The following is a 72,089-nucleotide window of genomic DNA, read 5'->3' as shown; positions in this document are numbered from 1 at the left end:
AATATTCCGTTTTGCCTCTCCCTATGTGCAATCTGAACAAACAACTTGTGTGTTAAGAACACATTCTTATTAATCCTAAAACCTCCTCCTATCCTGATTCCAACTGCCTAGCTTGGCCAGTCTGACCATAAATACATTGCTAGACATTAAAACTGCATCATCATGAAGACGGTATGCAACAGATGTCAAATCTGCGTGGTGTATACTAAATGCTTGGACATGTAACTACTTAAAATTTCAACGCAACTGTAGGAAGCGGGAGTAACGCCATTTACATTCTGTATACAAGGTGATTCAGCTGCCCTACCTATTGGTTTTATGCAACCTGCAACAACTTCAAAAACCAATTGCGAAATGTTCATGTTCTCTCGCTCGCTACGCGAAACTATGAATCCTAGAAAAAAATGAACGGGACCTTTTTGTAGGAAATTTAATGTAGTTCAATTTTGTACTGGGATACGTTTTCGCTGGAGGCGGCAATCTTCGAGTTATTTAAGAAAAATCCTTTGAAGGTCACGTTTGTACGATTTTCTTGAATAATTCGAAAACTACGGCCTTTAGCGAAAGCCTATCCCAGTAGAAAATTTAACTACATTTTATTTCATGGAAACCAGTCCTGTTAATTTTTTCTGTAGGATTAACAGTTTACGTGTTGCGAGCGAGAGAATAAAAAAATCTTGCGGGGTCTCGTAAAACACACACGTAGGGGCATGTGAATCGCCCTGTATGAGGGAACACTGCGCACCGAGCTTCTCATTCAGAAACAGCATTTGAACGTTCTTTGATTGTTACACCTTTTTGTAAGAAGGACAAACTTCTATCAGTACTTGTCAGAATTTGACTGCAGCAAGATCGTGGCCTCTGGAGACTGCAGTTTATCGTTTCGCGATACTGCTACTCGCGTTGGTTGGTATCCCACCATTATCATGCGAATATGGGATCAGGAGGGTTCATCACCACGCCACACTGGATTGCAACCGCCCACACGCAACCAGCGCCCTAGGAGACAGACATATTTGTCGCTCGGCTATGCGGAGTCGTACAGCAATGTCATGTGCGTTGAGTCAACAGATGGGATTGTTTGCAGCAAGCAGATAATCTACATCGACTGTGTGGCGGCGCCTAGAGCGCCAAAGACTGTCAGTACGGGGACTTCTGTTGCGGTTTGCTTGACACGTTAGAAGAGGTAGACGACCGAACAGTGGAGGACCCAACGACAATACTAGAAAGAAGGAAGAATAGGGTTTGATGCCTCGGTGACGTCATCATAGGTGGAGCATAAGCTCACATGATTTCAGGAATGGGAAAGGAAATCGACTGTGACCTTTCCAAAGGAACCACTCCGCCATTTGGCTATAGAAATCAAGGAAATCACGGAAAACCTAAACGCGGATGATCGAGCGCAGATGTGAACCGTCATCGACCGGAACGAGAGTTCAGTTTGATAACCACTGCGCCACCTCGCTTGGTGGCAACGCTGGGCTTTGGAGTGGAAGTCCCGGTTCTGCGTGCAGCATAACGAACGATCTGTCCATTTGTGGAAGAGAAAGAACAATGTAGTATTGCATTCGTTTTTATCATATGAGCCTATCACCTTATGGTACGTGGCGAAACTGGGCACACAACATTATCACCTCTGCATCACAGAGCGGGTGATTTGAACAACAGCCAGTACAATTTTGGCTTTTTAAGGCCAGTGACTGTGCCCTATATTTGAGGTCACTTGAGCTTTTTCTTTCAATAAGATAACGCAAGATCACTTGTTCCCAGTGTTGTCCTGGCCTGTCTCGATTCAGAAGCTGTTCGACTGTTTCCCTGATCACCATGTGCTTCTGCTCACTCGCCCATGGGAAATATCTGGTCATGGGTTGCCGAGAGACTGGATTTCCACCACTCGTCAACCTTACGATTGATGAATTCGGCATACAGTTGAAGCAACGTGGACTGACATACCCGTGTATATCATCGAAGCTCTGTTTGGCTCGATGCCCAGCCAGGTTAGAGCCGTTGTTCCTGTCAGATATGACAGTTTTGTGTACTAAATATCGCATCCTGTATACTGCCAAGTCACTTACAAATTTAATCATAAATTCTTCCTACTGTACGATATATGCTTAATAAGCAAAATTGCGTTATCCGCCATTATTCCTGGTGTTCCAGTTTTGACGACCAGTAGTCGATACTCATTAAAGAAACTTTAATTGATCTACTTCCCTGTAACATGTGATCGCCGTTCACTAGTAAGTTTTTTTCCTAACATTGAACTGGCTTATTCATCCCAACTGTATGGAAGTTCTCCACTTGGGAACTGAGCCACTTGACATCGGAGGTCTTGTGTTGGGTTCCTTGTCATTTTCAACGTGTTGTCTATCAAACCATTGTTTCAAGTGCAAGAAGAGGTAATGGCCACTTGGTGCTTTGTCGGACCTTCAGCATAGGTGACTGAAAACGTTCCCAACGGAAATGTTGAATCTTGCCCTTGGTACGGACAGCGGTGTGTGGACGTGTGTTCTTAAGGAAGAGGACTACCTTAGACGATAGTTTTTTTGTGCCATCGAAAGCTAATTGCCTCATTGGGTTGTGGACTCGAACCATCAGGAGGCCATCCACACACTCTGTGGGTACACGCGTAACAACATGGTGATATGCTGTATTATGCGAGCATTCGACATGTTGAGAGCGACAGGTAAATGACTTCGACGGAATCGGTGGAACTTGGAGGGGGCTGTTGGTAACATAAGACAGACACTATTTACTCAGACCTTTTAGCGTCTGGTATTTGTTAACTTTTAATGTCATCAAGATTCCTGTATAGTTATCCTGAGGGTGAGAACACGCTTCTCTAAAGACGTCGGTTGACACTATATTTTCACTCACTCTGTGTGTTTCACCATAAGTTTAACATCTGCTTGAAAACGAAAGAGCTTTTCACACTGAATGGTCATTAATCATGGGAATGCACTGGAGGCAACGTTAGATCAGCGCCAGTTGGACACTATGAGACGCATTGTCTCTGCACAGTCGTGATAGAAATTGATTCATTCCTGACGCCCGCGTTATGGCAATCAAATATATTGGCAGAAACTGATCACAAGTTTGAAGAAATGTCCAGGCAAAGATTTTGCGTAGAGATATTAAAACTACGTGGCTAGATGTCATCGCCGAAACCTGGCCAACTCGTGCTAAGAAATATAAAATTAGTCTAACCCCTCAGCCTTATGCGAAGTGTCTAGTGTTGAAGTGAATACGGAACACATTTCTGTGGAAGAGATTAGCATTTGGAACTGGGAGAGCAAAAATCCTCTCTACTGTCACCAGTTGATGATGAATGTCAACCAAGTTTTGGAACCAGATTGGAAATTTTTCCCTGGCAATGCATTTTCCTGGCTTTATGGACGCTTGACATTTTTCTCCCCAAACTCGAGGGCCCTGATATACAGTAATTTATTGACTGTTTGTCTTTGAAACATCGAAGTATTAAATCTCATCTAGACCCAAGAAATGGACCGTCAGTGCACAGCTGTCTGCATGTGATTCTCGAGACAGGATAAGAAAGGGAAATGAAGATGAAGAGTACGTATTAGTCAGTAACATAGTCATCTGATGGAACAAAACAGTTGCCTGTACCATTTTAAGTTACAAAGAAAATAAAATGTACACTCTTTTGAGATCTTTGTGAAAGCAACAGAGGCAATTATTGTTTGGTGTAATTCTGTCTGTTTCTTTTTTTTAATTCTATTATTTTTATTTTAAGTGTAAGAGAGAGAAGCTATCTCTTTTGTATCTCACGTCTAATTCCATGCGTGTACTTCTATGTACAAAAAACCTTAACAAATCATTCATTTCTGCATATGGCCTTGCGGAGGCGACGTGACGTCTTTTCGTCAAACACTTGTGGTCGTCCAGTGCGGTGGGTTACACAGACCACTGCTGAAGGCAGCAACACACCGCCGATACGTTGTGTCCATCATGTGCAGCAAGTCGTGGATACATTGTTTACTACGCTAGAGATCCATGCATCTTGCGGCGATTATCATCCCACATTCAAAGTCGCTTAACTTGGGGACGTGCTTCGACACCGCTGGCAAAAAGTGCAATATCGTCAAGGACTGTGTTCAGTGGCACCAGAGTATAGTAGGAGACTACTGGTGTTAGTCATTTGTCACTGAAATGACGTTCTGGAGGCCTGTCTGTGCACCCTCTGTTTTGACCCCACAGAAAGTGACTGTGCTGAATTAGAGTTTAACAGTGTTTGCAACATTCATTCCAGAGTACAGTCAATGCCCCGCTTGTTGAACAGCTTCAGCCGTTTGAATGGGACCGCTGGAAGGGCGCATCGATGGATTACTGCACATGTTGGGCACAGTGTAACGGTGGTGTGTCGCTGCTTTCAACAGTGGTCTGTGGAACATTCCCACACCTGTAGACAGGGTTCTGTAGCGTATCCGAGCTTTCATGAGTCTATTTCTACCAATATTTGTCTCTGTTTTTTATTGTTATAAGCTTTTTTTGGGCACATTGACCCTGACATTATAAACGATGTGAAAATGTAGTTAAAGAGTAACAATAATAATAGTCTATTACATGGTATAGTGCACAAGTAAATACGCCGGCTGTCACTGAAAATCAGGGAGATTAGATTAAAGGACTGCAAAAATGTATTGCAAAATAAATAAAAATGTAGGCAAAAAATTGTGTGATTTATCTTTTTTTCAAAGGAGTGATCAGTGAAAGGTACCCACAAAGAAGGATGATAGCATAAACATGTTGATGTCGTCGTTGGACGATCATAAGAAAATGTAGAAAGAACTGGAAAAAATTTACACTTGATGTAATGAATGACAGACCTCTTTACACGTGGATAAATGCAAGGTAGCGCCGGTAACAAAGAGAAGATACTGGACTGTATCCTATTACAACATTAGCGGCGAACATTTGGGGCACGTGACATCGCTTAAATATTTGGGTGTCATCCTAAGAAGTGAACTGTGAATCCCGAAATCCAATGACAGGTGTCAATTTCAAGCGAAAGTAATGAAATTTCTGAGAGGAATCAGACGGTGTATCAGACTGGCGCACATCCGCAGTGAAGAGATCAGAAGAGAACGGAAGATCTTCTCAGTACAGGAAAAGACGAAGAATAAAGGCAAAATTATCTGAACTAGGTCTTGCGAATAGGCAGCGAGCAACTGCGAAAGCTATTAAATACCGACAGATAGGCAAAACGATGTTTGTGAAGACCAAGGAAGAGATGCAGTGAATGGATCGGAACATGGGTGCAGGATCAACCAGTGAAGAGGAAAAAATAGAGGATGGTGGTGGCGGTGGTGATGGTTCAAATGGCTCTGAGCACTATGGGACTTAACTTCTGAGGTCACTAGTCCCCTAGAACTTAGAACTACTTAAACCTAACTAAACTAAGGACATCACACATATCCATGCCCGAGGCAGGATTCGAACCTGCGACCGTAGCGGTCTCGCCGTTCCTGACTGTAGCGCCTAGAACCGCTCGACCACTCCGGCCGGCTCGATGGTGAAACGAGATTGATTGGGATTACGGAAACGTACAATTTGCTTAGTAAAAGTGACTGGAAGCGTTTGATTTGTTGGATGGTCTCTGGGAAAATGTAGTGCAATTGTTTAAGAAATCGCATACTGTTTATTCACGGCATCCTCAGCCAGAGCTCCCTGGATCTATATCGGCAAAAAATATGGTCAGCTTCGGTCCGTGAGTGTTCTGTGTCCCGCCGCGGTCAACATTGGCGATCTGGAAAAGAAAACAGTATTTTTACGTACTATAGCCATTACGAAGTGATTGTGGTACTTTGCCGATCGTAAACTGGCGGCATAGCCAATATGAAAGTGTAACGGAGATGCTCGGATAACATACATAGGAATAGTTGGAAGAAAGACGACGTTTTTCTCGCAGTACAGGGTGGGTCAATTTAGAGAATCGGTATTTGAAGAAGACCGCCTGACTGTTCTACCACCATCGTATATTTCGCGCAGGAATCATGAGAATAAGAAACTAAGCCGCGTAGACAGTGATATAGACTCATTCATTCTTCCCGCGCTCAAAGCGCGAATGAAATGAGGCAGAAAATCGCCATAATTGTTAAGAAGTACCCATCGTCATGGTTTGTACTGGTTATATATATTGAGAACCCAGACTATTATGATCGCCAGCTTGATAGTGTATTGATTCACATTTGGAACGCAAAGCAGCAACGATTCTGCGTGGCATGGATACGAAAAGTTCTTCGTAGATTTCCGGAAGTGCGTAGTACCAGATGTCTACACACATGTCATTCAGATGACATAAATTATAGGCTGGTGGTTTGTGCACGCGGTGCTGGCGCACAAAATGTCCCAGGTTTGCTCCACCGGGTACAGATCAGTCAAAATTTGAGTTACAGCATAAACGTGAATTCACTGCCATGACCTTCAGATCACTGTAACACGATTCTGGCCGTGTGACACGGACAGTTATCTTGCTGGGCGATGCCATCGCCTTTGGAAAAGACATCAAACATGAAGGGATGCAGGCAGTCCACAGTGATGTTCGCACAGCCCACACCTGTCCTGGTGCCTTCGATTACTACTAGAGGTCCCGTGGAAGTCCAGGTGGATGTCCCCCATGGCATAATGCTGCCCCCATAAGCCTTCGTCCGTGTCGCGATGCATGTTTCGGGTATCCGTTCGCCTGAATGACGCCGTTTTCGGACACGATCATCGACCTACTGTGAACAAGAAACTATGTTCAGCCGACCAGGCTAAACGTTTAATTGATCCGTGGTTTTTCACGATAGCCACAAGTCGCTGTCAGTGTGTTCTATTGGCCGGTTTCGCTGTACAGGATGTTTCCGTAAGAGCGTGCAAAAATTTAACAGGACGTAGGGGATGCTCCACTGAACAATTTGATGTTAGGAATCTGGGGTCGGAGAAGCCAGCTTAAGGAGATAATAGGAATAAAATCACATTACCGTGTTCTTTTTTATTTGCACTAGTTACAGTTAACTGCAAATACCATCATTGACAGAATGGACGTACCATTTGTACTGTATCTTGCAAAATGTGCTGAAACTGACAGCCATCAACCACAAAGCAAGCATGACATCGACGAACAAGATTTTGGCGCACCCTGACATATATTCCTGGTGTGTTTCGAATCATATCACTGGCAGCTACAATTCCGGCAAGTAGTTCAATCTCAGTATCCACTGCGGTCTCGTACACAAGAGACTTAAGATATCCCCATAGGAAATAATCAAGGGGGTTCAGGTCAGGTGATCTCGCAGGCCTCATCTTCCAAATCCGGTGTGCGAGTGATTCTCATGTTGCCAGGTCCCTCGTTTCTTCTTTGCTATCCACCGCATTCGTCGATCAAGTTTATAAACACTCTTAACGGATTATGTGTATTAGGAAATCGTTCCATGTTCAACCTTAAAGCAGGGAGAGCATTGCAGCGTACTTCCCCACACACGAGCCGTATCTCAGTGAGTTCTGCTGGCACTGATCCATCGTATTGCACTTTATGGCTCTGAAAATCCCTGAGTAATAAATGGGTGTGTCCTTGATTCATAGCACGTTCTGTTGTGGGACAATGTAAATAAGATAGAACAGAGCCATCTTATGCACAAGTAAAGAAGCAAACCTGCGTCATTACTTCCTAATTATCAGGCTCGCCCTCCTTGTTTCCTTGCAGGAAATAAAGAATGTACATGTAAATAAAGAGCAAAATACGTGTAAACTAGTACGCAACCTACTTGTAAATAAGCTGGGAAACAGTAATGCTACACAAAGCGGTAGACAAGTTTATTTCCATGTCTCATTAAAACGACTCCTCCGACCCCATGTTCCCTACCTCAAATTGTTCAGTGGAGCGTTCTCTGTGTCCTGTTACATTTTTTCATGCTCTTGCGGGAACACCCTGTATAATACACTCTAAGAATTAAGAAAGACGCGCTACGAACGAACTATCCGAAAGGGACGGAAATCGAATGATGTGATGTACATCCACAGACAAACAAATGATTACAGTTTTAGAAAAAATTGATGCTTTATTCAAGAGAAAGAACTTCAAAAATTGAACAAGTTAATAACGCATTGGTGCACCTTTGGCCATTTTGACTTTGGCATTGATTGATAGAGGCGTTGGATGTCCTCCTGAGGGATATCGTGCCAAATTCTGTCCAGCTGGCACGTCAGATCGTCAGAATCCCGAGATGATTAGAGGGCTCTGCCCATAATGCACAAAAAATTGGGGAGAGATCCGACGATCTTGCTGGCCAAGGTAGGGTTTGGGAAGCACGAAGACAAGCATTAGAAACTCTCGTCGTTTGCGGGCGGGCATTACGTTACTGATGTTTAAGACCATGATAGCTTGCCCTGAAGTGCAACAAAACCGGGCGTAGAATATCGCCGACGTACCGCTGTGCTGTGACAACCAAAGGGAAGCTGCTGTGAAATGAAATGATCGTCGGGCCGTATGGCGGGCGACAGTCGGGTAGGCGTACCACTGCTTCTCGGGCTATCTTCAGACATGTATTCGCTGGTCATTGGGACTCATCACTGAAGACAATTCTACTGCAGTCAATGAGATTACAGGCCCAGACGTGGCTGGAGGCGCTCCGGACAGCAGTGGGATACCAAGCTGACTGTCGCCCGGCATACCGTCTGACAACCAGGACATGGTCTTGGGTGCGATTTCTTTTCATAGCAGGACCTCTTTGGTTGACATCCGCGGCACCCTTACAATACAGCGGTACGTCGGCGATATTCTACGCCCCTTTTCTTGCCCTGGCAAGCTATCCTGGGCATACTTTTCAGTAAGATAATGCCTGCTTGTCTTCGTGCTTGCCAGTCCTTACCTTGGCCAACAAGGTCGCCGGATCTATCCCCAACTGAGAATGTTTGGAGCATTATGGTCAGAGCCTTCCATTTATCTCGAGATTTTGACGATCAGACGTGCCAAATGGACAGAATTTGGCATGTTAATCCCCCAGGAGGACATCCAACAACTCTAAGCTAAAACGAATTACTGCTTGCATAAGGGCCAGAGGTGGACCAGTGCATTGTTGACTTGCTCAATTTATGAAGCTCTTTTTTTTTAAATAAATCCTACAGTTTTTCTGGAATTGTAATCATTTGTTTGTCTGTACGTGTACGTCATATCTACCGACTTCTGTCCCATTCGGAAAATTTTTTCATGCTGCGTCTTTTGTTGTCTTAAAGTCTATTACAAGATTATCATCAGACTCTGTGGAATTTACTGTTTAAAGTACAATACGGCAAGTTACTAGCCTACTGCTGTACTTTAAAGTGTAAATTTCAGAGATTCTGACGATGCTGTTGTATTACTATAGAGCGCAACCGGTCAATAAAACTCACTGGTGCGACTTGGGGCTGTCCTGAGAAAATCACTTATGTTAGTGGCTGTCCCCGTGTAAGGACCGTATCGTCACTAGAATGGTTCCCCATTTGCCTCTGTCCCGCTTGTATACCTTCTTCACTGCGCTAGGAGGCTATGACGCCACTACGCGGCTTTTTGACTGATCGTTATATGTAGGTGAAGAGGAGAGTAAGGTACACGTCTAACCGTGTATTTCCAGCTTGGGGTCCCTCTTGAGGGTGGCCCACCGGCGCCTTATCGATGTTGCGCCTGCGCCGTGAGTCACGCGGTGACCTCGCGCTGGCGCGTGGCCTGCACGGCGATGGCGAGTGACGCGTCCCCCGCAACTGTCGCCGATTGTCTCCGTCTCTGGTGGGCTCCACGCGACTCAGGACGGGCGGGCGAGTTCAGTCGGTCGTAGCATGCCCCCCGCCCCAACTGAGCACTGCAACTGCTGGACTTCCACCTCATCTAAAGAACAGAGACACACGAATAATCCCAACATCTGCAAAACAGATGCGGGAGTAAGAAAAGTGGGAAGTCAAGAAAGAGAATTTTGTGTTAGGAAGGACGTTAGGCGGAGCTGCAGCGTATCGTGCACTGTTGTTCAACTTGCACGTGGTCGAGGCAAAAGGAAACTTCGGAAGATGAATAAATGTGAAGTCACAGATGACATTTTGCTTTTTTCCTGATGCACGGGACTTCGTTTTGATTATCATCTCGAAACAATAAATTTATGTAACTAATTTTTGTTTGTTTGCAAGTACATTTCTGCTGTCGTGGTACACGTTGACATACCCGCAGCATGTCGCTGAGTGGCCAAAACAATCTGGCGCACCCTTTTCATAAAGTGGATTATCGTGCTATAAATTGTTTTCCGCATATGTTGGGGAACAGAGCTACAACAAGCCATGCTGCGTTGGTGGAAATGTATGGCAAGAACTCACCGTCATATGATTCAGTGCTTAGGTGGTGGAGACGCTTTCTCGCTGTGCTCAAAGAGCTTTCATTTACGAAGAACACAGTCTCTCTCTGTTGAACTGCATATCGCCGAAGTGAAGGCCCTGGTGCACGAAGATCGACGTACCACTCCCGAGGCGAAAAAAAAAAATGTGAAAATTAGTCATGGATCAGTTTTCAGCATCTTGCACGACATTTTGAACACGAAAAAGCTGCGCGTTGGGTTACAAGACTGCTCACGTCCATTCAAAAATCCCGCCTAAGGCAGCAGCGGAAATGTTTCAGGTGTGCCTGGCCAATCTAGATGTCTTCCTGAGCCGCCTAATCACCACTGACAAGTGTTGAATGTATCACCACCACCCCTAGATAAAGAAGAAAAGCAAGCAGTGGACACGTGTCGCCTCACCACGGCTGAGAAAGACGAAAAACTGACCATCGCCGAGCGAGATGATGCTCAGTGTTTCATGCGACTGCCATTCGTGGTCTTTCTGATTAAACTCACAAGGGTTAAAATGTTACTGGAACACATTAACGAAATCTCCTGAGCAAGTTGCGGGAGATTGTCAGGACAGAAACCACGAGGAGCTGCCTATGGTAGTATTTATGTCTCACGACAAGGCCCAGCTCTTTCTGCACAGGAAACAGCCAAACACGCTGCTGTTTCGAACTATCATATGACAAGATTTCCACAATAACAACAAACCGATTTTTAAAGTGGAACTTGTCTTGAACAGTGAAAATGAAGACTTTTACGACGAACGTCTTCACCGAGTCAGTCCTCGTTGAGAAATAATGCCACTTTGAAGGTTGAATGTGTAGTAGAGAGGGAATAACGCCATTATAAAATTTCCTTGTTATAGTTTGTTTTTATCGAGGTGATATTTAAAACTTTATGACCGTCTCTCGTAAGAGGTACACTGGAAAACGATGGGAAAGGAAATTAGTATTTCCCTTACAAAAGAGCCACCCTGAAATTCGTCTCGAGCGGTTAGGGGAAATTACAAAAACATGAATCAGGATTTCAACCGCCATCCTCCTGGATGTCACTGCGCCACTTCCTTCGACTAGATGTGGGCCAAAGCGTAGCAGACCGTCGTTAAGACCTTCCTCCATGAGGCAGGAATCAACCTAACAGAATGACCTGCTTTATCTGTTAAGTATGCTTGAAATCGATTACAACTTGTAGTGCATCTTCACAGGAACCCTCTTGACAGAACCCTCCTCATGTACTAGATGAATTTAGGTGGACCACAGCCGGAGAGTGGAACAGGCTCAAGCTGCAGCTTATCAATCATCTTCTGGTGCCTAGGATGACCCAAGTATTACAGTGAGTACGGTAGAGTAAAACGGTTTTGAGTGTTACCCATCAACGCATTTTTGTTTCACAAGGGCTACTCTTTTGAAAAAACTACCATTGTTTTAGTTATTGTGTTATTTTTATTTCACAGTAATTGCTTTTGGATTGATAGGGCTTATTACTTCATTTCCTGTTTCTCTTGCCTCTAAACCTAAATAAGTTCGCTGATATGTCGGTGGTGCAAAACTTTTTTTGATGAGTTGAGACACAATTGCGCTCCAGTACTAACACATTGGGAAAGAACTGTACCTACATGCTGGCAGTAAAACCTCCACATAGACAACACAGCCACCCTGAGTGTCTACCAGCCATTGTTGTCATGTTATTATTTAATTTTTAATGCTCATCTTGCCCAGATACGAAATCGACGACATTTCTCTGCGAGCAGATATCGACGAAATTACGTAGTCTGAATCTACGAGGGGCGCTCAATAACTAACGTAACACTTTTTCTCGGCCAGTTTCGGTTGAAAAGTGCGGAATTTGTTGTGGAACATTGTAGAATATTCTAGCTTCAGCTGAAGTTCCGGTAGGTGGCGGCACTGTACGTAGCCTTCAAAATGGTGCCTGTAATAGAGGTGCGTTCGAAGCAGACAGCTGTCATTGAGTTTCTTTTGGGGGAAAACCAGAGCATCGCAGATATTCATAGGCGCTTGCACAATGTCTACGGAAACTTGTCAGTGGACAAAAGTATGGTGAGTCGTTGGGCAAGGCGCCTGTCATCATCGCAACAAGGTGGCACAAACCTTCCGATGCTCCGCGTCCGGCCGGCTGCACACAGCTGTGATTTCTGCAATGTTGGAAGGTGCGGACACTCTCCTTCGAGTTGATAGATGGATGATAAACACTTAGCTGCTCAAAAGGACGTCTCTGTTGATAGTGCTGACCCACTCGTCCACCAATTGGGATACTCAAAGGTGTGTGCTTGCTGCGTTCAAAAAAAGAAAAAGTTCAAAGCCGCACTCTCAGCCGGCAGTCACAGCGACGGTCTTCTGTGACTCTGAACGGTTATTATTCTTTTTGATGTTATCCCTAATGGTGCAACGATTGCAACGATTAACTCTGAAGTGTACCGGCCGCGGTGGCCGTGCGGTTCTAGGCACTTCAGTCCGGAACCGCGTGACTGCTACGGTCGCAGGTTCGAATCCTGACTCTGGCATGGATGTGTGTGATGTCCCTAGGTTAGTTAGGTTTAAGCAGTTCTAAGTTCTAAGGGACTGGTGACCTCAGATGTTGAGTCCCATAGTGCTCAGAGCCATTTGAACCATTTTTGAACTCTGAAGTGTACTGTGTTACACTCAGCAAATTGAAGAAACGACTTCAGTGTGTTCGACGCCACAAAAATGCAAACGAACTTCTTGCTCTCCATGACAGCGCAAGATCTCCCACAAGTCTGTGCACGCGAGAGGAGCTCACAGAACTTCATTGGAGTGTTCTTCCTCGTCTACCTTACAGCGCGAGTCTTGCACCTTCCAACTTCTATCTGTTTCGCCCAATGAAGGCTGCACACCACGGGAAGCAGTACGCGGATGATGGGGAGCATTAGTGATGCAGCAGGACGTTTGCTCCGACGTTGACCAGTAGAGTGGTACCATTCGGGTATACAGTCCCTCCCAGTAAGGTGATGCAAGTGCTACCCATTGTACGGAGATTAAGTTGAAAAACAAGGCTTTGTAACCCACAGATTGGGCGGATCGTATGGTGTATTGGAATCCTGAATAAATCAGCCTCTTTTCAGAAAAAAAAGCTGTTGCATTACTTATTGAACGTCCCTCGCAACTAAATTAATGGGACAGAAAGACGCTGCAACTTCCGCCATTAAGGGAGGTGCTACAATTGCTCGTTGCTGAATTTGTCATGAGATGTAGCCGGCGGGAGGTTGGGAGTAACAGAAGAACTGACGGTCTGTATTACGGCACGTGGAGATTCAAGCGCCCAAGGCAGTAGAACATTTTAGGTTCAGATATTCAGTGTATTACAATCTGCTATTGCGCTAGTACAATTGCACTTTGGTGAATCAGCGTCAAATCTGGTTGTGCGTGCACCGTCTCATTCAGTCCTTTCTAGCTAGATGACTGAATAATCCCCTCGAGGCACTCGGTCCACAGTGCCATGCAACTGTGTTTATTTGTTTTTCTTCTTGTTGCGATAGTGGAATTGGATATTGCATTACTGAGTAAAATCAACTGACTATATGGGACAAAGAGAATACTGTAGGGGGAATACTTAACAGCTGGACATCAGTACTCAACTGTATATTTTGTTACATTGAGTAGGTACCATAAGTCAAAAGTTAATGCCGTATAATTTCCAATTACAATAATGTGAGCCAATTTTCTACACTAAAATCCAAACTGTACAGTGTCCTATGGATTGAAAGCATAGGAATCTGTTATTACTGGACTATCTGTAGGGAGTTAACGTGAAGTTCGTCGTGGTTATAGGTGCTTTGAGAGAACAACATGCTATGTGATGGTAGCCTGTGTTTAGTACAATAGGAATATTCATCTGCAGTACTGCAAAGAAAACACCGTAAAGATGATCAACATGTTCATCCACGGAGTGGATTCTACTTACCAATACCAGACGTCGACCTTATCCCATGACTAAATGTGGCATATAACGTCATGTGTACTCGAACAGAGGTCTAATAGAGCACTGATAATATTTATTTTTGTTCTATAAAATTGTTTGGACTTTAGGTTGTTGTGACAGACTGATATGTGTGTCTGTCGTGAGTCTGTATTAACTGGGATGGTGATATTGTGGTTGTGGGATGGTGAAGCCAACGAATGTGTATACACATTCGGGAGGATGACGGTTCAAACCCGCGCTCGCCCATCCTGATTTAGGGTTTTTCTGATTTCCCTAAATCTCTGCATGCAGGTTCTGGGGTGATTCTTTCGAAAGGGCACGGCTGATTTCCTTTCTCATTCTTGCTGTCGACGGGACGTCAAAACCAGTCTTCTTTCCTTTTACGAAATGTTAGTTGTATTGACATACTGATCAGTAGCATAGCCTGAGGTCAAAGTTAGGTTGAAAGACGACAATTGGGGTTCTATGTTGCCGAACACAGCGAAATTTCGTGGCACGGGAGTAACTCTTGTTGTGGCACAAATTTAAGGCATATAGGATGTAAACGTGTGATTTATGTCCGCCGTTTTGAAGATGTAATTCGTCAAAGCCAAAAGGTAGTATCGGCTGGGACAATCTTTACGAACCTCGCTAGTTGGTAACGCACATGGGACGTCATATAGAGATCGGAGGACTAGAGTGGCAGTAGTCAACTGTAGGCACTTACGTTAGGAATGCGTTTAAAATCCTGTATCACTACCACATCCAGTCAGTGATCACACGAAGTCAGGTTTGTTATTTTGCTCGCATCACTCAGCATCAATGCAACTCAGATCTAAGCGAATACGAAGGAAGGTTGGAATTCATTATCTCGTCCAAGTCACTGTAAATGAAAAAGCAACAGTTTTTTTCTGTTGTGGCATGGCGAGGAAAAATAACGCCCACCTTTTACGTATGGAAATGTAAAATAAGTAGCGTCACGGGGTTTTGAACCGCGATCCTGCTGAAGGCACCGGTATGAAGACATATTGTCGTGATATGTGTCACAGGGTAATCGAGCACAGCAGAGTAAAAACTTATGACGCAATTCGATCAGGAAATTAGACGCTAAAAGCAGTAGACGAGTTTTGCTATTTGAGTAGCATAGCAGACGATGGTAGTAGTGTCGAAAATATGAAATGCTAATTGTTTGTGATAAAGAGAAGTAGACTGCAATTTACCTACAGCTATTGTTCACAAATAAAGACAGGTTAGATTCCACAAACAACAATCGAGTGAAACCCAACTGACTCTGTTCGTCCACGAGACCTAGGAAGCAGTAAATGCCGACGTCCACGTTGATACCGTGTTCTTTGACTTCCGGAAAGCATTCGTTAAGTTCCGAACTGTCACTTAATGGACGAAATATGGGCGTACGGAATATGAGACCAACCTTGTAAATGAATTGAAGAGTTCCTAGCGTATACAGGTGAGCAACAGAAATTGGGCTGGAAAATATTTCGCGCACCTTAAGATAGGCAACTCAGCTTACTTCATCCACACCTGGGGCAGATGATGTACGTTGCGTTGCCTGTTTTAAGATGAATGAAATACACTGTGCAACAGTATTAAAGCATTACTTTTTCGAAATCCCACAGTTGTCTCCAATTGAGAGGCATGAGTTTGAAATTTGCCTCAAAAGTGCCTGGAACCTTCCTATGTAATAGTGAAAAAGGGTGACGAACTGTGACGTCACCCTAAGGTTCGACGACTCTTCAAACGGCAAGGTGTCGACATATGCGAAGAAAAGGTCAGCTCATGTGACGTGCAGGTGGGTTAATGATGGTACATTGGGACCACATCTCACCAAAAGTCTGCCAAATGCCACTATGGACGTGTCACACGATGGAAGGGTCGTCACAGCCCCTCGTACCGACATTTCGCCCCTTCTTCTGGCGCCTCTGCGATGGTGATCAGAACCGCGACGCCCAGCGCCGAAATCATGCAGGATTCTTATGAGTAGCCGAGGAAAACATTCCAGACACTCCGCCATTCAGAATCGGCATGAAAAGACCTCAGAGGATGGCTTAAAGGGCGTCAATGAAACCACCCCTTTTCCCGAGATATTGGTTCCCACACATTTGGCGGCCGAAAACGACATTTCGCAGTGCGATGAGCTCCAGGAAAACGTTCTTGACAGCCTCTGCTGACACTGCTGACACCCTCGGACGTTTCAACCCTTCTCTACAGACATTGTTGGTCCGCGACACCGATGAACATGGTCGCACCTCTTTGGAGCACAGCGCGACCTCAAATTTTGCTGTTGTATACATGTTGCAACCTCTAGGGACCGTTCAAAACCATTCGATGAAATATGACGCGAACCGAAGCAGCAAAGGGTGCTTACGCTTTTTCAGCCCTCCTATTTCGCGTCTTCCTGTGGCGTGATTATGAGTTCCCTCTAGGACACACCAGTCTGGCAAAACCCTCGCTTGCACCTTCCCACTTTCATTGAGAGTTTTAAAAATGAATATTTACAGAGACAATCTGTAAATTAGTGCGAGGCACTTCCAAACAGGCAGCGGGAATGTCACAGGTATTAAAGGGCTGCCTGCCTGCAGGCACCTCGAACTACTCTACAGATTGCTTCTGTACACGTCCATTTTTAAAATTCTCAGTGAAGGTGAGCGGGTGCCACCGAAGGTGTTGTGCTGATTTGGGGGGTCTTAGAGGGACCTGTTGCTGTTTTATTCAAGCGTGTGTCAATTTCACATCCCCCTTCCCCGTCATATTTCATCGAATGGTCTTGAATCGTCCCTAGTAGTACCAACTGGTCCACGAGAGCAAAAATTGGGGTCGCGTTGCGCTCTAAATGGGTGCGATCACGTTCAGTTGGGTGCAGACCACAGTGTTTATAGAGAAGGATTGAAAAGGACGAGGCTGTTAGCAGTGTCATAGGTTGTCAAGAATGTCTTCCCATTGCTAAGCGCACTGTGAGACGTCGTTTTCGACCGCGAAATGTGTGGGACTCAACGCTCAAGGGATAGGGGTGGTTACGTTGACGCCCTTTATGCCACCCCATGACGTCTTTTCGTGCTGATTCTGGACGGCGGTGTCTCTGGAATGTTTTCATCGGCTACTCATAATGAACCTGCGTGATTTCGGCGCTGGGCGTCGGGGTTCTGATCTCCATCGCAGAGGCGCCAGAGGAAGGGGTGAAATGTGGGTAAGAGGGGCTGTGACGACCCTTCCATCGTGTGACACGTCCACAGTGGCATTGGGCAGACTTTTGGTGAGATGTGGTCCCAATGTAACATCATTAACCCACCCTTCACGTCACATGAACTGGGCTTTTCTTCGCATGTGTCTACACCTTGCCGTTTGAAGCGTCGTCGAATCTGAGGGTGACTTAGTTCGCCACGCTTTTTCACTATTACAGAGGAAGGTTCCAGGCACTTTTGAAGCAAATTTCAAACTCATGCCTCGTAATGGGAGACAACTGTCGGGTTTCGAAAAAGTAATCCTTTAATTCTCTTGTACAGTGTATTTCATGCAGCTTAAGCTAGGCAACTCAACGTACATCACCTGTCCCAGGTGTGGCTGAAGTAAATTGGGTTGCCTACCTTAAGGTTCCATGAGACATTTTCTGGGCAAGTTTTCTTTTCAAACCTTGCAGAATACAGCATGTCACTCTTAACAGAGAGAAATCTCAATACGTAAAACTTATGGCGTACGCCAATGGAGTGTCACAGGACCATTACTTTTCAAAATATGTACAAATGACGTAGCGGATAAACTCAGAACTTCATGAGGCTGCCTGTGTACGATGCCATTCCAGATGGAGAAGTCACAGTGCTAAAAGACTGTTCCGAAATGTAGGAAGACCTGCAGAGGAACGACGCTTGTTGTGGTGATTGACAGTAGATCCTCTACATAAATAAATGGAATGTATTGCACACAAATTAGCGGAAAGACGCGTTATCATATTGTTACACTATTGCCGAACAGCAAATGGAAGCAGTTACTTACATTAAGTATCTGGGAGTAAGCGTACGTAACGATTTAAAGTGGTACAGTCACACAAAACAAGCCGTATGAATGCTGCCTTTCCTGTGTTTAATATCGTCTGTCATGGTTACTACAAACGGTGCTCAAGTTTAAAATGGGGAAGGATACCAGAGTTTCTCTTCCAATGGACCCATGCCCCAAAACTGCCTCGATCGATTTAGGAACATCGGATTAAACCTATATGTGGATGGCTCGACGGAGGTTTGAACCGCCGTCGTCTCGACTGCCAGTCCAGTTTCTTAACATTGCGCCACATCGCTCTATGACGATTAGTCAGACTATTACTTTATTCACGTATGAAGAGATTCTCAACTCCAAAGAATTAGACTGAGATTTATTGGACAAATTCTCACCAACGAAGGAGGTATCTTCAAAAACCATCATTCGAACCTTATTGGAATATTGCTCACCATTTCGGGATCCGTTCCAGATAGGACTGATAGAGGAGACAGATCCAAAGAAGAGCACCGCGTTCAGTCAGAGGTTTGTTTTGTAAGTGTGAAATCGTTACATAGGTGGTCATTCCACTCCAGCGGAATACGTTATAAGAGAGTCACTGTGTATCACAATGCGATTTACTGTCAACATTCCGAGAACTTTGATTCCTAGAAAAGTGACCCATCATCATTTTCCAGACCCTGGCTGGGTTTGCTTGGAATGTAAGCCCCTCCAACTTTTCCTGTCCTCCCATGACGTTTCCCTCTCCAGTTTGCTCCAGGCCCTCCTCTATTCTTCACACATTCCTTCACTTCAACGATCCATTAGACTCTTGGTCTTCCTCAAGGCATCTATCCTCCTACTGTCATTTCATGGGCCTTTCTTGGTATACTACCAGCATTCATTCTTTTACTTATCTACACCATTTTAACCTTGTCATTTCTGTGGCCTCTTGCATGGTCTTCTCTTTCACTATTTCTCTCACTATCTCATTCCATACTGTATCCGTTGTTGTCAGTCCTGTCCTGTTTCTCTAAAATGTGATCCTGCTCACCTGCCTTTACTGATTAACCACTTTTAATATATATGCATGTGTATTGGATCACAATAGAGTCGGTTTAATGTTTGTTTTGCTCTTTTGTGGTACATCCACGCTCCGGATCAGGCTTCTTATACTCTGCAGGAATCTATGTGCATCCCTTCACATTTCACTAATCTCCTTATCGTTCTTCCTCCTGGCTTTTGTTATGCTCCCCAGTTGCATGAAACTTTACGCCTTCTTTAGTACAATATATTACTTCCTCTATATTTCGCGAAAATAGCATGAAGGTAAAATTTGAGATACTCGAGCTTAGGCTGATGGTTTCCAACAATAGTCGTTCTTCCCATGCACCATTCGCGGCTGAAATGGAAAAGGCCGGAAGTGGCAGTAGTACACGAAATATACTTCGCGACGTGCCGTAAGGTGCCTTGCGAAGTACAGAACTAGATGTAGATATACACTATGTGGCTAAAAGTATACGAATAACCCTATGTAATGCGGAACTGACCATTAGATGTCACGAGAGGCGGACCCGCCAGTGTAAAAGATGTTGATTATTGATTGTCAGTACGGAAGCAGTATCAGCAAAATGGCTCAGTCGGTAGAGCACAGTGACATTAAATGTGAACTAGCCATTGGATGTCATCTGAGTAACGAATCCATCAAGGATGTTTCAACCCTTCTAAAATTGCCCAAGTCTAGTGTTGTTGATGTGATTGCGAAGTGGAAACGCGAAGGGGCAGACATAACTAAAAGAAGATCATACAGACCTCATGTACTGACGGTTAGGGACCGTCAAACACTGCGGAGGGTGGTTGTAAAAAATCGCATTAAGTCAGCAGAAGGAATCACTTGGGAGTTCCGAAATGCTTCCAGCAGTCCTGATAGCTCAGTGATTATTGTAGGGAGTTAAAAGGGTGGGGTGCAATGATCGAGCAGCTCCTCATAAGCCACACATTCCTGCAGTCAATGCTAAATGGCGCTTGAGGTGGTGTAAAGAGCGACAACACTAGACAATGAAAACGATTGATTTGGAGTGATGAGTCGCTCTATACTCCATAGCAATCCAATACAAGTGTTTGGATCTGGCGACTGCATGAAGTATGTTATCTGCCATCTATGTAGTGCCAAGACATGATACTATGTCCGCGGACCTAACCGAATCACGTGCGCCCTGCCGTTGCTCAGCCCGGCCGCACATGCTCGGTGGTCGGCCTTCACGTCGCGGCCGCCGGAGGTTCATGGCGCTCTCTCCGGCTGAAGACGTCGCGCCATTCAATAGTTATTGCCTGCAGCTCCCTCTATGACCACAACATATAACGGGAGCACAGACCTGACGCCACGGTCACTCGCTCTTGCTCGCTGGCTGTGTTAATATCGAAGTGTTATTGTATAGATCATATATGACAACCTTGGGCTTAGAACTTAGTTACGATTTCGATTGTACTGCGGATTTGTGAATTGTATTGTGAACTTAATTACGTAGCTACTTGTTATGAAAGCAATAGACGGTGCCTGCTTCAATGTGGAGAATAAAGATAAGTAATCTTCCTGATCGCTGGCGCCTTACTTTGAGACTAATATTTTCTCGGCCATCAGTTCTTGCGTCACATCCCGGTCACGTCCTGCTACCAATTCCTACTTATGTTTGCCACTCCAGGCAGACATAAAACATGAAGTACGGAAGAGGTGGTGGTACTTTATGGGAGTATTTTTCGTGGTTAGGGTGTGGTTCTCTTATTGCGTTTACGAAAACGCTAAATGCGGAAAGATCTGAGCATTTTTGTATCGTACTTTTCTATGTACATTAGAGAAACAGTTCGGAGACGATTATTGTTTGTATCAGCAAGACAATACACAGAGTGTTAAAGCAGCATCTGCAAGGCAATGGTTTTTGGACGAGAACATTTCTGAAATTGACTGCCCCACCCAGAGTCGTGACCTGAACACAGTCGAACAATTTTGGGATGAGTCGGAAAGTAAACTACACCTACACCCCAGCATCCAATATCGCTGTCTTCACTGGTTTCTGCTCTTGAAAAATGGTCTGCCATTCCTCCACAGGTATTCAGACACTAGACTGAAAGTGTCCCCAGGAGAGTTCAATCCGTCATAAACGCGAAGGGTAGACACATCCCATATTAATGTCCACTAATACATGTCCGGAGCCAATGGCCTTGCTGCAATGGTAACAGTGGTTACTGTCAGGTCACCGAAGTTAAGTGCTGTCAGGCTTGGCCAGCACTTGCATGGGTGAGGTCCGGGTCTGCCGAGTGCTGATGGCAAGCGGTGTGCAATCAACCCTTGTCAGGCCAATTGAGGTGCTATTTGATTGAGAAGTGGGGGCTCCAGTCACGAAGATTGACAACAGCTGGGAGAGCAATGTAGTGACCACATGCCACTCCATATCTGTGTCAATGATGGCATCGGCTGAGGATGGTCGGTACCGTTGGGCCTGCCTGTTCAGACTTAGAATAATAGGTGTCTGGATACTTTTGATGAGATTATATAGTACAGTAGAGTGGAGAACTGGTGAGCTGGCTGCCGTAGTGTCGGACACCGGCGGTCGTGACGCCAGGTGGAGACGTGGCGCCGCGCCGGTTAGCGCCGGCCGGGTCGGTGTGTGCCGAGTGACGCGAGCGCGGGCCATTAGTATGTGCGCGCGCCTCGCCGTGAATAGCGCCGTCCGTGTAGCGCGGCCTACGTGACGCACACCCCGAGCGTGCTGGGCTGCGCTGCGCTCGTTTCATTTGCACCCGCCGGCCGCCGCCGTGGGAATTGCCGAGGTCGCTCCGCGGAACTGCCGCGCCCTGTGGCTGCTCGTTTCTGCTCGCTCCTCCAGATCGCAGCGGCTCGTTCCTCGCCTTCCTTCTCCGGCTGCGCTTAGCTAACATCGTCTACCCCGTAAACGTTCCCGAGGCGGGATGGGTGCAAGAATAGGCATAAGGATGATTTATTTCAAATTTCTCACGAATTTATACAATCGCGGGAAAAAAACCAACAAAAAGAAATACACTTAGGTGACAAAACCAAGGGATAGCGAGATGCACATATGGCGGTAGTACCACGTACACAAGGTATAAAAGGGCAGTGCATTGACTGAGCTGTCATCTGTTCTCAAGTGATTCAAGTAAAAAGGTTTCCTACCTGATTATGGCCGAAAGACGGGAACTGACAGACTTTGAATGCGGTCTGATATTTGGAGCTAGGCGCAGTTGACATTCCATTTCGGAAATCGCAAGGGAATTCTGTAGTCTGAGATTCACAATATCAAGAATGTTCCGAGAATTCAACATTTCAGGTGTTATTTCTCACCACGGTCAATGCTGTGGCCGAAGGCTTTCACTGAACGACTGAGAACAATGGCGTTTGTGTGGAGTTGTCAGTGCTAACAAATGATGATAATGGTTGGTTTGTGGGGCACTCAACTGCGCGGTCATCAGCGTCCGTACGAGGTCCCCGTTTTTACCCAGTCCAAATTTTCACGCAATCCAATCGAGCCACTGTCCAGCCGGCCGGGACCCCGTGATCCAGAGGCAGCAACGCTAGCCACTAGACCACGAGCTGCGGACGCTGCTAACAGAGAAGCAACATAGTGTTAAATAACCACGATTATCAATATGGGACGTATGACGAACATACCAGTTACGACACTGCGGTGAAATTTGACGTTAATTATGGCGGCAGACGATCAACGCGAGTGCCTTTGCCATCAGCAGGGCATCGCCAGCAGCGCTCTCTTGGTCTCTTGACCATATTGATTGGACCCTAGACTACTGGCAAAACGAGGCCTGGTCAGATGATTTCATTTGGTAAGATCCGATGGTAGGGTTCGTGTGTGGCGCAGACCCCACGAAGCAATGGACCCAAGTTGTCAACAAGGTACTGTACAAGCTGGAGTTGGCTCCATAGTGGTGTGGGCTATGTTTACAAGGATTTGACTGGATCCTCTGGTCTAACTACACCGTTTATTGACGCAAAAGGTTATGTCTGGCTACTTGGAGATCATTTGCAACCATTCATGGACCTCATGTTCCCAAACAACAATGTCGTGTCACCGAACCACAATTATCCGCGATTGGTTTGAAGGACATTCTGGACAATTCGGGCAAATTATTTGGCCACTCAGACCGCCAGACCTAAATCCCATCGAATATTTATGGGTCATAATCTAGAGATTAGTTCGTGCCCAACATCATGCACCAGCAACACTTTCGTAATTAAAGATGGCTATAGAGGCAGCATGGCTCAGTATTTCTACAGGGGACATCCAACGACTTGTTCATTCCACGCCACGTTGAGTTGCTGTACTCCTCCGGGCAAAAGGAGGTCCGACACGATATTAGGAGGTATCCCTTGACTTTTGTCACCTCAGTGGATTAAATTTGTGTAGATAATTTATTTCAGTGATTGACGTTACAAGTTCAATCGTTAATGTAAGCGTGAGAAAAGCCGTTGGAAATGTGAAATGCTGGTACGTTAATAAACAGTTTCACCGCAGATATGCATGCATTGTGTCTTACATCTTCCGGATGTCAGTTTGTGGGATAGAATTCCATGCCTGTTGCGTTTAGTAGGTCAATACAGAGACGGTTAATGCTGATTGTGGATGACGCTGGAGATGTCGTCCGATGATGATGCCCCATTCGTGCTCAATCGGAGACAGATCTGGCGATTGAGCAAGCCATGGCAACACGTCGACATTCTTAGTAGAACTTGTTGGGTTAGAACAGAGATATGTGGGCGAACGTTATCCTGTTGGAAAACACCACCTTGAATGCTGTTCCACTCCGCCTTCCAGTGAGCTCTCGCTTGACACCACTAACGTCGCAAACGGCGGTGGTTTGGGGTCAGTAGAAGTCATGCTACAGGGTATCAGGCCCTTAGCTGTCCTTGAAGTAACCGATTTGTAACAGCTCTTTGGTGGTGTCAACAACTGTTCGGGCTGCTGCTACAGACGCAGTACGATCTACCTCTACCATATGCCGAACACGACAGTCTTCCCTTTTAGAATTTCCACCTGGCCATTCGGAGCCCGGTCTTCTTATGATCGTACGTTTCTGTGACCACCATTGCCATCAGTCATGTACAGTGGCTACATCCCTGCCAAATCTTTCTGCAGTATCGTAGGAGCCTCCAGCTTCTCGTAACCCAATTACATGACCTCGTTCAAACTCAGTGAGCTCTTGATAATGGTGTCTTTATCGTCTTGAAGGCATTCTTGACTAACATGAACTCACTACATCCAATGTGAAACGTAACGAACGCTGACGACCATTTCAGCACGTAGTTAAGCCAAACCAGATTTCCATCCTCATAGTGGCGCTAGTAGCGCCGCTCTTATGCGACTGGCGCGAAATTTGAATCGACATCATCTTCTAGACGTAGAAACACACCTACCAACCTTCATTAATCTCGCACAACTCCTTCTTGGAGATGGGATTTTTTTCAGTCACATTGTATGTAGTAATGATTGTCTGAGACTACACAAAACGACAGTTTGACGTTAGCGACCGCGACAGGAAATACTATGGCACCGGCCATCATTATATACGAGGTTCGGCTTCAGGCCCTCAGTTGAGCCACACGTCTGCCAACACCTTTTGAACATGTTTCTTAATAGTGAAGAAATGAAGAATATGAAGTAAATACACACATGAGAAACCCCTGAAGGTAGACATTGACTGTGGATATTGTATCACAGACAAAGTCCCTTTGACTATTCAGAGATGTCACTAAACCCGCCCAGAGATGTAAACAACCATGCATGAGCAGCGCCTATTAGACGGAGGGGGTCCGACAGCCGATCAGTTCCATTTATTCCACCAGGAAAGAGGTACACGGCCCGTGTTGTCCGTAGTTCAACCATGCCTAGACAGTCAATACCGCGATTCGATCGCGTCCGCATTGTAACTTTGTGCCAGGAAGAGCTCTCGACAAGGGAAGTATCCAGGCGTCTCGGAGTGAACCAAAGCGATGTTGTTCGGACATGGAGGAGATACAGAGAGACGTGAACTGTCGACGATATTCCTCGCTCAGGCCGCCCAAGGGCTACTGCTGCAGTGGATGACCACTACCTACGGATTATCGCTCGGAGGAACCCTGACAGCAACGCCACCATGTTGAATAATGCTTTTCGTGCAGCCAGAGGACGTCGTGTTACGACTAAAACTGTGCGCAATAGACTGCATGGTATGCAACTTCACTCCCGTCGTCCATGGCGAGGTCTGTCTTCGCAACCACGACACCATGCAGTGCGGTACAGATGGGCCACCAACACGCCGAAAGGACCGCTCAGGATTGGCATCACGTACTCTTCACTGATTAGTGTCGCATATACCTCCAGCCAGACAATAGTTGGAGACGGGTTTGAGGGCGACCCGGTCAGGCTGAACGCCGTAGTCACATTGTCCAGAGAGTGCAGCAAGGTGGAGGTTCCCTGCTCTTTTGGGTGTGGCATTATGTGCGGCCGACGTACACCGCTGGTGGTCTTGGAAGGCGCCGTAACGGCTATACGATACGGCAGTGCCATCCTCCGGCCGATAGCACAACCACATCGGCAGCATATTGGCGAAGCATTCATCTTCATGGATGACAATTCGCGACCCCATCGTGCACATCTTGTGAATGACTTCCTTCAGGATAACGACATCTCTCGACTAGAATGGCCAGGATGTTCTCCAGACATGAAGCCTATCGAACATGCCTGTAATGGATTGAAAAGGGCTGTTTATGGACGGCGTGGCGCACCAACCACTCTGAGGGATCTTAGCCGATTCGCCGTTGAGGAGTGGGACAATCTGGACCAACAGTGCCTTGATAAACTTGTGGGTAGTATGCCATTACGAATACAGGCATGCATCAATGAAAGAGGACGTGACACTGGATATTTGAGGTACCTGTGTACAGCAGTCTGAACCACCAGCTCTGAGGGTCTCATTGGTACAACATGCAATGTGCGGTTTGCATGAACAGTAAAAAGGGCGGTTTGCATGAGCAGTTAAAAGGGCGGAAATGATGTTTATATTGATGTCTGTTCCAGTTTTCTGCACAGGTTGCGGAACTGTCTGACCGAGGTGATGCAAAACTTTTTTGGTGTGTCTAGTTACCAATGGAAAAAATGCTCTTATCGGAGTAAAAAACGGGCAAATATTTTTATGTTTAAAAGACTGACTGAAAAGTGAACACTAGCTGTCTCATTCTACCTTCCTCAGCACCTTCAAAAATGTTCCGAAAATTTTTGAGTTGCAAATACCTTGCTCGCGTCCACCAGTGTATCGCTGTAAGTCGCTCATGCTACTACTCCCTCTTGTCCATTATCACTCGCTTCGTCTGCCCAACTAATTTGTCATTACCTCTTTGTGTCTAACTGTCTGTCTCCTGTGTCACAGCCTCGTGCGTTTTCTCACTGTCACTATCTTCCTCGTATTCTCTCCTACTGCCACTATCTCATTCTTTTCTTCCCACTGCTGCTGTGTCTTCTCACTGTGCCTATCTCTTGCTTCTTCGTCGTCATTGTGGCTCTCACCCACTTTCTCTCTTTTTCTGTAATCCTCTCTCACTCGCACTGTTTCCTTCACTCTTTCCCTAGCACTGTTCTGTCACTGTCAACTACGTTCCACTACCGCTCTTTCCCTGTCACTACCATTGTCTGCTTCGTTGTTTCTACAATACAGCCATTGTCTACAATCTTCCAGAATTTATATTTTTTCCGTCTCTTTCCTACTGCCACTATCGTCTTCCCTCTCAACATAAAAAAGTGCGAGTGTGTGTCGAGAAAATTATTAAAGATGTTGAGGAAGGTAGAATGAGTCAGCAGTAGCCCACTTTTCAGGTAGAGCATTTTAAACTAAAGATAATTCGTCTGTTTTGTACTCCAGTAGGAGCACTTTTCCCTGCTTCCCTTCTTTTCCCCGCTACAATAGGGCATGTCACTCGTATGATAAAAAAAATATTGGTCAGTATAATTAACGGAAAATTAATTTTACACCTCCGACCCAATTTTACGTTCACAGAAATTTTGCATGTGCTTCAGTACTACAACATGGGGTTCCCAGAACAGAGACACTTTACAGCATATATCTCCGTGCAACGTCACTTTATAAACGTTTTTGCCTCACACCGGATTTTATGAGCGTATTTTACGTGTACAAGTAGGGTAATTTTGAACTTCTGTATGTCGAAAACTGGTAAAGATATTAAGATAATTTTCAAGATTGTTAGAGATCTGGATCTGAGGAATATGTCGCAAAAATTACATCTATTTGCTGTGCTTAGCCGCCTTGGATTTAACTGCTCGCTTTTGGTACGAAAAAATGGTAAAAAAACTGTTTTGGTGATTTTCTAAGGAAACGACTATGAATTAATGATGGCTCCATGAGTCCCTTAAGGCCCACATAAACCACATCAAATACAAAATTAACCAACCGATTTGTTCCATTTGCCTCAGTAGGAAGAAGTGTGTAATATTCATATTTTGACCCTGTACAGGTCGACAGTGACACTAAGATGACCGTTGTGTTTCGTATACAAATGGTCCCTAGCCGGAGCGGTATCCAAAACACTCGACTGTAACTTTCTATCACCAATAGAACCCGAGGTATGAACCCCGAAACATTCCCGTTTTTATGAGCGAGCGGCAAGCGTACCGGCACAGGGTGGTTATAATTAAACTTCCGCTACCTGAGCCAGTGTAGAAGGCAAACTCGTATTTACCACATAGGCACCCAACTCTATAGAAATGGTACTCAGACTGTGCGCTGCAGCATTTGCGTTGTAAGTACTGTTCGTCTCATGATTTGCCTTTAGGCGCTGGCACTGGTACGCCGACGTAGAGTACAGTTGAATTACAGGTGCAGAGAGTCAACACGGGTATGGACAAATTGAGCGGGGGTTTATTCGTAATTTTGGTTACGCTTAAATCAGAAGCGAAGCTCTCTTTGCCTTCGTAGCAGCTGTCGAATCAAGCTGAGTCTTTCCCATCTGTAACAATTTTTCTCCTCACATACCTGTCTAAGGCACATAGCACAATACTTCAGAACTAGATCATTTTATACTCAACACAATCATTCTCAGAGACGAATGTCTGACGTTGGCTGCTCTGGTAATCTGAAATCTGTTTGTTGTCAAATTTAGTGAGCAGAAATACCTACATGCCTATTTTCACTTGTAGTCAGCTATCACTGATTCCCTGGTAAGTACACTGATTAACTGCACTATGTAACTTTACGATAAGACATTCAGAGAAGTTTCACAGCATTTCCTGTCCTTACCACCATCTCTAATCTCTTGACTCTCCCAGTCCTATGTTTGGATTGTGAACCATTGTCATTGGCTCATATAAACGTACAGTCAAATGCAAGCACTATGGAGTCTGTTTCAGAGAGTAACGCAAATAGCCTTTTGACAAGGTTTTCAGTATGCTTCCTATACTGCAGGATCAGGCGAGGTCTTCGGCCCGTTGCAGCATCCAAACCGTAACGCTGTGGAGAAGCCATTACACGAGAGCGAACTACCGAAAGTGGATAAAACGTGTTACAACCGTCGTGAGCCGTAAAACGCCTCACTGGCATCACCGCTTTATTTGGCACGTTTAACAGCTCGTATTCAGCGATCAACGTTCCCGGAAGCGGAAAGACCTGCTTTGACCACGGTTCCAGCCAGCTCATCCGTCGAGTTACGGCGGTTATCTGATCTACTTCCAAATGTTCGATTACCTTAATGTTCCGCTTCACGAACTTGGCTCACGAACACACACAATGTATAAGAGTGAGGTCGTTCTTTCGTCGAGCAAGTGTTGATAGCAAATGAAAAATGAAGTACCTATCGACTTCACAAAATTGTGCCAGGTTGTAGACTGCATATCAGTCTTCACCAGGATAAGTAATGCTACTGGAGTAATGCCCCTTAAACTCTGCATCTCTCTAATAGTATCATACACCCTGATGAAGGCCAATTCAAAAAGTGACAGGAAAGTTGGTTCATCACTTCACAGTATGGCAAGGTCAACAACCCAAAACTCTTGGTCTTGGTAGACTCTTGCTGAGTATTGTTTCAGTATGTGGTTTATTTCTATGTAGCAGACTTAAACACATCTGTAAATTTTGCGTTCCGGCTCGATATAAATCGGCAACCCTGAAATTGAGGGCTTATACACACTGAAGTTCTTTTCTGTGATGATTCTTGAGTCTTTCCTGGTATCTTCCGTGTATATTCAGGAATATTGTCACGCAGTGCTGGAACGGATTGCTCAACCAATCTATCGTCAACATATGCGGCGGCTGTGTTGAGAAAAGACAATTTAAACAAATTGAATCTCCAATCACGGTTCACGAGCTGTCACAGAGCATGACAAACCATGTTCATCACTTGACGGAGAAAAAAATGGAAGTAATGTTTCTGTTTTATTATGTACCTAATTTTTCGGCTAACGAGACAATGCTAGACCAGATACAGCGCTACCTACTCTGGAAACTATTGACAAAGAGGGTTGGGAGCTCCTGCCTCACCCTCTTTACAGCCCCGAGCATGCCTGATTGGGTTTTTAATCTACTAGGTTGGTTGAAAGACGCTTTGTGTGGCATCAAGTCAACGGCAACGAAGAGTTAAAGAGAAAAGTACAAAATTGGCTTCCAGATCAAGATAGGAAGTTCTTCTCTGAGTGGATAAGAAGACTAGTAAGAAAATGGGGGAAGTGGATATAAGCTAGTGGTTACTACCTGGAAAATAGACAAAAACTATACTGATTTAATGAACCATTTTTGCTGTACAGTTGTTTGTTTAATTATTGAGTGACCGTCATATTTTGGGAACTTACATGGCAGTCTTTGGAAGCGAGGAAATATAGTCTCCACCATTCCCTGTTGGGTGAATCTACAGAACCTGTATTCGAGGAAGACTGACCGGCTATGTTGCTGCCACCATTGTATATCTCATGTACAATGGCACATACACTGTCGTTTTTCCTCAGACAATAGCCGAATGATATGACCGGCCGGATTTCTGAGCGCGTTGAAAAGCCGTTTCCAGGATACGGCGAGGCGAGCCAGCCCCGGATCGAATGCGCCTCAAGGATTAAGCACGAGGAATGGGGAATGGGGAGCCGGCCAGCCTGGGGTTTCGACATCCAGCTAGCTAAGTCCCGAGCCGTTACCTACGTCCTGCCTCAGATACACGCAACGCAAACATTTAGAAAACGTTCTTATACTTGACCATGAGATTTACTCTGGACGCAGACAGATGCTGTCCCATGGGGAGTGGCGGCGACAGAAAGGGCATCGGTCGTCGTCCATCACAGGCATTGTCTCAATCCATATCACACTGCCGACCCCGTAGAATAAACGGGGAAAGATACGCGAACGGAATAGCACAGAAATTCGGTAATACTGGTGCGATTAATCCTCCGCCATGGACTATACAGTGGCTGCAGGAGTACTCGTATATATGTAGATGTACAGGGTAGTTATAATTAACTTTCGCTACCTGAGTGGGCCACCAATACAAACGAGAATTGTAGGACAACGAAACTTTGTGGAAGCATTAGTAAGGACATGCAGAAGACAAATAATAAATAAACCACTGAAAGAAATAATTTTAATTTCCACAGAAGAGGGTAAAATTTGTTAATCGCGTACCATGTTTGCTTTCCAGGTTACAAACGTTGCTCAATGTGACGACCATCTGCATCAGCGACAACCTTGAACTGCACCAGAGATAGCTCTGCTGCTGCCCGAAACAACGGTGGATCAGGGAATGTTCTGTTGTCGTCTACTTGTTGAAGATTGCACACTGTGTCCAGCATTCTCAGCCCTTGACAATGGTAACTTCTTCAACACTGTCTGGCGCGATTGGCCGTCGGCTTCTCCCAGGAGAACTTGCCAAGACGCCACTTAATTCGAATTTCCAAACGATGCTCTTCAAGTCCGGTACTGAAAGAGAACCTCTCCGTATTCATTTAACGCGTCAGTGCTTGCGAAGAGTAGCAACTGTATTATCATGCTTAAAGATTTGAACGAATTGGAAAATAAATTTCTCCATACCGAGCTAGCAGAAAACTCTAAGAAGTTGACGTGTTATGTTAAATCAGTAGATAGATAAAGGATATATATCAAGAATGTCAATGATCATTATGGCATAGAAACGAAGGATGACAGAGAGAAGACCAAAATATAAAGTTCTCTTCTTCGAAACTGTTTCACTGAGTCAGTTCGTACTGCGGTCCGGCTTGCAATCGTCGCATGATGACAGATCGGAAAATAAGAGAAGGCAGGATAGAAAATTAATAAAATTCCTATGAGGTATTATAAAAATGAAGGGGAGAGTGAAATCTGGTGACTGCGCTTGGCGTAGTCCTATTGTCTAGCACCAGGCTGGTTGTGTTATTCCACGAGTAGTGCATTTTCATTTCATAGGTATGATGGTCACTAACTGTAGGCCACATCAAATCATTCCCTTGCTGATCAGATTGTGGTTATAAAAATTTTATTCGTGACCTGTATAGGAACATCAGCTGCAGAGGCAGATATTTGTTGTGTAGCGGCTCCGTGTACCCGTTACATTTGTAGACGTGTAGCGGCTCCGTGTACTCGTTACATTTGTAGACATAAGTAGCAGTTACCAACCTGTAAACACACGTCTCCGAGTCTCTAAAGTATCAAATCCAGTGTATAAAACGTCTTATCTTCCGAACTGTCGTTGTATGGGTGGCTTTCGGAAAGCAATGGAACGCATTTTTTTTCTCAGCCTACTTCGGTTGAAAAAACGCGGAATTTATTGTGGGACATTGTGAAATATTCTCGATTTAGTCTTTCTTGAAGTTGCGATAGGTGGCTGCACAATACGTAGCCTTCAAAATGGCATCTATAAGGGAGGTGCATTCCAAGCAAAGAGGTGTCATCGAGTTTCTTTTGGCGGAAAACTAGAGCATCTCAGATATTCGTAGGCGCTTGCACAATGTCTACGGAGACCTGACAGCAAATAAAGCATGATGAATCGTTGGGCGAAGCGTCTCTCATCATCACAACATTGTTTGCGCAAACCTGTCCGATCTCGGGCGCGCCTGCCGGCCGCACACAGCTGTGACTCCTTCAATGTTGGAATGTACCGACACTCTTTTCGAGGTGATCTTCTCCTCTTCTTCAGTAGCGCTACAGCCCTTGGTGAACCTTGGCTTCTTCAACAATCTTCCTCCACACTTCTCGGTTATTTGCTGCTCTTTTGCACCCCCGGACTCCCATACTGGTGATATCCATTATTACCTCGTCGATCCATCTTCTTCTATGTCTCCCTTTTCGCCTAACTGAATGGATCATACCTTTCATCATTTTCTTTGGAATTCTATCCTCTGCCATTCTTTCCAAGTGTCTAGCCATCGTATTCGCTGTGATTTCACAAATTTTACTATGTCCCTGCCTTGTATTAACGCTTGTAATTCGGCATTGTAGCGTATTCTCCAGCCTTCTTCCTCCCTTATTGGCCCATAGATTTTGCGTAGTATTTTGCGCTCAGTGGTTCTTAGTGAATTTTTATTGTGTTCTGTCAACGTCCATACCTCTGAGCCGTGTGTGATAACTGGGCGGACTAGGGAATTATATATTAGCAGTTTAGTTTTTCTTGTAACAAGGCTATTTTTGAAAAGTTACACATTTGCAAAGTAAGCTCTGTTTCCTGTTTGTATTCTTTCCCTTATAGTCTTTCCAACACTGTTATCATTTGTTATTAGGGCTCCCAAGTAGGTAAAAGAGGACACTCCATTGAAGCATTTCCAATTGATATTTAGGTTTTTACGGGTTCTTCTGGCCTCAGATTGTGACATTACCATATATTTTGATTTGTTTTAATTTAATATGATGCCAATTTTTAAGGCTTCTGTTTCGATTGCCCGGTATGTTTCTAGGAGTGTATTGGTATTTCTTCCTACCATAGCAAGTCATCAGCGTATGCATATATCTGGCTAGTTTTCATAAATATGGTGCCTCTTTTGTTGATTTTATTTACTACACTATGCAGGGCTATATTGAATAGGACAGTGGAGAGACTATGCCCTTGCTTCACACCTTTATTAAAGTCAAAGCTTTCACTTGTTCTGCTAAGGACCTTTACCTCTGCCCTTGTCTCTGTCGTTCTGATTAGTCTTATTAATTTAGCACATATACCAACTTCTTTCAGTACTCTGTATAGTTCTTGCCGATTTATGCTGTCAAAGGCTTGTTTGAAGTCGATGAATAGGAAATGCAGATCTATATCATATTCATAGAACTTTTCCATCATTTTCAAGGTGATTGATGGACCACAAACACCTCGCTGCTCAACTGGACTTCTCCGTTGGTAGTGGTGACACATTCGTGCACCAGCTGGGCTACCCAGACGTGTGTGCCTGCTGCGTTCCTCGCCACATAACTGAAGACCATAAAGAGCAACGAAGGACCGCCTGTGCGGAATTGAATGCGCGTTACGAGGCTGATCGTGACAACTTTTTGTGGAAAATCGTCACATGCGATGAAACAAGGGTTCATCACTTAGAATCGGAAACAATAAGGCAGTTCATGGAATAGCACCACACCACCCCTCCTCCGAAGAAAAAGTTCAAAGCCACATCGTCAGCCGATAAAGTCACGGTGATGGACCTTTGGGAATCTGAAGGGGTTATTTTGTTTAATGTCCTCCCCCATGGTGCAACGATCAACTCTGAAGTGTATTATGGTACCCTGAGGGAACTGAAGAAACGACGTCAGCGTGTTTGTCGCCACAAAAATGCAAACGAAATTCTTCTCCATGACAGCTGGAGGCCTCACACAACTCTGCACACCCGAGAACACTCACAAAACCTCATTAGACTGTTCTTTCTCATCCACCGTACAGTCCGAATCTCGCACCTTCCGACTTCCTTCTGTTTGGCCTAATGAAGGATGCCTTCCGCGGGAAACAGTACGTGAATGACGGGGAGGTTGCTGACAGAGCAAGACGTTGCCTCCGACAACGGCCAGTGGAATGATATCACGCAGTCATACGGGCCCTCCCAGTAAGCTGGCCTAAGGCCATCGCATTGAACGCAGATTATGTTGAAAAATAGGGTTATGTAGCTAAAAGAGTGGAGAAAAACGTAATCTATTGCAATCCAGACTAAAACCAATGTACTTTCAGAAAAAAAGTGCAGCATTACTTATTGAACACCCTCGTAAATTGATATAATTATGCAGGTAGATTCAGAGGTATATGTGGATAGTGCCTGCGAAATGTGTTGCGAAGAGAGTTAGCAGTGAAGAAGTAATATGTTAAGAAGTCAGACCTCATGCTGAAGTGTACCTGCGTGAACAGCGAAAATGTGGGGGTTGTCAGGGAGAGAAAGTTTCCTAAAGCTTTGAAATTATGTGTAAAGTTTGTTGGAAGTCGCTAAGTGCTCTCGTTCTCAAATACTGGATAAATATATTCTGGGTAATTTACGCGCCGTGAGATGTGCTGCCAATGTAAGATTATACCTCCTAATGAGTAGATTGTGAAAGCGTTTTAAATTTTCAAATTCGGCCAATAACCGTATGAAATACCGAAAATCAATTTTTTTGCCCCAGCTGCCGTTAGACAAGCATCCTACAACTGGTATATGCTCCAGGTTAGCCATTTAGTACTAGGTCCAGCTATCGCGTTGTTTAATTCTCGCGCCTATGTATTCGCTTTGAAGTAATAACAGGCTAATGTTATTTTTCTTATTACAGGGGGCAATGATTTCATAGTCACTAAAACAAATGAAGTATTTTTCCTCCCCACATTATTCAGCGTTTCATAAAGATATGGGCAGACACTCAGAACACATTCTTCACCCGCAGAACAAGGTAGTAAGTTAAATAGAAACTGTCTATTTTTATGCCAAAACGTTTCTACAGCTCCTCCTAAGGCGTTAATCACGGGAAACAATTAGAAACAGAAATTACCAGCATACAATATTAAACTCTTTCTTACATGAAGAGATTTTCCGTCAATATCCGGACCAGAGTTGTTGTGACTGTTTCATGCATCTCATGTTCTTTCGCCCCTACTTAATCGACCAAGTAACAATTATCTCGTGTAGAATACTTACCTCATGTGCTGGAAAATGTTTCTTTATCAGCGCAGTGAAAGTTGTACTACATACAAGGTGAAGCTCCTCCTAATTCTTTTTCAGTAGTGATACTCGTCAGTTTATAAACAGCAGATTCCGAGACCGATGGGTAGGAAGGGGTGGACCAATTGTTCTGGCGTCTACATTCTCCGGACCTATATCCACTTGACATTTATATGTGAGAAATTTGAAAGTTCTTCTGTATCAGACCGCGTTACAAGGTACAGTGTGTCTTCGCGTCGGTAATGTGTAAGATTACGAAACCATACGCAGTAATGGAGGGACACGTCTGGGATTCAATGCAATGGCGCATTGATGCATGTGTCAAAGTAACGGAGGGCATTATGAACATTTCACGTAATAAAGAGTAGCATGTGGTGTGCTGGTATGCTCTGTTCCGGTATCGTTCCCGTGATTCGTGTGCTGTGAAGAGTTGAAGAAAGTGGGGTTGTTCTAACATGGAAGCCGGCCGCTGTGGCCGAGCGGTTCTAGGCGCATCAGTCCGGACACGCGCGACTGTTACGGTCGCAGGTTTGAATCCTGCCTCGGACATTGATGTGTGTGATGTCCTTAGGTTAGCTAGGTTTAAGTAGTTCTAAGTTCTGATGACCTCAGAAGTTAAGTCCGATAGTGCTCAGAGCCATGAGAACCATCTAACGTGGAAATAAAGCGTTCGGGACGCATGCCCATGTAAGATACACTGATGAGCCAAAACGAACACCAGTTTAATACCATGTTAGTTCACGTTTGGAACGCAGTACAGCAGCGATTCGACGTGTCATGGACTCAACAGGCCTGTTGTAGGTTTCCGAATCTGTGTGGCACCAGATATATATGCACAAGTCACGCAATGTCCGTAAACGGCGGGCCGGCGTTTTGCAGGGGCCGAGAACAGGCGTCCAGTAGCGTACCGGATATGTTCCATCGGGTTCAGGTAAAGTGAATTTGATAGCCGAAACATCAGCATTTGTTCACTATCACGCTCCGGAAACCACTGTACCAACATTCTGGTCTTCTGAGACGATATGCTGCTGGAAGATGCTATCGCCGCCGGCGAAGGCATTAAGCGTGAAGAGGTGCAAGTGGTCCGGCATGATGCTCGCGTAGCCCACAGCTGCCATAGTGCTTTCGATTACTACTACAGATCCCATGGAAGCCCAGGTAAATGCTCCCCGTAGCATAATATTGCCCCCAATGGCCTGCCGCGAGCATGTTTCGAGCATCCGTTTGCCTAGATGAGAGCGAATCCAGACATTAGCTACGACCAAGTGATTCATGTGACCAGGAAACTGATTTTTTATTGATCCACGGTGCAATCTAAATTATCTCGTGTCCACTGCAGTCGTAACTGATGACGTCGTCGGGCCAACATGAGAACACGCGAGGGCCGTCTGCTGCGAAACTGCATGTTCAACGATGTGCTATGAACGGTGTACTCCGAAACACGTGCCTGCACCACTCTGTCGTCAGATCGCCTACTCGTCCTTTCACATGCCTTCAACCACTTTCCATTTTCGAGATGCTCCTTCCCACGCGAAGGGTCGTAACAATCTATCCTTTGTCAAAGTCGCTTACGGCAGTGGATATTCCCATTTGCGGCCCGTATCGCCGCTACATTATCTCCCATTCGTCTCTGTTTTCCTTATGTACTTTCCTTATCGCCTGACATGCTCGCAACACCACCAGGCTGCATTCAATCTTGCAGTGGGCAGTCGTCCTAAACGTTTTGGCTCGTTAGCGTATTTTCTTTTCTATGTGTTTTGATAGTATGGTCGTACCTTTCTGTAACACCCTCTGTATTAATCTTTCTTCAGTCGCGCAGTCGCTAATGTTTTAGTTTCTGGTTGTAGTAAATACTTCATTACCACGACAAGAATGATATGCGATGAAGATAAAAAATGTAACAAACCAGCGATCCGTCACGGCTTTGCACAGGTAGCACTAAGTATCTACGGCCGGACGACTTGTCTGGCATAACTAAACTACTAACTCTTTTCGAGTAGGCCTCGGAAGTCCCAACGGTATCGACAGTACGCCGTGTCATCCTTAGCCGATAGGGGTCACTGGATGCTGATATGGATGACAATGTAGTCATCTCACCGCTCTCCCTGCCGTTGCCAGCCTTCGTTGCCGCGCGGTCTTAGGCGCTGCAGTCGTGGACTGTGCGGCTGGTCCCGGGGGAGGTTCGAGTCCTCCCTCGGGAATGGGTGTGTGTGTTTGTCCTTAGGATAATTTAGATTAAGTAGTGTGTAAGCTTAGGGACTGATGACCTTAGCAGTTAAGTCCCATAGGATTTCACACACATTTGAACATTTTTAAAAATCGCATCAAAATCCATACAGTAGGTCCTGAGGTTATTCTTTCCATACATACATGAAACCGCGACGGGGGACTTTAAATTATATTATGTATATGTACGTTTCTCGTCTGTTCTGCGGACTATGATTTAGCTAGACAATAGTTTGACATAAAGCATACATCTTTTTGCAAATTGTGTGCATTAACCGTGTGACTTATTGGTGAAGTGCCATAGTACCAATACAGTGGGTCTGGTAGGATCCATAGTTAGCCCAAGAACTTTTATCTACTACTTATTACTCATTCCACTTCAGGCAGGGTTGAATACCGTGAAAAATACCGAGTTACTTCATGGCTCGGAGGAATCCATCTTCAACTTAAGTCTCCCTATAAATGGCTGGGCACGTCAGGACAAGGGTCAGAGGAAGGTAACGGCATACCGCTTGCAATAGGACCACGCCTAGTAAAGCGCTGAAGTGTTCAAACCAATCTTCGCGTTAATCTTGAGAAAGAAAGGTGAATGCTATCGCAAGTTCGCAGGGGATGAAACAAACCCGCACATCGGTGCCGCTCGGCCGGTAGCAGTGCTACAGGCGTAGCGTGTAATAACTAGCGTCCACAAATGGTCTGTACGCTTTCATGTGACATGGGTCGTTAAGGAATACAACGACGCAAAGAAACTTAAGCTCGTAAACATGTACTGTCTGCCGCCAGAATTTCCACTATTCGTTAGCGGAAGGTTCTCCGGAAAATAATCCAATCTGCACATGAACGCCGTAGCAGTGGCCTGTTTTTGAGACACAAGTTTCAAAGCATTTGTTTTCGTATCACCTTTGTTTTGCAGAGACTGTAGTAGATCAATTTTCATGTTTACAAAAATGGTTAGGAATATCTTAGATAAATTTCAGATGAAAATGGCGGAATATCAGGAAGGTGAGATGATAGTGTTATCGCCTTTCTTTATTGTATCATAAATCTAGTCATGTCATTGCCTTTCCTCGTCGAAGCCATTTGTGTGGAATGCGTTGGTGTAGACTTTTGCATAGCTTTCGAGACTAGTGAAGAAGTCAAGAATGGTCGCACCAGTCTCAGTTACCAAGAGATCCAGCAGTCTCAATTACCAGGAGATCTATATTTACGTATGAACACAGTTTGCAAAATTTAAGGAACAAAATAAGTTTCGCATGACGTGTCACTGCCGAGTAACGTAGCTCGATGAAACTTGGGACATACTTAGAAAGAACTGCTACGTTATACTATGGAAGTTAACTGAAAGAAATAAGCAATGCGACTAATACAAATGACACTTTTATTCAAATTCAGTAGTTACACTGAAACTGCTATTTATGATGGTCACCTGGACATCACGAAAGAACATACATGTTTCTTAGAAAGGTGTGTCATCACCGTGCACAGCAATGCATGCTGTGCAGTGTGCTGCCACGCAGGCCACAAGGCTGGTAAGGAGTTATTATGATGGACCGTTCCATTCCTCCACCACCGCGACTGAGAAATGCTGGACGGTCGTTGGTGCTGCAGTACGTCTCCCCAACGTACCACACACGTGGTCTACGATACTTATGTCGGGGAAACGGGCGGGCGAGTCCAGGTATCCTCTGTTTGTAAGAGCTCCTCCACCTCCGCTCTTAGACGCGGTCGCACATGCCGTTCATGAAAATGAAGTCGGGGCCGATGCACCCCGGTGAAGACGCACATGGGAAAGGAGTACAGTGTCACAATACCGTTGACCGGTGGGCGTACCGTGATCAGAGATTTGGAGGCGAGTACGACCATGCAACATTGTGTCTCCGCACACCATAACACCTGGACTAATAAAATGATCGTGTCCAACATTACGTCCACCTCCCCCCCCCCTTCCGCCCCTCTTCACACCATATAAGGGCACGCCCAGAATAACTATTTAGATTGAATCTGCTCTCATCTGAGAAGAGCACGCGATCCCACTCCTCGTTGGTCGAGTCTGTATCCTCTTGGCACCATCGCAAACAGTACTACCGATAGAATGAAATTTTCACTCTACAGCGGAGTGTGCGCTGATATGAAACTTCCTGCCGGACCGAGACTCGAACTCGGGGCCTTTGCCTTTCGCGGGCAAGTGCTCTACCAACTGAGCTACCCAAGCACGACTCACGCCCCGTCCTCACAGCTTTAATTCCGCCAGTACCTCGTCTCCTACCTTCCAAACTTCACAGAAGCTCTCCTGCGAAGGTAGGAGACGAGGTACTGGCGGAATTAAAGCTGTGAGGACGGGGCGTGAGTCGTGCCTGGGTAGCTCAGTTGGTAGAGCACTTGCCTGCCGAAGGCAAAGGTCCCGAGTTCGAGTCTCGGTCCGGCACACAGTTTCAATCTGCCAGGATGTTTCATATTAGCGCACACTCCGCTATAGAGTGAAAATTTCATTCTAGAAACATCCCCCAGGCTGTGGCTAATCCATGTCTCCGCAATATCCTTTCTTCCAGCAGTGCTAGTTCTGCAAGGTTCGCAGGAGAGCTTCTGTGAAGTTTGGAAGGTAGGAGCGTGAGTCGTGCTTGGGTAGCTCAGTTGGTAGAGCACTTGCCCGCGAAAGCCGAAGGTCCCGAGTTCAAGTCTCGGTCCGGCACACAGTTTTAATTTGCCAGGAAGTTTCAGTACTACCGATGTGTGAATGTCAACGGAATACAAAGTACCGGTCGTCGGACAAGGAGATCGCAACCATGCAGTAGACGTGCCGCAGTGGAGCGTGAGACTGCGTGCCTCGTAGTCCTGTTAACTGCAGTTGCAAATGCACCCGCTGTTGGACGTGGCTCCCTTCTTGCGTGTTGCACAAACGGCCTCCACTTCTTCGGGCGGCAGTGCCTGTGTTTCGGAACGCTTCCCATGCACTCGAAACACTGCGCTGGGTAATACCAAACTCCTAGACTACACTCGTCGCATTTTGTCCTACTTCCAAGTTTCCCTATGTTTCTTCCCCGTGTGGTGGCATCCAAATGCTTCTCTAGGACATGCTGTAATGCAGAATACCACCACCGTACACTGTAACTGCTCACTGATTGACACACAATGTCTTTTAGCGTTTGCCGGCCGCGGTGGTCTAGCGGTTCTAGGCGCGCAGTCCGGAACCGCGCGACTGCTACGGTCGCAGGTTCGAATCCTGCCTCGGGCATGGATGTGTGTGATGTCCTTCGGCTAGTTAGGTTTAAGTAGTTCTAAGTTCTATGGGACCGATGACCTCAGATGTTAAGTCCCATAGTGCTCAGAGCCATTTTTTTAGCGTTCCTTCAACTGCCACGAGTTGCAGGGTGAGCCCCATTTGGCGCTGTACTCAGGCTAACGTCATGTCATGTGACGTCCAGCTTGGTATGTACGACTGGGTCACCTCTTTCCTACTCTATTCCGGTTCTGAGAGACCAAAATTGACTGTTTGCATGCCTCTGTTCTACCTAGATTCTCTTATGCTATTCTCATGATCCCCACGCGAAATAAACGTCGGTGGCAGCATAATGGTCGCAAAGTTTTCTACGAATACCGGTTCTCTAAATTTATCCTACCAGTTTTCGTGAAAGGTATATCGTCTTTCTTCTGAGGATTCTCATTTATGTTTCCCGTGTCTTTCTGACCTAGCAGTGCGTGTCTGAAATCGTTCGATGGCTATTGCCATTCCTACTTCATAGACTCCCAACTACTGGAACAATAGAACTGCTTGGACTGCTATCTTGGCCGGCCGTGGTGGCCGTGCCGTTCTAGGCGCTGCAGTCTGGAACCGAGCGACCGCTACGGTCGCAGGTTCGAATCCTGCCTCGGGCATGGATGTGTGTGATGTCCTTAGGTTAGTTAGGCTTAAGTAGTTCTAAGTTCTATGGGACCGATGACCTCAGATGTTAAGTCCCATAGTGCTCAGAGCCATTTGAACCATTTGAACTGCTATATTGTATGCGATTTTCTTTATAGATTCATTGCATTTTCCCAGAACCCTTGCAACAAATCTTAGTCTTCGTTTTGCTTTCCTTAATACTGATTGTATGTGACCGTTCCATTTCAAATCCAGCCTTTGTATTATAACTAAAGGGCCGGTTAGAGAACATATTTCCACACAAGCAAGAAACCATTGGCGCCTCAACTCTACCCTTTTTCCCTCGTACAGTTTCACCCGTCTCAGTTTTCGGTACTAATTGCGATACGCACTGTAGGCCTACAAAAATTTTTGCATTTGGACGCTCCTGGCGCTTCGCCTCCCCCTCCGCACCCTGTGCTTGACACCTCAAGCTATCTCTACTAATTGTGATACGCGTCTGGCACCCCTCTAAGCGTGACGCGCCAAGCGGCAGCTTGTCTAGCATGGGCCGTAAACCAGCTCTTTATGCATAAGTGCTAATAGATTTGACGTCCCGCTAATATTTTAATTATATACTACTGGAGTATATAGAGCCAAGGCGTATATAGAGGGTCTATACAAGGGCGATGTACTTGAGGACAATATTATGGAAATGGAAGAGGATGTAGATGAAGATGAAATGGGAGATATGATACTGCATGAAAAGTTTGACAGAGCACTGAAAGACCTGAGTCGAAACAAGGCCCCCGGAGTAGACAACATTCCATTGGAACTACTGACGGCCTTGGGAGAGCCAGTCCTGACAAAACTCTACCATCTGGTGAGCAAGATGTATGAAACAGGCGAAATACCCTCAGACTTCAAGAAGAATATAATAATTCCAATTCCAAAGAAAGCAGGTGTTGACAGATGTGAAAATTACCGAACTATCAGTTTAATAAGTCACAGCTGCAAAATACTAACACGAATTCTTTACAAACGAATGGAAAAACTAGTAGAAGCCAACCTCGGGGAAGATCAGTTTGGATTCCGTAGAAACACTGGAACACGTGAGGCAATACTGACCTTACGACTTATCTTAGAAGAAAGATTAAGGAAAGGCAAACCTACGTTTCTAGCATTTGTAGACTTAGAGAAAGCTTTTGACAATGTTGACTGGAATACTCTCTTTCAAATACTGAAGCTGACAGGGGTAAAATACAGGGAGCGAAAGGCTATTTACAATTTGTACAGAAACCAGATGGCAGTTATAAGAGTCGAGGGACATGAAAGGGAAGCAGTGGTTGGGAAGGGAGTAAGACAGGGTTGTAGCCTCTCCCCGATGTTGTTCAATCTGTATATTGAGCAAGCAGTAAAGGAAACAAAAGAAAAATTCGGAGTAGGTATTAAAATTCATGGAGAAGAAATAAAAACTTTGAGGTTCGCCGATGACATTGTAATTCTGTCAGAGACAGCAAAGGACTTGGAAGAGCAGTTGAATGGAATGGACAGTGTCTTGAAAGGAGGATATAAGATGAACATCAACAAAACCAAAGCAAGGATAATGGAATGTAGTCGAATTAAGTCGGATGATGCTGAGGGAATTAGATTAGGAAATGAGACACTTAAAGTAGTAAAGGAGTTTTGCTATTTGGGGAGCAAAATAACTGATGATGGTCGAAGTAGAGAGGATGTAAAATGAAGACTGGCAATGGCAAGGAAAGCGTTTCTGAAGAAGAGAAATTTGTTAACATCGAGTATAGATTTAAGTGTCAGGAAGTCATTTCTGAAAGTATTTGTATGGAGTGTAGCCATGTATGGAAGTGAAACATGGACGATAAATAGTTTGGACAAGAAGAGAATAGAAGCTTTCGAAATGTGGTGCTACAGAAGAATGCTGAAGATTAAATGGGTAGATCACATAACTAATGAGGAAGTATTGAATAGGATTGGGGAGAAGAGAAGTTTGTGGCACAACTTGACCAGAAGAAGGGATCGGTTGGTAGGACATGTTCTGAGGCATCAAGGGATCACCCATTTAGTATTGGATGGCAGCGTGGAGGGTAAAAATCGTAGAGGGAGACCAAGAGATGAAAACACTAAGCAGATTCAGAAGGATGTAGGTTGCAGTAGGTACTGGGAGATGAAGCAGCTTGCACAGGATAGAGTAGCATGGAGATTTGCATCAAACCAGTCTCAGGACTGAAGACCACAACAACAACAACTACTGACTTTTCTCTCTGTTATAAGTATTACATTACATTTATGCAGCTTTAAAGATATCTGCCATTCGTCACAGATCTTGGTGTTACAACGATGTTCTACAAATACGATTTTAAGGCGTTGTAACATTCATTACGCTCGACTTACTATTGTAAATAATACATCGAATGAAAGAGCAACTCAAACAGTTTTGTTTGTATACCTGTGCGCAATGAGAAGAATATGGAATGACAAAGAATGACTGAAAAACATGTTGGACGAGTGCGAGTGTTTCACGCTTAGCCCCAAGAAATATCGCCGCGGAAACTTTATAGGCCTTCCTTTTTCGGTGAATCGACTGTAACTGATGTTTCTTATCTTGATGTGCCACAGCTATGGCTCGTGCCTCAATGGAAAGAAGCTGAACAACACATCTTTATTTGGGAGCAAGATGGTGCGCAGCCTCACTGGCATAACTCAGTACGCGACTGGCTAAACGACGTTGTATCCGACCGGTGGATTGGGCGCAAGGGACCGGTTGACGCAGCATTTTATGCATGACCTCCACGTTGACACACGATCTGATGCGGTCATGTGCATGTGCCTCCGATACCAGCTGATCTACCCGACTTCAGAAACAGTGTTATTACATCAGTTACCCCTGGCACATTGATCAAGATTTCGGAACAGCTAGACTATCGACTCGATGTGTGATTGGTGTTCACACTGAGCAATTGTAAGAAAAACTGTTTGTGTTTCTCTTTCATTTAGTGTATTATTTATAATTGTAAAGTGAATGTAACATTTGCTACAAAACCTTAAAACCGGTATATTAATTTTGAAACACCCTGTATTGTGGTTACGCATGGATTCTCTGGCTCCCAGATTATTCAGTGAAGTGTGTAAACATCTACAGAAACACGGTATGTCGATTCGTCGCTGGCAGAGACTAGTGACAGAAATTGGCGTTCTGCCTGACTGCAATGAAGTGTGTCTAAAGGACATACTGCGCAATGTGGCTTGTCGTTCGCCGGGCGCTTTTGCAGTAATTGCATCTCTGACGGTTGCTGACGGAGACGTTTCTCAAGAACCGTGTGCCCTGCTGCTCGTGACGTTCCCGCTTCACTGCTTACTGAGACACTTCGTAAGTGCCTCACGCACTTCGCTGATATTTTGATCTGCTGTGGAAGGCTGTACGGTACTTACTCTTGCCCTTTAAAACATTCCATGTCTGTGTAGCCTGTCCATTCACAGATCCTTCTTCGTTTTACGTTTGCCAGTGATACACGGTTCTCAACTATCTCTCAACTTTCGCTACAACTCTTTAACTCCACAGCTAAAGGACACGCATTCATTACTCTGTTCGCGGTACCACACACCAGAATTGAAAAGTAATACAACGCTACAAAGAAGCACATTGCAACCGCTGCTTGCTCCCTCTTCAGTACACTCTCCGGCTAAATGACCGGCTTCTGTATGTTAATTACGTTCAACAGACTCGTACGTGTGTAGGGGACGACCACACATCTCTCGCAGTGCCCTATATTCTCTTCTGTTGGTTCAACCAAATTAATTAAATTTCAAACAGTTGCCCATTGTTCCAGTAAATAATTTGTATAGTGCCTTCCAAGAAGGATGTAGTCTGGTGCACGACTTTTCTCTGTACATTCCTTCAGCTTGCCGGGTACTACGTCTTGCTGCGTTGTACGTTAAATGCATGTCGCAACTAGTAACGCTCCATCTTCGACAGTCAGCCATGAGTTTCAAACAGAGGCAAACTCCACTGTGCTAACCTCACAGACAATTGTGTATTGTTTTCCAAGGTTTTCCCACTAATAACGCTGCGGCAGGCAGATTTTGTTATGAACAGTTTACCGACACGCCTTGTTTTCCAAACTGGAATAGCTCATTCAAGACCTCGTACGCCTGAAATATCCGCTGTTACCTTATCTCAGAATACTCAGTTTAAAACAATACTCAGTTTACGATCCTGTATGTAGTACTTTTTATCCTAGTAATTTGAACAAGCCGTAAACAACTGCATGGCTACAAAGTCATTACTGAAGCAGATAGTAAAAGTCAGTATTCACATTTGGTTATATTATTCTGTTAAGATGAAAATATTAGAAGTCAAGCATCATGTACCGAATTACTATCGTCATTGATCCCATTCATAAAAAAATTCCATGAGTAAATCGCGGGAAAAACGGACCGACACGAGTTGTCCAGCACTTATGCTATACCACAATGATTTGTGTTGAAGGTAGTTTGTCACTTTAACTCAGTTTACATGAGAAGATGCCTTACAATGTTGTTCAGTTTTCTGATTTGGATGTGAACTTCTGTTGCGATGGAACTCTCATAAGTCAGATATCCGTCTTGAAATTGTCGAAGTCAAATAACGTAACGTTTTAAAAAGTATGATTTGTTGAAGATGTATCACCAGGACACACTAGCGAAAGAAATTAACTTGATCACTACGTAATTGTATATGTCATATGTGGAACTAGTTTTGGTTGCAACGACTACATGCATACATTACACTTCAGAATTCGGGTACACTTCGCAGACTTGTGTGTCCTAAAGATGATGCTAACACTCGCTAGATACTAACCGGAAACTGAGACGACGTTTAGTTTTCCGTTCGTATCACTACCTCAGTGCTTGTAATGCATAGCGAGCAGAGATTTAACCGTAACGGTTGTTGACCTGATCCTCATTACAGGTGCCACGTTGCGCGTACAACCCGTTGACTAATGAAATGCTGGTGGAAGCGCCATATAGCACGCATCTGCATGACCGGCATATGGTGAAGACAATCCTGACGTCATTTAGCATCATGTATGCACGCTCTGTATTAGGACACATCATTTATTCACGGTGCAGCCACAAAAGACTCCTGTGTGTGTGATGTTTACCAATGACAAGATATCTGTCGACGCCACGAGAACAACGGAATTGGCTGTACGGGCGAGGGAACATTCTCACCAGAGCGCAACTAAGTGTATTTTCGGTACTTAGTCGGTCCACTGTCATATTATTGGGCTATGCTGTTAATTGATTCGTATACTTTTCAAGGTTAAAAGCAGATTAGAGCCTCGACAAAGGCATTACATTGGAAACTTCCGAGGTTTTCTTTATAGAATTGCCAGAGACGTAGAAGTGAAAAATTTAGTATTCTCTTGTCGTACTCGTAACATAATGGGAAGAAACGGTTAATCGTTTTACGTAGTTGTCATATCGCCTACACTAGTGTCGTAAGTGCTATTCGAATAAAAATCGCGAGGTTCAAAAGTAATAGACGAGACATCTATAATTAGAAAAGTAATGCCAGTAGAGCGTTGACGTTTTCACAGAATTGCACAGAAATTGTGCGACCCCGTGGCTAAGTTCGGAAGCGTTAGAATACAAGTCCGAAAGTCGAGTGTTCGATCCTCAGTCCGTCCTAGGAACTATTGTTTCATCTTAGACAGTGATGAATAATGAGAAGCTGTTCCGTGAAGTCCACTTAAACCGTAAGGCCGCGTATAAACGGCAAGTCAGTTGAGATGTCGGTGGGGTGCCAAGGCACACTATCTCTAGTGGGACTGTGTCTGCTGAAACACTGCGGTGTTCGAAGCAACCTTTAGATTTAGAACAGATTTAGATTCGTTTTCTTGGTAAAAATAGTGTCAAAGTAGTTACTTTTTCAACGAACCACCTAGTACAGTAAAATTTAATTATTGACCCGGCTAGACACGCAGAAATATACATTTTGTGCATCTATTGTGTGAGAAATACTCGTTCTCTATGTAGGACATGTTTTAACAGCCACTCCGAATCACGCCCCATTTTTACCAGCCAACTAATTTGTTTAAAGAAGGGCTGGAGGTGTCTACGGAATCGCTTTGGTGGTACCTTCCGGTGAAAAATATTACTGTTCTGATAATATTTTTTTCCTTTATTGAAAAATCCCATTTCTGCTTTTTATTGCAGTGAAAACTGTAAATCACTACTGTTAATGTACTAAGAATTAATTACTTTTCACTTTTTTAAAAACTGGGAAATCAACTTAAAGCTTCTGAGTTGTTTAGGGAGGTTTAATTTCTTAGTATCATCTTACAAATGTTCACTGTCTATCAGTTTTTTAAGTTATCTACCAATCCCTTTACTGTAGTCAACGAATGTTTTAGAGGTTGCTGTGTAGAGCCAAAGCAACTAGAAACAGTCAGGTAGGCCATTCCGGGGCGTCACGTTGCTATTGGCTAACGCGTATGACGTCATCGGGAATACTACCGCGGGAGCTTAACACCAGCTTCATGAGCTGTGTGTCGTTAATTGCTGACACACGTTACTAAGCACAGCTACCATCTAAAATTATAAGACATTAACACTTGTATGTTATCATAATAGCCACTTCCAAGAAACTGGAACATGTTACAGCGTTCATAAATACCCATTGTACCTCAGGCCGGTGACGACGCAACACTCTGAAGATTTTTCTTTGCGGCCAGATTCTTTATGATTTCTGTTTTTGCTTTTAAGTTCTGATTCCTTATTCTAATAAAGGTTCACTGCCCTTACGAAGAGAGAAACCAATTTGTGATGCATTTCAGGACACGTTGAAATTAACTTTTGCATCACATTTCGCCCTAGAAAACTGCAGAACATTACTTCAAACTTCTTTATTTTATTGAACCAGTCTGTTGAAAGAGAAGGGAGCCCACCTCTGGAGGTTATTACCGGTGATGTAATCTGAATCCTGGAGAAGTTTTTCTGGTACTGAATCCTAGGAACTCTCAATGTGCTTGCATTTAAATGCTAAGTAACCCGCAAGATATTTCAGTGCATCTTGGGATTCCCAGTCACCACTGGTTGCTGGTTAATCACTAGGAAACAGCAACAGATCTAGCTCTTGTTCCCAGAAATTAGTCCCCCCATCGGAGGTTCGAGTCGTCTCTCGGGCATGGGTGTGTGTGTTGTCCATAGGGTGACTTCGTTTAAAGGGATACGGAATCGGATTTTGGGTTAAAAAATCGAATTTTTTTTTATTGGCGTATTATATTCTGCCATGTTTCCTCTTTAAAATGACGTATCATACATAGCTCTACTACAATTATAACTATTTTATTTTTATATATTTGTGAGATCGGGTATTGCGCTTTAGTTATACACGTCTCTCGTGGCTGACCATGAACTTTTTGGCAGTACCTTTAAAGTGACATGAATTCAAATATCCCGGTTTCCAGCGACTATTTATACACTAGTTGCCCGAAAATGTTTCTCTCTGGTTTCCTCAAGTTACTCTTTGACTTTGTGGCGGGACTGTTTTGTAAACAGTGTGATATAAGAAAGTAGTTGTTGTTGAGTTATTTCGTATTTAGTGCTTCATTTTTCGCAGTGAAAATGCCTAGAGCTAAAGCAAAAGTATTTAAAAAGCGTGTGAACTGGCAAAAGAAAAGAAATAATGATTCATTAGCAAAGCAAAGCAGTTCATCATCATCACTGTTGGAAAATGTGAATCCACTTATTACTGATTTGCCGAACGAACTTACACCAAATGAAAACAGTGCTTCTCATAAAAAACTAAGAGATTTGGAAGAGAAATATAATTTACTTGATAGAGGGAATGAAGTTTTTGAACTCATTGATACGAATATATTGTGTGAAGCTCTTGAAAACAGTTTGTGCTGCAAAAAATGTCATGGAAACGTTTCTCTGAAAGTAGAATCCCATGTTGGCCTGGCTGCCCAGTTTAATTTAATATGCAGTGTTTGTAAATACAGCTGTAAGTTTCCAAGTTCGGTTTCAGTAACTGTAAATAATGGATACAAGAAAACTGAACTTTATAGTGTAAATATTAGGTTAGTTTATGGATTGCGAGCAATTGGTAAGGGCAAAGCAGCTGGTGATATGCTATGTGGTGTTCTAAATCTTCCAAGTGCACCTTCAAAGTTTGAAGCTTACAATTATGTACTAGGATCTGCAGTTGAAGATGTAGCACAGAAGTCAATGCAGGTTGCTGTGGAAGAAGCAGTGGAAGAAAATGACGGCAGTCGTGACCTCACAGTGGCGTTTGATGGCACGTGGCAGAAAAGGGGCCACACCTCCAACAATGGTGTTGTAACAGCAACTAGTGTTGATACTGGCAAGGTTATTGATGTTGCAATAATGTCTAAATACTGTAGGTGCACAGGCAGGCTGAAAAATGAACACAGTGATGACTGTATTGCTAATTATTATGGTAGTAGTGGTGGCATGGAGGTTGCTGGGGTGAAGAAAATTTTTCATCGCTCTTCACAGTGGTATAATGTTCGCTATGTCAAATATCTGGGAGATGGTGACTCTAAAGCATTCAAAGAAGTTTTGGAAAGCAAACCATATGGGAACAGTGTAAATATAAGCAAACTTGAATGTATAGGACATGTGCAGAAGAGAATGGGTGCCAGGCTGAGAAGGTTAAAATCAGTTATGAAAGGGAAAAAACTAGATGATGGGAAAACCTTGGATGGCAGAGGAAGATTGACTGATTCCATAATAGACCACATTCAGAACTGCTATGGCCTTGCAATCAGGCAAAATACAGGCAATCTTGAAGAAATGAGGAGAGCTATATGGGCTTTATATTTCCACACCGCATCCACGGATGAGCATCCACAACATGGTTTGTGCCCCAAAGGTGAAAACAGCTGGTGTAAATACAATAGGGGACTAACAACAGGAGAGAAATACATTCACCACCACAGTCTACCATCAGCCATCATGGCAGAAATAAAGCCCATTTTCAGAGATCTGGCTGACAGAAGTCTTCTGATGAAATGTCTTCACGGAAAAACGCAGAACCCCAACGAGTGCTTGAATAGTGTGATATGGCATCGTCTCCCAAAAACAGTGTTTGTCGGAATTAATACACTACATTTTGGTGTGTATGATGCTGTGGCAACTTTCAATCTTGGAAATATAACTAAATGCCAGGTTCTTCAAAAGTTGGGTATGTGTGTTGGTTCCCGTACGGTACGTGCTATGTTCTTTTTAGATCAGCACAGACTAAGGCATGCTGATAATATAATCAAGACATTAGTGAAAAAAGCAAGACAGGTGCAGAGGGGTGCCAAAAGAAGACTTGAAGATGATTATGAAGACTGTGAAGGGGGTATTAGCTACGGATCAGGAATGTTTTAATCTTCTTTCTCCGTTTCCCGTAAGTTTACTTTTTACTTCATCTAGGAACATTATCTCAGGTACTGGTCAACCTAGAAGTCTGAAATTTTTATGACGTAGTGACATAGGTCCCTATTACATACTGAAACAACGATTTTTTAATTACTTGATTTACAAAAGACTTAGGGGTGATAGTCTAGTAAAAAGCGATGGAAAAAATTTACTTAAAAATAAATGTACAATATCTCTGTAAGAAAATACTTTGACAATAAACTGTTGTTTCAGTATTGTTGTAACATATGAATGCACATACAGTAAAATTTTTACCTCTCTGTCTCCAGTAGTTTGTGAGAAAATGTTCCCTATAGTTGGCATATATTAACATTGCGGGGATAGGTGATTCCGTATCCCCTTAAGTAAGATTAAGTAGTGTGTAGGCTTAGGGACCGATGACCTCAGCAGTTTGGTCCCATAAGACCTTACCACAAATTTTCAATTTTTTCCAGGAATTAATACAATCCAAATCAGCTGTTATATCTCTAGTAAGTTAGTAAAGAACATGGTTTGATTATCTCCATGAAGTCCTATTCAGTGTCTTCTGTTGGAGAAACATGCCTATAAAGGATGTATCTGTCGATAAGGGGATGTCTTCAATATTAGAAGCTGTATTCAATTTTTTATTTCGAAAGGTATTGGGCTGTTGTAAAATGCGGCCAGACAACGAATTTCAGACAAAAAATTTCTCCAAAGAGTCTTGGTTTAGCCTGGAAGTCGAGATTTACGAAGCTACCATGTTCCAAAGGGAGAGTTTACTGAAATTATTAAACCCTTCTGGAATGACAGCAGGCACTGCTATTTCTTCACAATACATGTTAGAGCAAACCTCAAGGAAGCGCTTTGGTGTGTTCTCTATAAGATCGTTTAAGGTCCAGAACTACTTTTAGAATTCTAAATCTGCACTTGAATTGTTTGTCAATTTCTGAAGTGTTAACCGGCAAGAAAAAGGATAGCTCTTTTTCCGCAAGTAGGTACAGGTTTTGGGTGAAAAAACTCTTAAGATGAAAGCATTAGCAATATCGTTCGGGCCCCACTTCGCCCACTTTTTATTTCTGACATGATCGAAACTGGCCTGGTGTGAGACACCGAGACAAAATGCTATTTATATTATCTCTAATTTGTTGTTTTATTGCAGAAGAATCACATGTATTTACTTCGACCACATATTTCAAACTCTTGGCTTCAGGACCTTGTTACTTCTTTTCAGAGTGTAGTTTTCCTTCCTCAGCAGTTGCATTTCAAATTTTAATCTGTCACTTTCGCCAAATCCTTGCATTATTCACATTAACAGTTTCAGATCTTTAAGAGCGCGACGCTCATTTTCGATGTTGTTCTCTATCTTTCGGAAATCGTTGATAAAAGACATCCGCAGTTTTATGCAAAGCGTTGTTGCATTCAGCAATAGCACAATGACATCTACATTTGCCCATAGTACTACAAAACAGCCAGCTACAAGAATAGCTAACACGTTACTGAATTCTATTTATTTCAGGAGAAGGGGCTGGGAATTTGCTTGCATTACAATGCTCGCCACTTCTCGATTTCCGTATTCCTAAGGACGTCACGCCGTTTCGCCAGCAGTCTGCGCGGGGAGCCAATACGGTACCCCCAGATGTAGAACTTTAGAAGACGTCACTGGAGTATACTCTCACTCTGCGACTATAGTTTATGGAAACGTGATGGTTATTTGGAGCAATCAGTGTCAGAATAATTAACTTTTAACACATAACCGTTATTGTACATGAAATTTAGATTACAGGAACTAAAGTTTGTTACCACGCGGATCTAGCCTACCTTTATCAATTTCTGTTGGAGGTTGCACCTTCCAAAGATCATTTAAACGATATCTCCTATCGAAATGAGTTAGAACGAATCCGTTTACAGTATATGTACACGCGATTAATGTTAACATTAATGAACATATTTTTTTTTAGTCCTATTCATCCAACTATACTTAAAAAGTAGGTCTTGTTTTACAGGCTACCGCTTTTTAAATAAAAAAGATGTCCATGGAATAGAAGAAGTTTTAGATGAGAAATGGTTTTAGGTTAGACTTAAAACATGCTTCGCTACCTGTCAGACATTTCATGTTTTTGGGCAAATGATCAAAAATCTGGACATCACTGTTCTTCTAAAATTGTGATGGATTATTTAAGACGAATTTCATTAACGAGTCTATGTATTATGACGATGCGCTTAAAAGTGTCTAACTCCTTGAAGAGGTACCTACATGGCGGCCGCGGATGAACACCGTGTATTACTCCTTACTGCTCGCTTTTGTGGAATCCATACTTTCTTCCTAAGTGATTGAGATACCCCAAAAAATTATTCCATAAGACATTATTTAGTGGAAATATAGAAAATATAAAAGGAGCCTGATTCGTTTGGTACCAAGACTAACAATTACACGAAGAGCAAAAGTAGCTGAAATTACTTGTTTGAGCAGCTCAGTAACGTGCTTCTTCCAGTTCAAGTTTTCATCGATTTGTACACCCTAAAATTTCGAGCATTATACACTGTTTATTGACTCTTGTTCATGTGCTGCATCCATTGTTGGTATGTCTATATTTGTTGTACGGAACTGAGTATACTGTGTTTCTCCCCAGCCACAAAAACTTTGCCGGCCGATGTGGCCGCGCGGTTCTAGGCGCTTCAGTCCGGAACCTCGTGACTGCTACGGTTGCAGGTTAGAATTCTGCCTCGGGCATGGATGTGTGTGATGTCCTTAGGTTAGTTAGGTTTACGTAGTTGTAAGTTCTAGGGGACTGATGACCTCAGATGTTAAGTCCCATAGTGCTCAGAGCCATTTGAACGACAAAAACTATCTCTCGTCCCAACATCGTTTCAATTATTCAGCACAATTTCTCGTATTATGTTTTGTTAAGTAAGATTAAAAAAATCGTATGCAAAGCCAATAGTTCAATAAAACTTAAGTTTTTGTAAGAGAGTTATATGATTTTCGCAGTCAAACGTCTTGGAAAGAGCACAAAAACTACCTACTGGCTATATTTCATTATCTGAGGCTTTTCAAATTTGTTGACTAAGCGTGTAAATGCGTTGTTAAGGCTTTTGTGGCAACTTGTTGACAAACTTCGTGGTGGCTTCTGTCATAGGTTTTTCGGCCGACGTTTGTTTGATAATTGTTCTGTCGTTTCGCCAGCACGAGTGGCTGGCACTCTGAAAGTTTCACCCACTATTGATGGTGGTGGACTCAAGGCGGCAGATTATAATTGCCTGGCGCTCCAACTTTCAAGGGCATTTCTGTGGTAATTTCCGCTGCGGTTCTCCCATTGTTACCTGCAACAGTCGTTCTCTGCAGATAGGGAAACTAGGACTCGTTCACCTTGAGACTTTCTTCATTCTTGTTGAAGCTATTGTCATGTTGTGTATTTCTATTGTTTCCCTAAGCCAGCGGGTGCAACCGCTCTTCACCCCAGCAAGAAATTCCATGACGCCGAATTGCACTGTGTGCTCGATCTCTCACAGCGCGTGCTCTGCCGCGACCGATTTCTCTACCTGCCACAGCCTGCAATACCGCTTATGTTCGGTGATCCTGCTGTTGATTGATCGTCCAGTCATTCAAACATAGACTTTTCCACATGTACATGGTATTCTGTATATTCCCGACGTTGCAAGTGGGTTCCTTTCCTCCTTTGCCGGTCTGAGACAATCAGTTAATAAATGGTCATTAAGCCGTGTTTGCTCAATATACGGCCGATTCTGTCCGTCACTCTGGAAATGTATGCAGAAAAGCCGTACCTGGAATTTTTTTCCCTATGTATCACTTCGCTGTGTGTTCAATTATGTGACACTTCTTATGTAACTGGTGGAGCACCCATTGCCCCGTAGAACGCTTTCCAGGCGTTGCATTCGCGTCTGACGCACTGCGGCTCACATATTCGTGTTGCTCGAGCGTATTAATCATGCTTGCTTTGCGACTCGTGTCGTGAATTGATAGATTGTACAGGTATCGGACGGTGTGTGGCCGCTTACTATACACGTGGGACACTGCGAGTTCGACTCCAGTCCACCACCAGCAATGGAAGTTGAAGCGTTGACAGTGCCAGTCACACGTGCTTCTGAAACATGAGAAAAATTATCAAACAAACGTCGGCCGAAGAGCGCGAGACTGAAGCCAACAGGCAATTTGTCAGGAATATGATTATTTAAGTGTTTCTTGTCAGCTTTCTTATAAGGAGGTACGTGTTTCACAGCCTTCGCTTTCCTATATCTAGTACGCCAAAGATGTCTGTTATGCACGTCATTGTCCCTGGCTCCCTGCACTCCTTGTCTACATTTTTTTCTTACAGGTCACCTTTCTCTCCCACTGTTCTAAAATGTCAATACCACAGCAGCCTGTTTCGTTCTGTATAAAGTCTTCCCTCCTCACCAATTTTTTTATAGTTATATGTGACACATGCTCCAATTGTAGACACCTAGAAGCTTCCACTCACTACCTGCATCACTAGACTTTTTAATGTGTTCAATTTAATGCAGCTAAATGACTATACTACACTTATTTATCATACATTGCACTTGTGAATGATGTGACAAGGGCAATCAGTCAATTCATTTAAATCTTTTTTTTTTTCATCTACAGATGTCATATTGGTCTGATTGTAGTAGCTACATTAGTATAGGTCACCAACATAATTCCTAATGCCTGGCTATTTGCTGCAGTCCTATTACCAAGAAACAGAGCATGTGACTCATAGCCTCGCGAAAACATTTCGACGAAAGAAATTTCAGTGGTCGTTTCTTGGGTTCGATCATGGGTCTATGCTAATGATCTACGTCAATAAAAATAGTAATTCATATTTTAGTTGCAGTTATTAACTGGTTTCACAAAAATGGGCAAAGTTAAACTTTGAAAACACAGTTCATACCTGGTTTTACTATCAGTATTACCTCACGTCCTCTGAATGTGGTGTACCAACAAAATATGATAAACAAGATAAAAAGTTGTTCTGGGACTTGCATATTGGTCTTATCAACTCAAATCGGTAGATTAACGTATTGTCAGTCATTAATGTCCTGGGGCGACTTAGGATTAATAAGAAAAATTAATAAGAAGTATGTACGTGGTTTATACAGATGCTTCTTGAAGACATCTGTTTAAACAATTGGGAATATTAACCAAAACCTAACGGTAAATTTTTTCACTTATGAAATTTGTTGTCGGCAGCCCATTTCAGTCTGAGAATGATAGAGATATTCGATAGAGAAATGCATGAGTAGATTGGCGTAATAAGTTACAGATCTGTAAATTGTCAGCAGGTGATACATATAAATGTAATTATTCGTTAATTGACTGTGAATAATTTTGTTAAATTGAGACTTTTCACACCATAAAGTTTATCCAGAATATGATATGTGCAACATGGACCTAACTAACGCCACCTCATAAGGTTTCATGTTCTCCCTGACAGATGTTTAACTGTGCAGTACTGGCGAGTGAAGAGTGGTGCACATTGTAGCGTTTTGTTTGCGTTCAAGTCGAAGATGGGAAAGGGAAGGCCCTCCAGCACACATTGCTATCCAGGTGCATGAGTTCCTTTATTAATATTATCGAGGCCGCTGGGTTGAGCGTGGTTCAGAAACGTCTCCAGCCCCACTGAAATTGGAAGGGCCACCACGTGGCCCGGACCTTACCACGACAGACAACTCAGTATGGAGAATAATCAAGTGCCTTGTGGCTGAACGTCGGTACAACACTAATGAAGAATTGCGAAGTGTTGAGAAAGTGTTGAGAAAACGTTGAGAAAGACTTTCGAAGCATAACTCCTGAGATTCTCCGAAAGATTTCAGAGGACAAAATAGAGACGCATAGACTTGCGTGTAAGGCACGATGGTGGACGTACAAATTCGCTGGATACATTGCAGTATACCATATACTGTTACGGGTTCTTCTAGAATTCACTGTATTACGACCTCATGTTTGAAAATTGTATTTCTTTGATTGTGTTAGCAGCTATTCGTTGTGAAGTGATATTCGACGGTGAACCACGTCTTGCCATGAAATACCGGTGTGAACGACACAGGCTTTGGCAACACGGTGATTACAAAATTCAAGAGAATGTTATGGAATCCATTAATGGTACCGAAATCGGAATCGAATCTCGTCATTAGGCGTTTCATCTCACTACTGAAAGCAAATAATTGCCTAATTTTGTGTTTTTCCGAGACACATTGAATACGCTCTAACGCTCGGAGACACTAAGATTAGCTAGGTCGATAGCTTTTTTGGCTATATTAAAGCAACATGTTAATCCCGGGACGGCATATTTTGAAATATTAAGCACGGCACAGGACGGCGAGCGGGGCTCCGAAAATACTTATATCATTTTATTTCGAGGCATTCTTTCTGCAAATTCCAAGTCGTTGATTGTCAGGCGAGATTCCGGAGACGCTTGCGTGCGTAGTTAAAACTCGCTATAGTCATTTTCGTTCTGCTCGCTGACTGTTAGAAAATATAAAAGACAAAGCTGCCTGTTTAGGGCCCTCTCTTCTGCGATACATTTTGCTTAGATCTTACTTCAGCATTAGAGCTTATTGAGTCGATCAATTGAAATACATTCTGAAAAATATTTGAGAGCAAACGTTTAATTTCAACATTGTGAATGCAGCTACATGGAATGCATTCTAATTGAATGTAAATTTCCCCGGGATAAAGGGAATAGATATAGCACACTATCTACGGGTATGTCTTTTATTCACTAGAAACATACTTTTCCTTAAAATGCATTCCGCATAGCTATATTGACAATGACAAAGTTTTGCCGTGAAATGTATTTCAACGTATGTTTTAACTGATCGACTCAGTAAGCTCTAATGTTGAAGTAAGGCCTAAGCAAAATCTATCGCACAAGTGAGGTTGTCAAAACGGCGGTTGTGTGTTTTTTATTTTAATAGTCAGTGAGTGGAACTAAAATGAGTACAGCGATGTGTGCGTCTCTAGAATCTCGACCGTCAAAGACATGGAACTCACGGGAAAAATGGCTCGACATAAAATGGTATCTTTAATACCATTATGGTTGTCGACACTGGGAACATCGTAATGCGATGCATTGCAGCAGGATTGTTGCGAAGGCAGTTGTCAAAACCTTCTCATGACGACTTGTGTGCATTGGAGATATTTCGAGCGGAGAAGTACGTGAGATCGGTCGCGACTACTTGATTCCTGGATAGCGGTGGGTAGCATTGCTAGAGTAATTCCTCGGACCGCTGGCGCAGTGTTTTGCCCTCCACGGCGCGCGAGCAGCTATGCGGGCTAATAAACGCGGCCAGCGATTGCGCCGGCTGTTTCATGGTATGGCGTGGCGTGGGTGAACGCCCTGCGATCGACCGACGGTTAGCGGCCGTTCAAGCTCAACAACCTGCCGCCCTGTGCTCGCACTCCCCCTCTCTCCTTCGCTACCAGCTCTTACACTCTGTTCTGTTGTTTACAACGTACTTTTGCACTCCGCAAACCTCCTTATAGTCTGTGCGGAGGGTGCTTTATCTATCACTTCACTTCCCCGCTTTCCTGTACTAGTGTAGAATGGTCCGCGGGAAAAACGATTGCCGGCAAGCTCCAGTGTGAGTTCGAATCTCTATCATTTCAACCTCCTGGTCTTTTCGCGAGATGTACGTAGGGGGGAGCAAAGTATCTGTTGACTCTTTTTAGCAAGGAAACCCCTCGGAATTTTAACATTAAACCAGAACCTGATGTTCAGCGTCTCTCTTGCATCGTCTGCCACTGGAGTTGGATCAGCATCTCCGTGACGCCTTCACGCTTACCTGTGACAAACGCGCTGATCGTCTTTGGACTTTCTCTGTTTCCTCATCAGTCCTATCTGGAACAAATCCTAGACTGACGAACAATATTCAAGTAACCCGTCTGTAATCTGTAAGGGGCGTTCAAAAAGAAACGAGGCATAACTACAGAAATCAGTACCTGTTATGTTAGAAGTATTGACACTTGTTCCACTGTGACACAAGGCGGTGACTGGCTGGCTCATAAAACTCCCGGATCTGCGATGTTAATCAGTTCCGCACGTACAGCTGGACGTCGTCGTCCAAGGTGAATCGTTTGCCCCGCAGCGCCTTTCGAAGGGGACCAAAAATGGCGGAATCACAGGGCGGGAGGGCCGGACTGTATGGAGGGTGGACGAGAACCTCCCATTTGAATTCCTGCAAGAGTGTCGCGGCTGTGTTGGCCGTATGAGGCTTTGCGTTGTCGTGGAGCAGAATGACCCCACGGGTGAGATTTCCGGTCGTTTTGATTTGATCGCTTGGCGAAGGGTGGTCCAGATTTGCGAGTAACGCTCGGCATTCATTGTTGTCCCGTGCTGCAGGAAGTGAATCAGAAGGGGGCCATCTTGGGCCACTTAAAAAGTCTCTGAGGGGCAAACGCCTCGAACGACGACGTCAAGCTGTACGTGCGGAGCTGGTTAACGTCGCAGCCCCAGGAATTTTATGAGACAGCCATTCACTGCTTTGTGTCACAGTGGGAGAAGTGTCTAAACAGCCAGGGTCAATACTTCTAACATACAGGTACTGGTTTCTGTAATTATGCCTTCGGCTCGTTTCTTTTTGAACGTCCATTATGTGTAGCTCCTGTATAAAATTATCCCGTTCCAAGCTGCATCATGTCTAAAATGAACTTTAGAGGATATTCACCGCGATTGACTTACCGGACGGATTGAGTGTCTCTTATGTGGCAACGAGCAGGCCTACGTCACCTGAGACAGGAACTGCATACGCAGATGCTGGAAATGGACTGTGTAGAGATTACAGGCCCTCCACTCACCCTTGTCATATCTCCGCGGGTTGGTATTACAAAGACAGAAGGAGATTGCAGGCTGAACCTGGAACCGCCATTACCCTTTCAGATCAAATCTTAATGTTGGTTGTGTGTGAACGAGTTGTTTCTAGCGCCTGACTACAGTTTACTCTAAGGTTACAACTACTATCTCTGTTTAAATTTGCTGGCGCACATCCGAATTTCTGTTGCCTTTTTTACCCGGAGTCCAGTAAGACGAATGTAAGATTTTCCTACCTTTAAAGATCTTACGTCAGATCGTAATCATGTGTCCCGCTATCGCAGTTTCTTACAAGGTCACTAAAATAATATGCACATTCTGCAGAGTCGTTTATTCTTGCATAAAAAATTGATGTTAGCCTTTTACAGCCATGAACTATTAAACTGTTGGTTCAGTAACATTCACACCTGTCAGCACCTGTCTTCTTTGGAATTCGTTTGAGGTTATTGTGTCATTGTGATATACCCTGCGTACCAGGTGGGACAGTTTTACCATGGTTGGTTCTTCCAACGTTCTCAATAATTCTGAGAGAATAAATTTTACTCTAGGTGCTTTGTTCCAACTTACGTCTTTCTGTGTTCTGCCAAATTCTTCCTGCACTATTGCATTCCTCTTCTACGTACATCGATATACTGCAAACCACTGTGAAGTGCAAGGCTGAGAATACTCCCAGTTTCACGTATTAGCATATCTTACTCTTCGCGAGTGGAGTTTGGAAAGAATGACTGCTGTGCCTGCTGTAATTAGCGTAATCTTCTAAGTCGCTACAGGAACGATGCTTAGAAAGATGTAGCAGCTTCCTTGATTCCTCATATATCTTGAAAGGTCGTAAGCACACTACGGGGGGCTACTTGGCGTCTGTCTTCAACCGCCTGCCAGGTGAAATTGTTCCTCATTTCTGTGACGCTTTCCTGTGGGACAAAAAGACTGTGACTATCAGTGCCACCGTTCTTTGTATACGTCCACGGTTGCCTGTTAGTCCTGTTCGGTGTAGGTCTCACACACATGAACAGTGTTCTAAAATGAGTCTAAGAAATGCTTTGTAAGCAATCTCCTTTGTAGAAAGGTCTGTAGGGAAGCAGCCTACTCACGCTGTAGTAAATTCACATCAGTTTCCATTGTGTGCCAGCCAGTCTGCTGTAACTAGCTCTGACGTCATAAATGTTGCGCAATACCTTAAAAATCAAGCACATGAACTAAAACTTTTCTAGCATGTCAGAAATAATACTAAATTAATGTGTGTTAAATATCAGTTTGATAACTTCAGCCATTTCCGAGATTTGGACGTTTTTCTGGAAAAATCATTGGCGCAACAGAAAAGAGCTAGAGACTTCAAAATTTATATTTAGATTCATTTTTCATAATGATTTAATAAAAACAGTACTTTGGATTTCACAAATTAAGAGTTTAGTGGAAATTCATGATTTTGTGGTTTTCATCTCAAAACTGAAGGAAGCAAGATAGATTAAGTAGGCTAGTAAATAAGGCTAGAATGTTTAGATTTAAATAGGTTGGAGGTCCGCTATGATTATGAAAATGTGTAAAGTTTCTTTTTAATACCTATAAAATTATAGCGATAGCGGATCTCAAAAGGGACAGTTCAGAGCTCATCTGCTGCGTGCAGTGTAATTTAATTAATTCTCTCGCTCAAAGTATTTAACTTAGCCACGTCAAAATTTTATTATCAATACTTACCTGCGTGCTGAATGCACGTGTAAATTAAGAACTTCTCCGGCCATCAGCCAAAGAAGCTATAAATTATTATGTAACTTGAAGTGGTGCGTTACTAGCCCAGCGGCTAGTCGAGAGAGCCGGAAAGATCAGGCGTTCCCTTCGCCGTCCGCACCGCGGCTTTATATATAAGAACACTGCGCGAGGAAGCAAGGCCCCAGTTCTCTCCAGACGCTGAATGACACGCCATCTGTGTCGGTAGTCGCGTCGCATCAGTGTATCTGCTACAAACAGCCTCGGGTGCCGTATTAAGTTACTAGAGATACGCGGAACCATGAAAACATTTCATGTGAAGTGTTAATTCTGGAATGATTTTTATTATCTAGCTTCAGTTTGCGTATTGTCGTATTTTCACGTGCCGTCGCGGGACAGACATTCTACCAAATATTTAGCGTGGCGTTTGATGAAGTATTTTCATCAAATTATGGCGAGCATTCTTTTTTAACATTTAATTCGGACATTTATAGTTGCATCAGCGCATTAGACTCTGAACTGCTCTGTTAGTTAGGTTGTAGGGATACTTGTGGTTTTTATCAGTGAATTTCAGAATATACTCAACTATTTTGGAAAACCGTTTTTGATTAGAAATCCCGGACAATCTCCTAATTCCTCAGAGCTATAAGCTGCAGCTATAAGAACATTCTCAGGCAAAGTGGGCACTAGGATATCTATTTACTGGCTCCAAGTTTTATTAAATCACTTTCTGGGGGCCACGAAGTAAATAGAGAGCCAGTGTTGAGAACGGCAAAAGACAGCATTAACAACATTCTAAAAGCTAGAAACTGATTCAACACGCAAGCGTTTATACAACAGTAGATTTATTCTTATTCCAACGCATCCGCCGCCCCACATATGGTGCATCGGCCGGGAAATCAACTAAGTGAAAGTGATTTTTAACTATTCGGATTCGCGAGTGGAATGCGACACGCAACTGAGTATAAAACAGTGAAAGTGTTACGTGTGCATGTGGACGACGCAATTGGATTAACAACGCATCTGGATTGACGGAGCTGGCACTGAGTCTAGCGGTGCTGCCAGCATCGCGAGAAGCCAGTTTCGCCGTACCGCAGTCGTCCGCTGGAGCAGCCGACGCAGAGCCTGCAATTGCGGGCCACGCAAACACACAACAGCCGTCGGAGAGCCGTCTGCAGTTCAACGTGCCACGTCGCATCAGGAATCCTGGTACGACGCGCCGGCAACGCCATACGTCGTGCAGAAGGAACTAAGTTAAGTGAAAAGCTGTTAAAAATTTTACTAACCTGCACTAAAAGACTGTCGGCGATGGAACCGCCAAAAGAAACTGAGGTTAAACTTATATCAGAACCTATGTCTGTTGAGGGAACTGTAAATCCAGACAACGGTTCGAGTGTAAATATGCATGAAAGTAGTAATGTTAAAGTGAAATATGAAGTATTGTCTCCTGACAGTAGTGTGCGAAGGGGCAATGATTCAATAATAGAGACCCCTGTAGTGAAGCAGAAAGTAGAAATTGTAAATTCATTGGATGATAGTTTCTCTGATGAATTAAAAATGAAACAGTCATCAGAGATGGTAGAGTTTAAGAAGGAGCAGTTAGATATGACTAATCAATCAGAAGTTTCATTTAGTTTTGATGATTCTGGTATTGGAGCTAGTTTTTCGTCACCTGAGTGTGATAAGAAGCCAGCTAGTGAGCAAACCAAAGATGCTGGGGCTGTTGATCTAAATGTTATATTACAAGCAATAGCTGCCAGTAATGCAAAAATGTCAGCCAGTAATGCTAGAATGACAGCTGAATTAAAGTCTGAGATTGTGGCCAGCCAAACAAGTTTTAATAAGCGGTTGGAGGTAATGGACGATACCTTCAAGGCTGGTTGCAATAAGTTGAAAGAGGATCTAGACAGTTTGAACTATAAAATTGATTGCAATCATGAGGATATTAAGAAAAAGGTTGCTCAACAGTTTTCTGAAATGTATAAAACAGTTAAATCCGAAGTTGCTGAGGTTCGCAAAGACTTCCAAATGGAAGATGCGAAGCTGGAGCACAAGTTAACAGAAAAGATCGAGGCGGAGTCTGAACTGTGCTCAGATAGATTTAAAGATGTTAATATAAAAGTAAACATATGTCAAGCAGAAGTAGAAGCAATCAAAACTGATACTACTCATATTGTGCAAAGAGTAGATAATGTTGAAACGAAAGTAGAAAATATCAGTACTAACATTGCTAACATTGAAAGTAAAGTAGCTTCAGTAACTTCTGGTAATGGTAATGTACAACAAGTTGTAGCTGCAAACGCCGCTTTTATCGGGTGTCGGCAGTTTTTGCGGTTCGATCCAGATAAAAATATCCATCCGCTAGATTTCTGGAACGATTTTGAAGATGTGATTCCATCAACTTGGTCTGAACGAGAGAAAATCTCGTTTATTAGAAGCCATTTAGCAGGTGACGCCATGCGTTGGTCAGCTGATGTTATGTTAAAGTGTAAAACATTAGCGGAGTTTAAAACAGCTTTCATTAATGAGTATTGGTCTAGCAATAAGCAAAATGAAGTGTTGAGAGAATTTTGGAGTGGAAAACGCTTCAATGCAGGTAAGGAATCAATTAAAGAGTTTGCTAGGTCATGGATTTCACGGTTGTCACATTTGGCGGAAAAGCTGAAACCTGAAATGATTATACTAGGTCTTGAAGCCAAACTGCCATGGTATTGGCAAACTAGAATTATATCTGCCCCTAGAGACAATCTGGATCGTTTCATTGAGTATTTGGAACGTGTAGAACGTGTTGCTGCCAATGAGGAGCAAGCACGTAATAACCGAAATGCCAATAACAATAATAGTAATTTTAGGAACGAGCAAAGTGGCAATGTAAACATTAGAACAGTAGGTGTTCGCCGTCCTAAGAGAGGTAGGAATTGGGGAAATAATTATCAGAACCAACAATGGCATTCAAATGACAGTAATGTTGTGCCAAACAAAAATATGCATGTAAACCACTGTACGGAAAGCAATGCTATGCCAGTTAACTATAATGAAAATAAAGGAAACAGCAGTAGGCCGAGGCAGGAAAACTAGTTCCCGTCTATGAGGACACTGGCGCTCACCAGGCGGTTACTTTTCCTAAGCCAGTAGTTAAGGGAATTGGTAAGACAGATCAGAATACTCAAACTGAACATGTGGATGAAGAGTCGATAGCACCTAAGGATACAACAGAAATATTAGATCACTCACAGTATTTGATAGATACCGTGTTAGAAACGCTTTCTAAGTGGGAAGAGAAAGAGAAGGCGCAGCAGTGTAACAGTAGGGATGAGCTACAAAATACTGAATTGACAGGTGAAGAAGCAGAAGAAATTCATGCTTATATTTACGATGAGGATGATGTGCTCTTATCTAAAGTGCCTGTGCAGGATGTTGATAATGTACTAATAGATTTAGGACAGGAGATAAGTGAGAATGTAGAGGGTAGCCTGTTGGGGGTCGATGAACCCAGTAGCTGTGACCAGTTGTCACTTGAGAAGGAAACCGACGATAATGGTGAAAGTGGTTTAGCTGTAACTAGTATTATGCCCTGTCTGGAGGCGCAGAATCGCTCAGACTACAGTAATTTGGGTTATGTTCAGCAAACTAAATGTAATGAAGTCGTGCGGTGTTTCGATTTAAAATTAATAGACCGACTGGAAAAGGCAGCTGAAAATGTAATTCAGGAAACCCCTACACACTGTGACCTAAATGTAATGAAGACAGATGTCGATCACTTTAGTTGGAGACAAATCCAAAAGGAGCTATTAGATGAATTTGAGGAACCACCTGTACAACCTAGAATAAGCCACCCTATAATAATAGTGAATATGTTGGGTATCGATGTACGTTGTCTCTTAGACAGTGGAAGTGAGGTGAGTGCAATATCTCAGTCCTTCTTTGATGCATTACCTGGTAAAGACAAGCTTACAGTAATGAGGGTATCAGGACTAAGAATAATTGGTGCTACTGGCAAGGTTTCAAAAACGATAAAGCAAGAAGCTTTACTACCCTTTAACATTAATGGTAATTTAATTGATCATCCATGTTTAATTGTAAACAATCTCAGTATTGAGGTTTTAATTGGCATAGATTTCTTGTCAAAATATCAGAGTGTTGTTGACTTTGAAAGAAGCCAGTTAAAAATGGTCTTGCCAATAACAGGAGTAATTATAGTACCTTTTAGTGATAAACATGTAGTAACTGATCATGAAACTTGGGAGCTGCCTATACGAGTTCTGAAAAATAGGAGGTATTGGGACGAAGGTGTTAATCTTAATAACAATAAGCTGAATACAGAAGAAGAAGAAGAAGCAATTATTTTAGACAAAATAGAAACTAAATTGCAGGAAATCGATAGGATTTCAGCCAATCAGAAGGAAGAACTGAGACAGGTTCTAAAAAGGCATCATAAAGTATTTTCAGATCGACGTGGCAAATTCATAGGTAGCCACTGAATGCTGTAGGGAGGAGGTTGTTCTTTAACCTCTACACAGTGTGGCAGCTGTGCAGTCCCAGCTGTGTGAGATCTTCTTTCCCATTTCAGGTCTCACTCAATCTTCATCTTTCCTATCTACAAAATTTCGACATCTTCTTACAACACATAAAAATTTCTAACTGTTCTTTACAGCATTAAACCAATGAATGCTGTAGGAGGAGGTTGTTCTTTAACCTCTACACAGTGTGGCAGCTGTGCAGTCCCAGCTGTGTGAGATCTTCTTTCCATTTCAGGTCTCACTCACTCTTCGTCTTTTCTATCCACTTAAAATTTCTAACTCTTCTTTACAGCATTAAACTAATGAATGCTGTAGGGAGGAGGTTGTACTGTAACCTCTACACAGTGTGGTAGCTGTGCAGTCCCAGCTGTGTGAGATCTTCTTTCCTTTTCAGGTCTCACTCACTCTTCATCTTTCCTATCTACAAAAATTTCGACCTTTTCTTTCATACATTAAATTTTCTGTTATGGTGATCAATACAGCATTAAACCAATGAATGCTGTAGGGAGGAGGTTGTTCTGTAACCTCTACACAGTGTGGCAGCTGTGCAGTCCCAGCTGTGTGAGATCTTCTTTCCCTTTCAGGTCTCACTCACTCTTCATCTTTTCTATCCACCAAAAATTTCTAACTCTTCTTTACAGCATTAAACTAATGAATGCTGTAGGGAGGAGGTTGTTCTTTAACCTCTACACAGTGTGGCAGCTGTGCAGTCCCAGCTGTGTGAGATCTTCTTTCCCATTTCAGGTCTCACTCATTCTTCATCTTTCCTATCCTCAAAAATTTCGACATTTTCTTTCCAAATACTAAATTTTCCGGTATAATTATCAATACAGCATTAAGCTAATGAATGCTGTAGGGAGGAGGTTGTTCTGTAACCTCTACACAGTGTGGCAGCTGTGCAGTCCCAGCTGTGTGAGATCTTCTTTCCCTTTCAGGTCTCACTCATTCTTCCTCTTTCCTGTCCACAAAAATTTCGACCTCTTCTTTCCAGACATGAAAATTTTCTGTCATGACTATCAAGCCATGAGTTATGTAACCATACTATCTACCGATTAGTGACAAAAAAAAAATACCTAATGTGACAAACCTAATAGTGACAAACAATAGAGAAGTATGACGTAATTAAGATATAAAATGTATTTGAGTAACAAGTATGTATAGTACCCTGGTAATATAATAAGTACAAAGTGTTGTTTTATTGGAAATGGTCCACCAACAGTAATCTAAAAAGATATATGAATTCATGTACAAGCAAGATCTGAAGTGGTAGTGAAACCTAGTGTATGCATTAGAGCTAACTAATAAATAATAAAAGAGATTGCTTAGTGGTATGAAATATATGCAGATAAGTTGTAAGGATAAACTCACCTTGTGTAGCAAGGAAAGGCAGTGTATGGAATTGAGCAGTGTTTGTGGTTGAGACGTGAAGGACACGTCCCTGAAGTATTTATAAGGTTGGAGCTGGCCATTATTTTAGTGTAGTGTGTGACAGGATACACCTACACGTATTGAGGTTATGAATTGGAGGCGTGAATGCGACCATAGGTACCCTTATGTTAGATGAGACAGAGCAGCTCATGGTGTCCTATAGGTTTAAGGAATTTAGCATTACGCTCGTCCATAATTACTTGATGCACTTTAGTGGTAGGTCCGAGAGAGACTACCTGAGGTTTCAGCGTCCGATCGAGTGGAAATGGATTGTCGCGTGAGCAAACTAATCAGCTGCAGTACACTATGAATATGAAATAAATGTGCTTTCCTATGCTTTAAAATGGAGTGAGTGTTAAATAAGTTCATACACTAGCAAAGTAAATAAGTAACATAATGACAGACGTGAAACCATATTTTAGCTCAGCATGAATACACTTCAAAGTAAGTAAGTACCTAATTGCAGATGTGGAACTGACAACAGCAGAGGACCAATAAGTGGATTTTGTAGTCAACTAAACGTAGTGTGTTTTGAACACTTACAACTGTACTATTACCAAAAGTTACTCACATGTACATGGAAGCTGAGAAAACAACCACTAATCATCCTCATACTATCTCTAAGAATAAAGTAGTCAAAGATGAGTCAGTTAAGTAAATAAAATGCAGATTTGTCAGGAATGTACCGAGCATTGGTTCAGTGTTCCGGCCCAGAAATGATAAATTCAGATTAAATATGATTTATGATTGTATGCCTTAGGAGCATAAATTTTCTCCAGTACGTGACTAACGGCGTTTTGAACCATTTGTTTACCGATTTTATGACAATTAAGTAACCACGAGAGTAGAATTGAGAAAAAAAAAATTCTGTTAACTTTGTTCCAGCAACATACTGAAGGATAAAATGTATATATCCCCATTTCTTTGTGACCCACCCTTAGATATTAAGTGAACAGAGTCTGAGGCACACTTTTTGTTTGTTCTACAGGACAAACCAGATAATGGCAGCCTGGTAGCTGCGACTAAGTGTGAAGTGACTTGGACACAACTCACAGCGACCCCTCCCCTTTCCCCCCCCATGTAATTTAGAGAGAACGTGAAGGACGCACACCATAGCAACTTCCCCTCCTCTACCCTTGTGAATGGAAGTGTAGGACGCCAGCCAAAGCGGCTACAACCACGTGTGTAAAAATTATTTGTGAACTTTTCTTTCAGGTTTAGAAAAGACGGCTAAGAGATAATCATCTGTTTATGTATTATGTTATTTTCTTTGAATTTGTGTATGTAAAAATGTATTTAATGGATCTAAGATTTTCATAATTTTTCAATTTCTATGTGTTTGTTTGTCTAAGGCAATATGTATGCCAAAATATTTCATGACTTTGTTTTAAAAATTTGGGTAATGACATTGTTTAAAAAGGCAGTGAACATGCCTACAATTTAGATAATTAATGTAGGTCATCAGTTTTCTTTAATGTTTCTACAGGTTTATATTTCAATTTTGATTTTCATAGGGAGTTAAACTGTACTCTTGCTTCCCTTTTTGTAATTAAATTTTTTTTTCATTCATTAACATTCATAAACAAAAAAAATTTAAGTAGAGGGTGATGTAGGGAAGCAGCCTACTCACGCTGTAGTAAATTCACATCAGTTTCCATTGTGTGCCAGCCAGTCTGCTGTAACTAGCTCTGACGTCATAAATGTTGCGCAATACCTTAAAAATCAAGCACATGAACTAAAACTTTTCTAGCATGTCAGAAATAATACTAAATTAATGTGTGTTAAATATCAGTTTGATAACTTCAGCCATTTCCGAGATTTGGACGTTTTTCTGGAAAAATCATTGGCGCAACAGAAAAGAGCTAGAGACTTCAAAATTTATATTTAGATTCATTTTTCATAATGATTTAATAAAAACAGTACTTTGGATTTCACAAATTAAGAGTTTAGTGGAAATTCATGATTTTGTGGTTTTCATCTCAAAACTGAAGGAAGCAAGATAGATTAAGTAGGCTAGTAAATAAGGCTAGAATGTTTAGATTTAAATAGGTTGGAGGTCCGCTATGATTATGAAAATGTGTAAAGTTTCTTTTTAATACCTATAAAATTATAGCGATAGCGGATCTCAAAAGGGACAGTTCAGAGCTCATCTGCTGCGTGCAGTGTAATTTAATTAATTCTCTCGCTCAAAGTATTTAACTTAGCCACGTCAAAATTTTATTATCAATACTTACCTGCGTGCTGAATGCACGTGTAAATTAAGAACTTCTCCGGCCATCAGCCAAAGAAGCTATAAATTATTATGTAACTTGAAGTGGTGCGTTACTAGCCCAGCGGCTAGTCGAGAGAGCCGGAAAGATCAGGCGTTCCCTTCGCCGTCCGCACCGCGGCTTTATATATAAGAACACTGCGCGAGGAAGCAAGGCCCCAGTTCTCTCCAGACGCTGAATGACACGCCATCTGTGTCGGTAGTCGCGTCGCATCAGTGTATCTGCTACAAACAGCCTCGGGTGCCGTATTAAGTTACTAGAGATACGCGGAACCATGAAAACATTTCATGTGAAGTGTTAATTCTGGAATGATTTTTATTATCTAGCTTCAGTTTGCGTATTGTCGTATTTTCACGTGCCGTCGCGGGACAGACATTCTACCAAATATTTAGCGTGGCGTTTGATGAAGTATTTTCATCAAATTATGGCGAGCATTCTTTTTTAACATTTAATTCGGACATTTATAGTTGCATCAGCGCATTAGACTCTGAACTGCTCTGTTAGTTAGGTTGTAGGGATACTTGTGGTTTTTATCAGTGAATTTCAGAATATACTCAACTATTTTGGAAAACCGTTTTTGATTAGAAATCCCGGACAATCTCCTAATTCCTCAGAGCTATAAGCTGCAGCTATAAGAACATTCTCAGGCAAAGTGGGCACTAGGATATCTATTTACTGGCTCCAAGTTTTATTAAATCACTTTCTGGGGGCCACGAAGTAAATAGAGAGCCAGTGTTGAGAACGGCAAAAGACAGCATTAACAACATTCTAAAAGCTAGAAACTGATTCAACACGCAAGCGTTTATACAACAGTAGATTTATTCTTATTCCAACGCATCCGCCGCCCCACAGGTCGAATTTTCCTAGCACGCTACCAATAAACGCAAGTCTTCTCCTGCTTTACTAATGGCTGAACCTAAGTGATCTTTCCGATTCAAATTCCCACACATTACTATTTGCAGATGTTCGTATGAGCTGAACGATTACGACTGTGGCTTATTTATATTTTAGTCATAGAACACTAGCCTCTACTATGCAACTGTAATAAACTGATGTTGGTGCAAATACGAAAGGAACCATGATTAATGGTCCGAAAACGGGACTCAAAAAAGCTATGAATAAAACCAGTAAATGTGTCCTGTGCAAGTCCGATTCTAGCCTCTTTTGACAAAGTAAAGATAAATAATTATCATCAGGACTTAATCAATTAACCAAAGGCTGACAGTAATTCCTGGAATATGTCATTCTTAAGCAAAACTCCGTATCTCACCTTCAGCCGCTTCCGCTTCCTCTTCCGTTTGCATGATATTGTCTTCAACTTTCTTTGTGTACCTCTTCCATATATTCATACCACCATTCAGCCTTCCCCACAAGTCACTGTGTAGTGCATGCTGGGGCGCACGTCGTACTTACACATAGATTTTCTTTTCTGTTCCACTCGCTTTTTTAGCGGGGGAAAATTGACTTTTTTTACTTTTTATACGCCTCTGTACGTGTCCTAATCCGTCTTATCTTAACTGCTGAGATATACAGTGGTGGCAGCATAATGGTCGTACATTCTCCAGCGAACACGGGTTCTCTAATTTACCAAACTGGAATTTGCGAGAACTACTCCATCTTTCTAACAAGAATTCCCAATTAAGTTGGAGAATTTCTGTTACACTTTCATGAAACCTAGTAAGTAGACTGTGGGAGACTAGATGACATTTATTTTTAAGCGTCTGTCAGGCCACGCGTACACCAGTGGGGTTCGCTGATACCGCCCTGTTGTGATCCTAACAGCTCGTCTCCTAATCCGTAGTTCGGTATTTGTTCTTATGCCTGCTGGGTAAGGGCTCCGAGCACTGTAACAATATTCTAGGATTGGTCGCACCGGCGTCTTGTGTGCGATTTACTTAACAGCTGCATTCCTTTTTTACACAACCCTTGCGCCAAATGTAAGTCTTCGATTCGCCATCCCCTGATACTGATTTTACGCGATCGTCCCATTTCATCAGGTTTTTGGTGTTATTCCCGAGTACGCGAGGGGACTTCAAAAAGTAAGTTACACGTAATTATGGCAGAACAAGTAACGTCTATTGAGTGCTGCACTGCACTTCAAAATGACAGAGATACTGATGCAATTTTTCAACATGGTCATCACCCGCTCCGGTAGCCATACATGGTAAACCACCCGCTTCCAGGAGGGGCAGACACGTCGGCCCCAGTTCAGATCTGCCCGGCTGGATAATGACGGGGACCGATGTGCCGTGGTTTTTAGGCCACATTCCACTAGGGGAACACTGAGCAGGTACCTAGGTCCCGTCTCAGATACAAGCTACGCAAACATTTAGAAAACTTTCTCACGCTTGCACACAGAATTTACTCTAGACGCAGACAAATTGGGTACACTGATTACGTCCTGCGGGGTAAGTAGGTGGCTGGCAACTTAGACACTGTGTCTCTTTTAAACCT

The 72,089-nt window shown here is 43.4% G+C and overlaps 2 non-coding genes across 2 annotated transcripts; one reads left to right on the top strand and one right to left on the bottom strand.

The window, feature by feature from the left end:
* Positions 1–39,768: 39,768 nt before the first annotated feature.
* On the bottom strand, positions 39,769–39,843 carry Trnas-cga. Its single transcript has one exon. It is a non-coding gene; the product is annotated as a tRNA-Ser (tRNA).
* Positions 39,844–39,982: 139 nt separating this feature from the next.
* On the top strand, positions 39,983–40,057 carry Trnar-ccg. Its single transcript has one exon. It is a non-coding gene; the product is annotated as a tRNA-Arg (tRNA).
* Positions 40,058–72,089: the final 32,032 nt, after the last annotated feature.

The sequence above is a fragment of the Schistocerca piceifrons genome, chromosome 1 (genome assembly GCF_021461385.2).
Source record: "Schistocerca piceifrons isolate TAMUIC-IGC-003096 chromosome 1, iqSchPice1.1, whole genome shotgun sequence".
NCBI classification, from domain to species: Eukaryota; Metazoa; Arthropoda; class Insecta; order Orthoptera; family Acrididae; genus Schistocerca; species Schistocerca piceifrons.
Note: the sequence above shows the minus strand (reverse complement) of the source record. Positions and strands in the feature narration are given on the sequence as shown.